The following is a 63,284-nucleotide window of genomic DNA, read 5'->3' on the forward strand; positions in this document are numbered from 1 at the left end:
CACAACAAAATCTTCAGAGCTTCGATGATTTTATACCCCAAATATTCAACATTTTGTTGGTGGCAAGAATTCTATATAATAATTTTTGCTGAAAAGCACAAAGTCATGAATCTTGCGTTGTTTTATATATCAACTCATACACCCTGTACCATGGAATCGGTACATCAAAAATCTCTTCCCAAATATTTTGCAATCTGTATGGCACATTTGTCTTCATCCTGATCCTCAAATGAAACTGGTATACTTTCCTATTTATGATATTTTTATTCCTCTGCCAGATTTGATCCTTTATATTGGGCAGACAGACAAGTTCCCTACCTCCTCCCGCTGCCACCCGAGTCGTCAATTTGTGGGGCAATGCTGTAATCAATTAGTTGTACTCTTGGATTGAGCAGACCTTCCCGTACAATTCTGATAACTCCATGAAGAACCTAACGAGGTCTCTACCATTCCAATTTACAATATAATTTAAGAACAAAATACAATTTTCAAACATCTTTCCCATAAATACAGGTATTTTATCGACCAGCACAATTGAGTTCAGCCATAATATTTGTTATATCCTTTCAGGGGGATGAAATTGAAATTGTAGCCAGCTCTGCAATGCTTGTTTCAAATATAGAGATCCTTTGAAAAAAGTATAATTTTTAATTAATCGAAAATGAGACATGGCAATCTGCACAAAGGCTATTTTTAAACAGTGGATGAGCTTTTTTTAGTAATCTACTTGAGAACCATTTAGGATTAAAATAAAACTTTTGAATGAGTGAAGCTTTTAGAGAGAGGTTTAGTGCTTTTATATTTAATAATCTCAACCCACCCAATTCATATTCATTATATAAATAGGCACGTTTTATTTTGTCTGGTTTAGCATCCCAGATAAAGTGAAATATGTTTTGCTCAAATGATTTGAAAAACGAATCATCAGGAATAGGCAGCGCCATATGTAATTGAGTAAACTGAGATATGACTAAGGAGTTAATCAGGGCAATTCTTCCATAAATAGACAGGTATTTACCTCTCCGTGGTTGCAGGATCTTGTCTATTTTAACAAGTTTTCTATTGAAATTCATTGTGGAGAGCTTATTTATATATTTTGTGATATGAATACCAAGTATGTCTACTTCACCATCAGCCTATTTTATAGGCAAACTGCAGGGTCATGTAAAAGTAGATTTTTTAATAAGATCCAATACGTAATTTGTGTACTTTGTGTATCATAATTAGGTTTTAGTCCAGAGAGTACAGAAAAGTTATATAGATCTTCAATGAGACATTGCAGGGATCTATCTTGCGGAATTAATATAAACTTGATTCATCGGCGTACATGGACACCTTTATTTTTAAGCCTTGGATTTCTAATCCTCTAATGTTATTGGATCTGATTTTAATAGCTAGCATTTCAATGGCCATTACAAATAGATATGGTGACATCAGACACCCTTGTTTAACTCCTCTTGACAATTCAAACTCTGAGAAGTAGCCGTTATTTACTATTTTACACCTGGGGTTACTATACATATTCTTTACCCATTTTTAAAGAGAAAATAACAAAATTGAAAAAATCCAGGCATTTTTGCCTAAGCTTTTTATGTTTTTTGTTGTTGTTGTTATCCCTAGTTTTGCTTAGCCCTGTTAATTTTTTCAATATCCAACATGTATATCAATTACACCTACTGTAGTTGAAAAAAAGCTTGTCCAGTTTTCTAATTGTTATTTACTGGTTTCACTTCTGTATTTCATCACTAGGTGAATACATTGAGCACACCACATCGAGTACCAACCTGTATTGTCGACCACATTCTCTCATTAGCACCACCAAATGAAGAGTGTTTTCTCCCTAATTGTCTTCCCCATGCCCTATATGAACTTGTCCATTCCCTCTGTGATTATTTTGAAGGCCAAAATGTCGATCTTTTAAACTTGTCAAATAAAACTATGCATTTTTAATGGCGAGTGAGCTTTGCGCCTTTTCCTGTCCAATGATATCTACACATTTTTAGGTTGCACCTCTACTCACGTTGTTTGAGCACATTCTACTTCTTTCTAAGAATTGAAGGTGCCAACAAATGTTAGTCACCATAATGTTTTACTGTCATTAACAAAAATCAGCTCCTCCCTCAACAGGGATCGATCAACTTAAAGTTTAAAGGCTTCGGCCCACCACCTACCAGTACAGCCAGAGGACTGGCCACTCCTCTGAGAGTGAGCCTAGTTCAGCTAGGTTCCTCCCTTGTAGGGAGTTTTTCCTTAGCCTCGTACTATGATTCCGGATCTCGCAAGCTTAAGTTTTGCTACACAGCAGAACGAGAGCGGTCTCTTGGATCAGGCTAATTTTTCCTGACCACGTGCTTCTGCTTTTACATTGCTTGTGTAGCACATGGGGATGTGTGAAACTTAATCCTCAGCCTGAAGTGTTGCTACTTGTTCTGCTGAATTGTTCACTTTTCAGTGGTGCCGACTGGTAAGATGCTTCAGGAAGGCGGTCACGTGGTGGCAAGGCAGAGGTCCTGGGTTTCGATCCTCAGTATGAGTGGATTTAGGAGGAAGCGGTACTCACTAAGCAAGCAGCGTGACATCCATTACAAATGGTACCGTGACCCGGATCTGCAGTTGAACTCAGCACAACGCTGGGTTCGGTGTAGAGGAAGTTTGGGGGGGGGGGGGGGGTGAATGTAGCACATGGGGATGTGTGAAACTTACTCCTGGGTGCGAGCCTCGTAAGAGCAGAATCAAGAGGAAATGGTACTCACTAAAGCAATCAGCCTTATGTCAGTTACACTTGTTCCTTGGGGTTTTAGGCTGGGTATCTTTCAAGCACTTTGTGACAACTGCTGATGTTAAAAAAGGCTTTATATTATTCAGTAGTAAACATTGCTACACATTTTTATTTAATGTGATCACCTCCCCAGATGTCAATTTTGTGCACCCAGTTCCTTCAGGGAAAGGGGATATGTAGTTAGTTGCACAACTGAATGCATTGAACTGTTTTAAATGTCTTCCACATTTAACCCAACCCTTCTGAAGAGAGGTGCCGCGGACTGCCTTAATTGACATCCACGGTGCCCAGGGTTGACTGCTTTGCTCAAGGGCAGAATTTTTACACCTTGCCGACTCAGAGATTCAAACCAGCAACCTTTCGGTTACTGGCCAAATGCTCTTAACCACTAGGCGACCTGCCGCCCCCCTGTTCTTTACCATTTACATAGCTAGGTAGTCTACTGGTGCCAAAATTTGACTGCAGGGTGTCAGCAAATATAATTAGATGTTTCCCCTATTCATCTATGGCAAAGACTCTTACGGGTTTCTCCTTTCCTCTGTGTCTGTAAATGTATGTGTGTCTGTAAATGCTGGGTGAATTCAAATTTTATTTTACAGCACCCCTTTTGAGTTGAACAAAAACTTCCATACATATTGTCCCATTATAGAAGTGCTCAGAAAGTGACTTTTTGGACCTGAATGCCAAAACATTCAAGAGATAAAGGTGTTCAAAGCTGACCTATTTTGCCTAAACCACCTTACCATGAAACATCCATGTCTTCGTCACTAAAGAAGATAAACAGTTAAGATTGATATGTGTGAAAGATTACAAACAGGGTTGTCAAACTATTTAATAAATTGATCAAGTATGAGCACCTTTATCTCCTGAATATTCTGCATTCAGATCCAAAAAGTCCCTTTCTGACCTCTTCTTCCATGGGCAAACAGGTATGAAAAGTTTTGTTTAAATCAAAAGAGATGCTGTAAAAAAGTGATTGAATTCGAATGGGTTTACTCCCATGTTAGCTAGTTACTGGCTAGCTAGGATGGAACAAAAGGGGGGATGGGTCCTTTAAAACTCAGACGCAGTTGAACTTGTCCTGTCAACACATCTGTCAGTGCTGCTGTAAATGCAACAGAAGAGACATGCCAAATGGGAGTTGTATACAGTATATAAAAAAAATATATATATTTGGTTTATGAACATAGTCTGGCAGTAAATATATATATATATTTTTATGAAATTGTCCAAAATTAACTAGCTAGCATTGATTAAACAGTAATGACAATTCCCTTTTAGCTCACTAGCTAAATTATAAAAGCATTTTTTATATATTGATGCTGTTACATTAACCAAACAAAAGGCTATTTTATATGGAAATCAGGATGTCTGCCCGGGACCTTTAACCTACCTGGTATTTTGTCAACCTGTGTAGATAAACTGGTTGGTGCAGTCAACTCTAGTGGCCCTATCCTTAAAGGTCTAATGCCGCTGTTTTTATCTCAATATCAAATCAGTTAAGCACCTCTAGTACTGTCTAGGAGTGTTCTGATCGGAAAGGGGAAAACTGAATATTAGCTATTAGCTAAGAGAGGTTTGGAACTCTTTTTCTTATTGGTCTTTTAACTAATTTACCACCAGGCAGGCCAAAAATCCATCTCACCAAAACAGGCTGACATTTCAGGGGGTCTTTTCAAACAGCTCTTACACTAAAATGGCAGTATCATAATTTTCACAATTACACAGTATTATTCCAACCTCATAGTGTGGAAATATATAAAACACAGGAAAATCCAATTTTCGACTGCACTGGGGCTTTAACTTGTATAAATCACAGTATTCATTATGAAGTGAACTGATCAGGTTTATTAAATATTTAGTGAACTTCAGAGTAAAAAAATAAATGGAGCAGATGTCTTAATATACAAATGTATTGATATTCTTTGATAGACTATACTATGTTTTCATAATTGTGAGTTTAGGACCCTAAATAACGCAACTTATCCATTCAAAAAAGTATGGTTTTAGCCCTTTTCGCTAAATTCTCCCATTCTAACATCTCTGACCCCGCAGACAGGCTGCCCCTCATTCAGAGAGCCCTCTCCCACTGATGCATGTAAGCATCAGATAATGATCTGGATCCACTCCACTGACCAGGGTCCTGCGCAATAAATCCTCCTGCAGGAAATTTACATTTTACACTAATTGAAGACACATTATGTATGTGTACCTGTATATGAAAGTGTGTTCTGCAACTATACTGAACAAAAATATAAACACAACATGTGTTGGTCCCATTTTTCATGAGCTGAAATAAAAGATCCCAGAAATGTTCCATACGCACAAAAAGCTTGTTCATTTCTCTATCATAAGCTTCCTCCAATGTTGTTTTAGAGAATTTGGCAGTACGCCCAACCAGCCTCACAACTGCAAACAACTTGTAACCATGCCAACCCAGGAACTCCACATCCGGCTTTGTTATTTGCGGGATCGTCTGAGATCTGACACCCGGACAGCTAATGAAACTGAGGAGTACTTCTGTCTGTAATATGCCCTTTTGTTGGGAAAGTCTAGTTCAGATTGGCTGGGCCTGGTTCACCAATGGGTGTGCCTGGCTCCCAAGTGGGTGAGCCTTTGCACTGCCAGGGCCACCCATGGCTGCGCCCCTGCTCAGTCATGTGAAATCCATTGATTAGTGCCTAATGAATTTATTTTAATTGACTGATTTCCTTATATGAACTGTAACTCAGTCAAATTGTTGAAATGATTGCATGTTGCGTCTATATACTTGTTCAGTATATACTGTATGTCATTGTGTGTGTATATCCTACTGTATCCACTCACTGTGGCGAACCTCATTGTGCCTGGTGTGAACTTGTGTGCCATGTCGTCAGTGATCTCACTTGTCGGGGCGAGGACATGGAGGTGGAGGTGAGGTACAGAGATATATGGAGGTCTGTGGAACCCCATCCTGTAGATGGACAGACAAGATCACTGAACCTACCAGACCAGCGGCATACAAATACAAGCATGAACATGCATGTTCACGTGATCGTTCTCTCTCTTTCACACACACGTGCAAACACAGGATACTTTATACCTGATGTCATTTGGATTGACAATGCCATTTTCCTGCAACACAGCCCTCCCCATCTCAGCCATCCTCTCAACTGCCACATAAACAAATACATAATCAATTAACATTCAACTGTGTATTTGCATATGAATAATGAACAGTATTTCATGTAACGTTAGTTATTGGATTAATCATTCCTCACCTAGCTTTACGTGCTCCTTAAAGAGAGAAAAGCAGCTCACTATATGTTTTTTTGGCACAACCAGGTAGTGATGTGGTGCAGCGGGGTTAATGTCCCGAAAGCAGACTAGTTCAGAATCCTGTAAAGAAGATTAACAAAAGAAATGGAGACCTTCAATGGAGTAGGAAGAAGTTACCACTAAACACTGTTCTAAATTTTGGGTCAGGTTTTCCATTAGCCAGGTAATAGCTTTTGCCCCTCCCCCCAAAAATGAAAAGCCAATAAATACAATTGGTACCGGTGAATTGTCAGCGAGAAGGAAAAAAATCCCAATGCAAAATAATGCCTTTTAGCCTCTTCATTGATGTAAATACCAGTCAATATAAATGCATTTGACCGGTCATGCTTATCGGTCTACAGGTTATTTTGCATAATTTAGGGGAATTAAATTGGGGCGTGTGTATTTTTGTTAGTCGTTATGCATCTTATATATCACACGCACACAGCATACAGATAGAGCCTACTTTGAGCAGAAAATCTACCAGACAGCACAAGAGCTGCTGCTACATCTCCTCAAAAAGCTTATTTGTTGCTTCTGGATTGAAACGTATTATTTTATAATCCTAATCATTGCACAACAATTCTAAACACAATCGTTTATTAAAAACAGTCTTGATGGCCACGATTAAAATAACTACTATTTTTATTTCTCAAATGGTAATTGAAGCGCCCTTCCCATTCGCCAAGTGCACAGGCAACGGTAGGCAGGCATCAGCACATCACACACCACTTTGCAATGAACAGGAGGCAGTATGCATCTATAAAACATATAGGCCTACGTAACTGTTGAAATCTGAACGTTTTACATCATATGATGAGGCAAGTCTTACCTGCATCAAAGTAGCCTAGCCAAAATCTGACCATAGAAACTTGGAGGCAATTATTTTATAAAGACTTCCATATGCCATTAAAACCAGAAGCTCATTTCTCTCATGTTCTATTGGTTTTCAACTGTCTTTCACTGTCCAGTAGCCAAAGGCACAAGCATAATCCTAGTCATATTAGCAACCCATGCTAGTTTTTGAATCTCCAAATCTCCACTCTTTCTAACAGATATTTTCATCTCTGTCACATGAAACCGCTCGCATGTGCAGTGCACTTTTCACAATGCTGTTTTCCTGCTAATTGCAGTATGGAACGAATATTCCTATATAGCCTACTGCCTTGTGTGCATTGCTGTGCTTATAATGTGAATAAATAATATCAACATTTTAAGCTAAACGTTCTGATCTGTTGCATGATCACCATTGCTTTTTAAGTTGTTGTTGGTTTTTTTTTTTGGGGGGGGGGGGGGGGGGCAGCCTAGTGGTTGTATGAATTTGGGGTCTATCATCCCACAACTGTCCCAGAGTCTGCTTGGATTTGGAAAAGGCCATTTATTTCTTGCACAAAACGACAAGTTGACCAATAGAATAGGTCAACGTTTCTACAATGGGGGATAGTAGATTGACATAGCCTAGGGATTTTGCTGTTCATTACTTGTCTTGTTGGCTGAGGAAAAGTCAATGTGGACAGTTATTCTAACATATGCGGTGCATGGGTTTCAAGTTTGGGGAAGCTCATTTTCACCATAAAAATGCACCTTTATAATAAAGCATTCCATGCATCCTCACATGTTCAGACTTACATAAGATAGCCTATTATTCCTAATGGGATGACTAGATTGGATAATCAGAATTTAGGTTATTAATATAACTCAAATCACTGTTTGCAAAACAATATTGTTCAATGCAGGGTGTAGTGGCGTAGAGAAGGCCTGGGCTATATCACAGGAAAACACATTTCATGCAATTCTATTACATTTATATGACTAGAAACATTAGCAGAATGTTTTTTTAATGAAACAAACATTACAGGGTAGTCTACTCTGGGCCTATTAAAAGGGAAGACGCAAATACATATATATCATATATCATATTTATATCATACAGTGCCTTGCGAAAGTATTCGGCCCCCTTGAACTTTGCGACCTTTTGCCACATTTCAGGCTTCAAACATAAAGATATAAAACTGTATTTTTTTGTGAAGAATCAACAACAAGTGGGACACAATCATGAAGTGGAACGACATTTATTGGATATTTCAAACTTTTTTAACAAATCAAAAACTGAAAAATTGGGCGTGCAAAATTATTCAGCCCCCTTAAGTTAATACTTTGTAGCGTCACCTTTTGCTGCGATTACAGCTGTAAGTCGCTTGGGGCATTTTTTCCCATTCCTCCTTGCAAAACAGCTCGAGCTCAGTGAGGTTGGATGGAGAGCATTTGTGAACAGCAGTTTTCAGTTCTTTCCACAGATTCTCGATTGGATTCAGGTCTGGACTTTGACTTGGCCATTCTAACACCTGGATATGTTTATTTTTGAACCATTCCATTGTAGATTTTGCTTTATGTTTTGGATCATTGTCTTGTTGGAAGACAAATCTCCGTCCCAGTCTCAGGTCTTTTGCAGACTGCATCAGGTTTTCTTCCAGAATGGTCCTGTATTTGGCTCCATCCATCTTCCCATCAATTTTAACCATCTTCCCTATCCCTGCTGAAGAAAAGCAGGCCCAAACCATGATGCTGCCAACACCATGTTTGACAGTGGGGATGGTGTGTTCAGCTGTGTTGCTTTTACGCCAAACATAACGTTTTGCATTGTTGCCAAAAAGTTCGATTTTGGTTTCATCTGACCAGAGCACCTTCTTCCACATGTTTGGTGTGTCTCCCAGGTGGCTTGTGGCAAACTTTAAACAACACTTTTTATGGATTTCTTTAAGAAATGGCTTTCTTCTTGCCACTCTTCCATAATGGCCAGATTTGTGCAATATACGACTGATTGTTGTCCTATGGACAGAGTCTCCCACCAGCTGTAGATCTCTGCAGTTCATCCAGAGTGATCATGGGCCTCTTGGCTGCATCTCTGATCAGTCTTCTCCTTGTATGAGCTGAAAGTTTAGAGGGACGGCCAGGTCTTGGTAGATTTGCAGTGGTCTGATACTCCTTCCATTTCAATATTATCGCTTGCACAGTGCTCCTTGGGATGTTTAAAGCTTGGGAAATCTTTTTGTATCCAAATCCGGCTTTAAACTTCTTCACAACAGTATCTCGGACCTGCCTGGTGTGTTCCTTGTTCTTCATGATGCTCTCTGCGCTTTTAACGGACCTCTGAGCTATCACAGTGCAGGTGCATTTATACGGAGACTTGTTTACACACAGGTGGATTGTATTTATCATCATTAGTCATTTAGGTCAACATTGGATCATTCAGAGATCCTCACTGAACTTCTGGAGAGAGTTTGCTGCACTGAAAGTAAAGGGGCTGAATAATTTTGCACGCCCAATTTTTCAGTTTTTGATTTGTTAAAAAAGTTTGAAATATCCAATAAATGTCGTTCCACTTCATGATTGTGTCCCACTTGTTGTTGATTCTTCACAAAAAAATACAGTTTTATATCTTTATGTTTGAAGCCTGAAATGTGGCAAAAGGTCGCAAAGTTCAAGGGGGTCGAATACTTTCGCAAGGCACTGTACATATAATCATATATATATGACGTCCATCTAATCTGGAGGAGGAAAATATTGTCCATAAACAAACAAAAGTGGCACAGACCCAATGATAAAGACAATCAATATGCACACTCAACGGGGATATGGCCAGATATTGTCCATGGGTGCCAATACGATAGGCTACTTTTAGCTCAATTCAGTTGAGAATTTTTAGAATTAAAAAGGCAGATTGGGGCCTTTACATTGTCTTCTAGCTACAGCAATAGCCTTTTCGCTTTCCAAATGTTTTTCACGTGATTGTATTTTTAAATATTGAGATGAGCCTGGCTGGGTCTCTCTGCTTTTCACTGACAGTCACAACTCAACAATAATCTATTTGGTATTTGCCATGCGCTTTGCACAAATTGCCCCTTCCGACTGTAGGAGCAATCCGAATTTAAAACAATCCACAGTAAAAAAAAAGAAAATAAGCTAATGATCATCATTACTACAAATCATGCTTTCTGGTGTATTAGCCTATTTTTAATGATTGTATTTATTTCTGTATAGACTAGAGGTCGATCGATTAATCGGCATAGACAAATAATTAGGGTGGATTTATAGTTTTCATAACAATCAGTAATCGGTATTTTTGGATGCCGATTATGGCCGAATACATTGCATTCCACGATGAAACTGCGTGGCAGGCTGACCACCTGTTACGCAAGTGCAGCAAGGAGCCAAGTTAAGTTGCTAGCTAGCATTAAACTTTTCTTATAAAAAACAATCAATCTTCACATAATCACTAGTTAACCTAGTAATATCATCAACCATGTGTAGTTAACTAGCTTGTCCTGCGTTGCATATAATCAATGCGGTGCCTGTAAATGTATCATCAAATCACAGCCTACTTCGCCAAATGGGGGATGATTTAACTAAAGCTCATTCGCAAAAAAAAGCACAATCGCTGCACGAATGTACCTGTACCTAAAATCACAGAAGTATATATTTTTAAACCTGCATATTTAGTTAAAAGAAATTCATGTTAGCAGGCAATATTAACTAGGGAAATCGTGCCACTTCTCTTGCGTTCATTGCACACAGAGTCAGGGTATATGCAACAGTTTGGGCCGCCTGGTTCATTGCGAACTAATTTGCCAGAATCTTATATAATTACGACATAACATGTAATGCAATATTTTGACTTAGGAACGGTTCCGTATTTCACTGAAAGAATAAACGTTTAAATGATCGTTTCCAGATTTTACCAAATTAAATGACCAAAGGCTTGTATTTCTTTGTTTATTATATTAGAATTAAGTATACGATTTCATATTTGATAGAGCAGTCTGACTGAGCGGTGGTAGGCGGCAACAGGCTTGTAAGCATTCATTCAACTTTACTGCGTTTGCCAGCAGCTCTTAGCAATGCTTGATTCACAGCACTGGTTATGACTTCAAGCCTATCAACTCCTGAGATTAAGCTGGCAATACTAAAGTGCCTACTAGAACATCCAATAGTCAAAGGTATATGAAATACAAATGGTATACAGAGAAATAGTTGACGCATCATAATTCCTATAATAACTACAACTGGGAATATTGAAGAACTGGGAATATTGAACCACCAGCTTTCAAATGTCCTCATGTTCAGAGCAAGGGACTAAAACGTTAGCTTTTTTAATGGCACATATTGCACTTTTACTTTCTTCTCCAAAACTGTGTTTTTGCATTATTTAAACCAAATTGAGCATGTTTCATTATTTATAAGAGACTAAATATATTTTATTTATGTATTATATTAAACTAAAAGTGTTCATTGTTCATTCAGTATTGTTGTAATTGTCATTATTACAAATAAATAAATATATAAATATATAAATATATCCTAGTACAAATTCTACAAATCTAGCAAATTCTAGCATCTGTACAAACAACACTACGCAAGTATGTAAACTTCCGACTTCAACTGTATATATATATATATATATATATATATATATATATATATATATACAGTTGAAGTCGGAAGTTTACATACACTTAGGTTGAAGTCATTAAAACTCGTTTTTCAACCACTCCACAAATTTCTTGTTAACAAACTATAGTTTTGGCAAGTCGGTTAAGACATCTACTTTGTGCATGACACAATTCATTTTTCTAACAATTGTTTACAGACAGATTATGTCACTGTATCACAATTCCAATGGGTCAGAAGTTTACATATACTAAATTGACTGTGCCTTTAAACAGCTTGGAAAATTCCAGAAAATTATGTCATGGCTTTAGAAGCTTCTGATAGGCTAATTTACATCATTTGAGTCAATTGGAGGTGTACATGTTGATGTATTTCAAGGCCTACCTTCAAACTCACTGCCTCTTTGCTTGACATCATGGGAAAATCAAAAGAAATCAGCCAAGACCTCAGAAAAAGAGTTGTAGACCTCCACAAGTCTGGTTCATCCTTGGGAGCAATTTCCAAATGACTGAATGTACCACGTTCATCTGTACAAACAACACTACGCAAGTATAAACACCATGGGACCACGCAGCCATCATACTGCTCAGGAAGGAGACGCGTTCTGTCTCCTACTGATGAACCTATTTTGGTACGAAAAGTGCAATTCAATCCCAGAACAACAGCAAAGGACCTTGTGAAGATGCTGGAGGAAACAGGTACAAAAGTATCTATATCCACAGTAAAACGAGTCCTATGTCGACATAACCTGAAAGGCCGCTCAGCAAGGAAGAAGCCACTGCTCCAAAACCGCCACAAAAAGCCAGACTACGGTTTGCAACTGCACATGGGGACAAAGATCGTACTTCTTGGAGAAATGTCCTCTGGTCTGATGAAACAAAAATAGAACTGTTTGGCCATAATGACCATCCTTATGTTCGGAGGAAAAAGGGGGAGGCTTGCAAGCCGAAGAACACCATCCCAACTGTTAAGCACGGGGGTGGCAGCATCATGTTGTGGGGGTGCTTTGCTGCAGGAGGGACTGGTGCACTACACAAAATAGATGGCATCATGAGGGTGGAAAATTATGTGGATATATTGAAGCAACATCTCAAGACATCAGTCAGGAAGTTAAAGCTGGGTCGCAAATGGGTCTTCCAAATGGACAATGACCCCAAGCATACTTCCAAAGTTGTGGCAAAATGGCTTAAGGACAAGTCAAGGTATTGGAATGACCATCACAAAGCCCTGACTTCAATCCCATAGAAAATTTGTGGGCAGAACTGAAAAAGTGTGTGTGAGCAAGGAGGCCTACAAACCTGATTCGGTTACACCAGCTCTGTCAGGAGGAATGGGACAAAATTCACCCAACTTATTGTGGGAAGCTTGTGGAAGGCTACCCGAAACATTTGACCCAAGTTAAACAATTTAAAGGCAATGCTACCAAATACTAATTGAGTGTATGTAAACTTCTGAACCACTGGGAATGTGATGAAAGAAATAAAAGCTGAATTAAATAATTCTCTACTATTATTCTGACATTTCACATTCTTAAAAAAAACATGGCTGATCCTAAATGACCTAAGACAGGGAATTTGTACTAGGATTAAATGTCAGGAATTGTGAAAAACTGAGTTTAAATGTATTTGGCTAAGGTGTATGTAAACTTTCAACTTCAACTGATAAATAAATATATATGCCGATTAATCGGTATTGGTTTTTTTTGGTCCTCCAATAATCGGTATCGGTGTTGAAAGATCATAATCGGTTGACCTCTAGTATAGACAGGAGTAAGCTATATTTAGGCTATATCATTTTGGCAATTTAATTCAATTCACTTCCGGGGAAAGCTTCCCCGAGCCTTATGGACGCGCCGCCTATGTATTCTAACATCTTCAAATTGCTCATCGGAATTCAGTAAGAATGACGAATGCTGTTACATCAGAGTTGCATGTTCTGTTAAGATAAATTACCATAAACTAAATGTGATTTTTGCCATTCTGAGCACAGTGGGCCACATTTTCCTAACGGTCACTCTGATACTGACCAACATCACACAGGGTTCAGTGACAATGTCATCACGTCATCCAAAAACATGGCACCTCCACTCATAATACCCACAAAACATAGCAGTCAGACAGATAAACGGTTCCAATTGTTCTTTCCATCATTTTAAAACGAGGTCTGTGGGAAAAATGAATGGGGGAGAAACAATGGGAACCATTTCCTTGTTTGACCTCTAAGTTGTATGGGTATTGTAATGAAACAGCAGGGAGCAGGGCTCGAACCCTCGATCTTCGAGCCCGAGATCCTGCGCGCTATCGACTGTGCCGCAAAAGCATGCTCGTGCGGCAGAGTCGTTTTCCGCGATTATAAACCCAGGGTCGTTACAGTATTATGACTCCTACTGTAGTACTCTGTTGGATGTATATAACATACAAATTGTTATTATCTTCGGCTATGTGTGCTGAAAAAGTTTTTATTTGAATAATTAAATTAATGTTTTGTGCACAAAGATGATATCTAGTATTTCTTATTAAGAACTTTCACATCTCTATGTGGACGTTTATGAAAATTGCGTCAGATAACTACAGTACCGAAGCATAACTGTAGCAGCAGCCGAAACAGTGCTTTTAGACCCGAACCCTGACTTGACCGCGAAATGCATGCGTACGAGCCCATCCCCACGATATATTATTACCTGTTTAACAATTTCTGTGTCCTTGTCTTGGTTTTCTGCAATCATACAGAACACGCAGGTGTCTTCCATGTCGCTGGATAAATTACTTTGTGTATCATCGTGGCGTTGTTGTACAGTGTCCCCTACGCTGTTCTCCATTTAGCCGGTCCGGTTCCCGAGATCTATTTCCTGATGGCAGCCGTTTTCGATTTACCGCTTCCGTAACAGGTATGTCACAGATAGAACAATGAGATATATATTTTACCTGATGTATAAATGTGAAGCATCCGCTTGGCGTTTCCGATCACTACCAAATTTAGTATTGAGAAGAAGCCCAGTGGCCAGCAGTGGGAGAAGATAGATTTTGGACGACATTCTGCTAATTTTCTCATCGATGAAACATTTGATCTCAATACAGTTTTCTGTTCCCAAAACTAAAATCTGTTAACAGAGTGGACAGAGTTTTGTAGACTGTGCCATTTGCCAAAATATTTAAAAAATCATGTTGTTCAGGAGTGAAAATGCGAATTCACGGAAATATGGAGATGAATGCTCGAACAGGCAAATATGATCTTGCTAGCTCGTGCTTGACTCTGCCCACCTCCTTACTTGTTCTGCACACTATGACACATTTGTTCGCATTGGAAACGAAAGGATGTGGTCTATCTTGGTTTAGTTATACAAATCTGTGGATATGTTGACGTAGTAGCTCTAACGGTCCGTCTGCTTTGTATAGCTCCCATATATCATGGTGATACTGTAGTGTATACAGTTGCGCTTTCAAGACAACTTGGAACTCGGGGGGGGGGGAAACAACATACTAACGTACATTGAGTATTTAGTATGCTTATTGGTCACAGTATGTATATAGTTAGTATGCCAAAAATTCCCGGATGTCGTATTACCTTAGCCAAAATACGGGCTGCATTCCAAACACGTAAAAGACACACCCTCTCCCCTCAGCCCTCAAATTAAGTTCTGATGACGTATAAAGACGTCTGACGAGTTGACAATTGCAGGCAAGGGGACGAAACCTAGCTTACTAGTTAACCAGATATTAATATCACTACACTGTATTTGTCTTCTTATTTTTAATCAGGTTATGCAACGTTTTGAATTCAATGCACAAAATACTGTATCTCTAAATACCAGGGGTTTACGAAACATAACTAAAAGAAAAAGCTATTTTTTGTAATTTTGTAAACAGTAAATGCAGATTTCATTTTACTCAAAGACTCACTCCTGCAATTAAAATTCTAGTTTTTGGAAATCAAAATTGGGAAATACTGTTTATTATAGTCACGGTGTAACCACTCAGCTGGTTATATAATATTGCTTTATAAGTTGAGGTGATATTTCAGTCTTGTTTTTCCAAAGATGGGAGAAGGGTTATATTGTTCTCAAAACTAGATAATGCTTGTTTTATTATATTCAATGTTTATGGGTACAACACTTACACCTCAAATAGGACTTTATTTTTGGATCTTGCTGATACGCTTACTGAGCTGCAAAACAAGTATGGCTCATAATAGCTGGAGACTTTAATGAAACACCTGATAACTTTTCAGATAGATGTACACCTAGAATAGCTCAAAGATCTCAGAATAGTGACATCACATCATTTTTGCAGTAAACTGACAGTGATCGATACATGGAGATCCAGAATTGATCTTTCTCATTTCTCCCCCACTTCTACAGTATGTAAACATGCTCCTTTGACTGATCATAAAATTATATTATTGAAGTTAGAATTTGCTGAAATTCCAGTGGCATTCGAGGATACTGGAAACGTAATAATTCACTCCTAAATGATCCTGTCTTTAACAAGAGCACAAATAACTTGAACAGACTCGTTTAACTCAAATGATTTAGAACCAAATCATGGAAGTAACTGAGAAATATTTAAATTCAAGGTAAGATCTTTCGCCATTACACGCAGTAAGGAACTAAAGAAGCAGAAATGTTTGAAAGAAGATGAGCTTATGAATAAATGGAATGTTCTTTTAGAAAAGGATACCCTTTCAGCCGAGGAAGAAACAGATTTGTATACATTTCGAATAGAACTAGATCAAATGTACATTGATTTAGTTAAAGGGGCCTTTATTAGATCTAGAGCAAAATGGGTTGAGGAGGGTGAGAAAACACAAGCAATTTCTTTGCTCTTGCAAAAAGGAACTAAGGGAGCTAACGTTAGTTAGCTAATTCATTTGATAGCCATCATACAGTAGGAGTATATTAATTATATATTTAATATAAGTAGACATACTCAGAATGTACGCATATAAAGCATATAAAGCACCCACAAGCTACAGGTGGCTGAAACACAATCATTGCGGGAGGAACGAGTGACGGAAGTTTGCAAAGTAAGCCCCTCAGCCCTCTTTTTTAAATGGTGTTTGTGAGTGTACAATTATGTTCACTTCAGGGCCTGAAACGCACCATAATTCAATTCACGATAATTACACATCCGCTAAGAAAAAGTCAGCCAAAACTTAACCTCAAAATCAATATGGAGTCAAGAGGAGTAAGTAAAAACAAATGTAAATAAGTTAGAAATGATGCTACTAATGCACAAACATTTAATAAAAGTACTGATGTTTTTGCTTGGTTAGCTTTTGGAAATTGTAGAAATAAAATTAGACATTTTCCTTCAGAAGTTCCAGCTAGGCAGGCTAACGTTAGTTAGCTAATTCATTTGATAGCTATCATACAGTAGGCATATATTAATAATTATATAGTTAATATAAGTAGACATGCAATCATAATTGACTGTAGAGCATATAAAGCACCCACAAGCTACCAGTTTATTTTTTGTATTTTTTTTATTTCACCTTTATTTAACCAGGTAGGCTAGTTGAGAACAAGTTCTCATTTGCAACTGCGACCTGGCCAAGATAAAGCATAGCAGTGTGAACAGACAACACAGAGTTACACATGGAGTAAACAATTAACAAGTCAATAACACAGTAGAAAAAAAGGAGAGTCTATATACAGTGCCTTGCGAAAGTATTCGGCCCCCTTGAACTTTGCGACCTTTTGCCACATTTCAGGCTTCAAACATAAAGATATAAAACTGTATTTTTTTGTGAAGAATCAACAACAAGTGGGACACAATCATGAAGTGGAACGACATTTATTGGATATTTCAAACTTTTTTAACAAATCAAAAACTGAAAAATTGGGCGTGCAAAATTATTCAGCCCCCTTAAGTTAATACTTTGTAGCGCCACCTTTTGCTGCGATTACAGCTGTAAGTCGCTTGGGGTATGTCTCTATCAGTTTTGCACATCGAGAGACTGACATTTTTCCCCATTCCTCCTTGCAAAACAGCTCGAGCTCAGTGAGGTTGGATGGAGAGCATTTGTGAACAGCAGTTTTCAGTTCTTTCCACAGATTCTCGATTGGATTCAGGTCTGGACTTTGACTTGGCCATTCTAACACATGGATATGTTTATTTTTGAACCATTCCATTGTAGATTTTGCTTTATGTTTTGGATCATTGTCTTGTTGGAAGACAAATCTCCGTCCCAGTCTCAGGTCTTTTGCAGACTCCAACAGGTTTTCTTCCAGAATGGTCCTGTATTTGGCTCCATCCATCTTCCCATCAATTTTAACCATATTCCCTGTCCCTGCTGAAGAAAAGCAGGCCCAAACCATGATGCTGCCACCACCATGTTTGACAGTGGGGATGGTGTGTTCAGCTGTGTTGCTTTTACGCCAAACATAACGTTTTGCATTGTTGCCAAAAAGTTACATTTTGGTATAATCTGACCAGAGCACCTTCTTCCACATGTTTGGTGTGTCTCCCAGGTGGCTTGTGGCAAACTTTAAACAACACTTTTTATGGATATCTTTAAGAAATGGCTTTCTTCTTGCCACTCTTCCATAAAGGCCAGATTTGTGCAATTTACGACTGATTGTTGTCCTATGGACAGAGTCTCCCACCAGCTGTAGATCTCTGCAGTTCATCCAGAGTGATCATGGGCCTCTTGGCTGCATCTCTGATCAGTCTTCTCCTTGTATGAGCTGAAAGTTTAGAGGGACGGCCAGGTCTTGGTAGATTTGCAGTGGTCTGATACTCCTTCCATTTCAATATTAATCGCTTGCACAGTGCTCCTTGGGATGTTTAAAGCTTGGGAAATATTTTTGTATCCAAATCCGGCTTTATACTTCTTCACAACAGTATCTCGGACCTGTCTGGTGTGTTCCTTGTTCTTCATGATGCTCTCTGCGCTTTTAAACGGACCTCTGAGACTATCACAGTGCAGGTGCATTTATACGGAGACTTGATTACACACAGGTGGATTGTATTTATCATCATTAGTCATTTAGGTCAACATTGGATCATTCAGAGATCCTCACTGAACTTCTGGAGAGAGTTTGCTGCACTTAAAGTAAAGGGGCTGAATAATTTTGCACACCCAATTTTTCAGTTTTTGATTTGTTAAAAAAGTTAGAAATATCATTCGGGACGCTAGCGTCCCACCTCGCCAAAAGCCAGTGAAATTGCAGGGCGCCAAATTCAAAACAACAGAAGTCTCATAATTAAAATTCCTCAACCATACAAGTATTTTACACCATTTTAAAGATACACTTCTCGTTAATCCAACCACAGTGTCCGATTTCAAAAAGGCTTTTTGACGAAAGCAGAACATATCATTATGTTAGGTCGGCAACTAGTCACAGAAAGCATTCAGCCATTTTCCAACCAAAGAGAGGTGTCACAAAAAGCAGAAATATAAATCAAATTAATCACTAACCTTTGACGATCTTCATCAGATGACACTCCCAGGACTCAATGTTACACAATACATGCATGTTTTATTCGATCAAGTTCATATTATATCCAAAAACCTCAGTTTACATTGGCGCCATGTTCAGAAATGCCTCCAAAACATCCAGAGAAATTGCAGAACGCCACATCAAATAACATAAATACTCATCATAAACTTTGATGAAAGATACATTTTACATAGAATTAAATATAAACTTGTTCTTAATGCAACCGCTGTGTCAGATTTCTAAAAAAGCTTTACGGCAAAAGCACAATATTCAATAAACTGAGAACAGCGTTCAGCCACAAAAGTAAGCCATACAGTTACCCGCCAAATTGTGGAGTCAACAAAAGTCATAAATAGCATTATAAATCTTCACTTACCTTTGCTGATCTTCGTCGGAATGCACTTCCAGGACTCCCACAAGAAATGTTAAATATGGACGTAATCGAACAAAACTATGTCCAAATACCTGTTTTGCTCACTATTTCAAAGGCACAATGTGCGAGCGCAAAATCCAGACGAAAAGTCAAGAGAGCTTCATTACAGTTTGTAGAAACATGTCAAACAATGTTTACAATCAATCCTTGGGGTATTTTTATAATAAATCTACAATAATATTCCAACCGGACAATAGCGTATTCATTACAGAGGAAAAAGAAGGAACGGCGTGACCGCGCAGTAAACAACTGATTGGCCTCAGCCTAGTCCATTTGTTGAAACAGCTCTTATTTGGACACCCTTTCACAATAGAAGCCTCAAGCAACTTTCTAAAGACTGTTGACATCTGCTGGAAGCCTTGGGAAGTGCAACCTGGCCCCATAGACACAGCATATTGGATAGGCAATCACTTAAATGAAACTACAAACCTCAGATTTCCCACTTCCTGGTTGGATTTGTCTCAGGTTTGCCATATGAGTTCTGTTATACTCACAGACATCATTCAAACAGTTTTAGAAACTTCCGTGTTTTCTATCCAATACTACTAATAATATGCATATATTAGCATCTGGGACAGAGTAGCAGGCAGTTTACTCTGGGCACCTTATTCATCCAAGCTACTCAATACTGCCCCCGTGTCACCAAGAAGTTAAGAGAGAAATACAAGTTTATGGCCCGTATCACTAGTGTCCTGCCTAGCAGTAAAGAACAATGTTTGTACAGATGGGTAGGAGGAGACTCAGCCTAGGAGGAACAGTTAAACATCAGTGCTTGTGTGAAAATGTTTTTGTCTAATACAGCTGTATTGATCCTCTGGGAAGAATAAACTTGGTTAAGCTTTCATCGTGTCTGTAGAGTTTTTACTCTGCGAAATTAGAACCTAACAGTATTATATATACACAGTACACATTTCCTTCTATGATTATTTTTTTCTTCCCACTGGACTAGGCCCAGTGGCTTCAGCCCCGGTAAACGCCTGCATTAATTCGTCCCTGGCCGCAAGTTGAGCGCAAATGCCCTGGTCATGGCTAGAAGGGATCCATCATTTGTCAAATTAATGTCAGATTTTACTTTTCGTAGCAGGTTAGGATAATTAGGTTAAGGTCAGGAAAAGGGTTAGCTAAAATGCTAAATGTTTCTACTTCTGACGTTAACTTGCCAAATGCTGGATCCCTTCTAGTCATGACCGTTCGCCCCCTAGATGTTGAGCAATTTACTCAGTTAAATCCTAAACTACTTGTCAAAATTGAGTCAGCTTTACTTACTAGCCTATGGGATAAATACACAAGTTGCATTTGCCTATGTAGCCCACATAAGACAGTAAGTAAGCAAGCCAACCTTGGACAAGTAAGCAAGTGGGGGGGAAAAACAATTCTCAGCATGGAACGCTATTATTTGTTTATTTCGTTTTAAACGTGGCAACAATAGAATAAATACATCCTTGGTGGTATTCACATATGATACTATGGTTTTTGGATTCACAGGAAATAAAACACTGGAAACATTCACAATGAGAAGAACACGCAACATCTATATGGCAAAATACATAAAACAAAGCCATACCTGTAAGGATTGTGGATAGTGGGAACACAGGAACAGATTCAACAGTTACAGTAGTCATATCATGCAGTAGGCCTAGTCATCTTACAGTAACTAGAGACAGAACACTCCCTTTATCGACATCGGTTTGGAAAATAAAAAAGGAACCCTCAGTTGCATGAGATCAACAGAACGTGTTGAGAAAAAAGGTATATCCCTTTCTTTCCCAAATAAAATACCAGTGGTGACCCATCCTTCCCTGTCGTAGTGGTAGAAAGTGACAATAGTGATTGATGTTAATTCCACAGACAAGACCAATCACCTCGAGTTATTGAACTGTCCCACAAGCCTGCAGTGCAAAACGACATCCCTCCCTACTTCCCTTGTCTCAATGGACTAAACCCTCACACTCTGTAGCAACTCACCCTACTTACAGAAACGCATACAAAACCAAGAGAAGGTACAGTTGGTCAGAGATGTGACAAACTAATACTGCCTTGAGAACCTTCAATCTATTTCCTGCTTGGGATTTATCAACCTTGTGGCCGATGACGGGACTTCCTTTAAAACAAAACAGAAAATTTAAACGCAAAACAAAAAAAACATACAATTCTATATGATGAAACAAACAAAACAGATAAAGTATTATAAAACATTTGTTCATTACAAAAACTCCCTCTTTACAGTACATTCTGAAAGTATTCAGACCCCTTCCCTTTTTCCACATTTAGTTACATTACAGCCTTACTCTAAAATTGATTGAATTAATGTTTCCTCATCTACACACACACACACACACACACACACACACACCCCATAATAACAAAGCGAAAACAGATTCAGAAATGTTTGCAAATGTATTACAAATTTTAAAAAACTGAAATACCTTAAGCATTCAGACCCTTTGGAAAGCACACACCTGTCTGTATAAGGTCCCACAGATAACCGTGCATGTCAGAGCAAAAACAAAGCCATGAGGTTGAAGGAATTGTCCGTAGAGTTCTGAGACAGGATTGTGTCGAGGCACAGATCTGGGGAAGGGTAACAAAACATTTCCGTAGCATTGAAGGTCCCCAAGAACACAATAGCCTCCATCATTCTTAAATAGAAGAAGATTGGAACCACCAATACTCTTCCTAGAGCTGGCTGCCCAGCGAAACTGAAGGGCCTTGGTCAGGGAGGTGACCAAGAATGTGATGGTCACTAACAGAGCTCTGGAGTTCCCCTGTGGAGATGGGAGAACCTTCCAGAAACAACCATCTCTGCAGCACAATCAGGCCTTTATGGTAGAGTGGCCAGACGGAAGCACATGACAGCCCGCTTGAAAATTTGCCAAAAAGGCACCCAAAGGATTCTCAGACCATGAGAAACAAGATTCTCTGGTCTGGTGAAACCAAGATTGAACTCTTTGGCCTGAATGCAAAGTACTGAGAGAACCTAGTTGAAAACCTGCTCCATAGTGCTCAGAACCTCAGACCGGGGTTCACCTTCCAACAGAACGAGCCTGGACTTGAACATCTCTGGAGAGACCTGAAAATAGCTATGCAGCGACGCTGTGCTTCAACACAGTACTGAGTAAAGGGTCTGAATACTTACATAAATGCCATAGTTCTGTTTTTTTTAAATATATACACATTTGCAAAAATGTCTAAATCCATTTTTGCCTTGACATTATGGGGTATTGAGTGTAGATTGATGGGGAATCAAAAAACATGTTTAATCCATTTTAGAACAAGGCTCTAACATAACAAAATGTGGAAAAAGAGAAGGGGACTGAATACTTTCCGAATGCACTGTATGTTCCCTTAGTGGGCAGTTGTTTTGGAAAGCGAGGGTCATGAAATGCAACATTCTCATTCAGTCTATATAGGACTGGAGACATGAGAACAATACAACCTTCAGTGAATGCAAACCTCTTCTCTTTGTAAACAATTACTCCTATATTTAAAGTGGGTTTGGGGCGAATGTGTGTGTTCGAGAAATGAGTCTCAAAAGCACTACCTAAAACTTCTTCCCTTTCACCTGCTTTTTCTTTTCACATCAGTTCCTAATATCTCAGGGAAATCAGATTATTCTGGTTGATAACAAAAAGGAGCAATCTGATTGGCGAGAATTGATGGTTGTTTATTCACTTCACCAGATGCCTTATTCCCTTTTGATGGGCATTGTACCCACTATTAGACACTTCCCTAATACAAAAATCTCACAATGAATTGTTTTAGTATTGTGGTTTACAGTCACCTATGACGGATTTCATTAGCAAGGACAATTGCATCAGAATCGCCTCTGATCCTCCAGGAACTTGAGTCACTCTACTTCTTCCCCTCCGAGTGGGTAGAAGTTGAGTTCTGCAGGCAGGCTGCATGCTGGGATAGCTGTGGCGTGGTAGGTATAAAAAGGTGCCTGCATACTAGATTCGGTTTGCTCCTAGCAGAACTCAGCTAGACGCACATCTGTGCCTCACATACTCCCTTAAATGATTGCTTGAAAATGAAGAAAAAAAAGCGGCAATATTATGTTTTGTCCCTCTTGAGATGCCGTAGCAACATAGTCAATATACACTTCCTCAAAATAGTTTGAATAAATCAGAGAAATTAACAAATGTGTAGTTATTTTTAGCCGAGGTCTTCGTCACGCAATTTTACATCTAGCTAAGATGTTTGGTGCAGTATTTTAAGTGAATAAATGTGCATGAAAAGTTGTCGTCTCTCGTTGAATGACAAACACTTCATTGAAGAATCCCTACTTTTGACCAATCACTGACAAAGGCGAGTAGACTTCGGCTAGTGAACTTAAACTTGTCTCAGAAAACAAATGTGTGTGAACAGCTGGAAAAACTCCTGCCAAACACCAAAACTAACGTCACAAAATCTTGTCATAATAAATGAGTAAACCAGCGCGCCACATTTCGACTAGGAAGCATGCAAGAACCTTAAGGCAGCAAATAGAGAGAAAGGGAAATACACCAGCCACAGCTTTTCACACCTCTGCCACACTCAGGACAAACCAGGTTCCAACCACATCAAACCGGCTGGCATAAACCATGACATACACCATCTGAAATCGTCAGCTCCGCATTCTGATAAAGGGGTGGGCGTTGAAGCTAGGTGTAGGTTCCCACAAGTGTGGGTGGGGTTTAGCGGAGACTGGAGGTGGAGGGAGGCTACTCGAAGGCCCAGACCTCCACACTGTGGATGGTGAAGTCCTTCTGGGTGGCGAGGGGCTGGTTGTGGAAGGTGGCACAGCTGGAGGTGGTGCCGTGGTACAGGTCAGCGTCCACCCACAGCCCTATCTGACCTCTAGGGAGAGAGACAGGAAAAAAGTTCAGACAAACTCATAACGACATGGCAACTACAAGTTGACTTCAACAGAGAGCAGGTCACACAAAGATGCTTACATGGCTTTTTGTCAAGCAAAGCATGACAGCGAGGGTACAAAGCTGCGTACAGAAATATGAGGCAGAGATGGGCTACATCATGGTTCAGAAGAGGGTGAGTAAAGAGGGAAACGTAAAGGGAAGTGGAGTGTGAGCAGTAGCTACATAGTGTGCATAAAATAACACATGCGCAGAACATGATCTGGATCCTTAGCTTTCAGAAAGAGGTTTCCGTAGGGGGCGGGGGCTAAAACTTCGTAGCCATAGCCTATAATTTAATAGACTAGCTATTTCAGGTGACACACAGACATCAAAATATCTGTCATGCCATTTCCTAACCTGATCACCAGAGCTTTTGTGTATATAAGCTGCCATTTGTTGTCATTCTTATAAGGCCCAGTGCAGTCAAAAACAAGTTTTGTATGAACAAAAATAAACGCAACAATTCCAAAGATTTTACTGAATTACAATTCATATTAGGAAATCAGTCAATTGAAATAAATTGATTAGGCCCTAATCGATGGATTGCACATGACTGGGAAAACATATGTATCTGTTAGTCACAGATGCATTTTTTTGTTTCTAAAAAGGTAGGGGCGTGGATCAGAACACCAGTCAGTATCTGGTATGACCCCCATTTGCCTCATGCAGCATCTCCTTCACATAGAGTTGATCAGGCTGTTGATTGTGGCCTGTGGAATGTTGTCCCACTCCTCTTCGATGGCTGTGCCAAGTTTCTGGATATTGACAGGTACTGGAACACGCTGTTGTTTACGTCAAAATATGTGATGGCAGCGGATGAACGGCATGACAATGGGCCTCAGGATCTCGTCATGGTATCTCTGTGCCTTCAAATTGCAATTGTGTTCGTTTACCGTAGCTTACTCCTGCCCATACCGTAACCCCACCGCTACTATGGGTCACTGCAGACCGCTATGGGTCACTGCAGACCGCTATGGGTCACTGCAGACCGCTATGGGTCACTGCAGACCGCTATGGGTCACTGCAGACCGCTATGGGTCACTGCAGACCGCTATGGGTCACTGCAGACCGCTCGCCCACACGAAGCCAAACATGTGGTCTGCAGTTGTGAGGCCGGTTGGACGTACTGCCAAATTCTCAAAAACAAAGGAGGCGGCTTATGGTAATGAAATGAACATTGAATTATCTGCCAACAGTCTGGTGGACATTTCTGCAGTTAGCATGCCAGTTGCACGCTTCCTCACATTGCTCAATCACATATATTTAAATACACTCACCCTCCTCCTCCCATCTGAAGAGAATCTATGTTGCCTTTAACAAAGTAGGAGTTCTGCCCAGTCCAGTGGTACATCTGAGCAAAGGAATGGCAACACATTGGAAGTCAGGGAGCAAAGCAATGGCATTCAGCTCATATAAAGCATTACACTTGAACATGGCTATAAGGATAACACACAGAGTATAATATGACTATGTCTGACCTTGATCTCAGGGCAGAAGCTGAAGAGGAAGGTCTCTCCCGTGCCATAGCAATGCTCACTTACTCTGAAAGGATGGGTAGAGTATCCCCCAAACAACTAATGGGGGGGAGAGAATTTAAAAAAACTTAAGATTCCAATACAAATTGGGCACCATTGTCAGTGTTTGTGTACCTGGTTGTCCATGTCTTTGATGACCAGTAGCACAGGGCTGTCCACATCCAATAGGCTCCTGTACAGGGTCTTTAAGCTGGTCCCGTGTTCTGCCGTACTGTAAGCCAGTCTCCATGGATACCCCTGCGCCCGCGCCGGCAGCCGACACGCAAGCTGTGGGGAAAGAGAAAAACAAATTCTGGGAAGTGTGCATTTCTGCATAGGTTGTGTAGGTGAAGTCACATGTTTTTTAATTTTTTTTTATTTATTTTACCCCTTTTTCTCCCCGTACGGGCTCGGGAGAGACGAAGGTTGAATGTCATGCGTCCTCCGATACACAACACAACCAGCCGTACTGCTTCTTAACACAGCGTGCATCCAACCCGGAAGCCAGCCGCACCAATGTGTCGGAGGCTACACTGTGCACCTGGCAACCTTGGCTAGCGCGCACTACGCCCAGCCCACCACAGGAGTCGCTGGTGAGCGATGAGACAAGGAGATCCCTACCGACCAATCCCTCCCTAACCCGGACGACGCTAGGCCAATTGTGCGTCGCCCCACAGACCTCCCGGTCGCGACCGGGAGGGACTCTGATGGCACAGCTGGCGCTGCAGTACAGCGCCCTTAACCACTGCGCCACCCGGGAGGCACATGTTTGTTTTCTTGATTGAAAGTGTTGTGAGTCATGGCGTGTGTGTACCTTCTCTATGTGTGTGTCCTGTAACAGAGTGCTAGGGTCACTGAGCATGGGCAGTAGATCCCCCGAAGGCTCCTCCCCTTCGTAACTGCCAAAAGTCTGCCTGCGAGTCGCCTCGTTGATGGTGATGATCTACGAACACAACCATGTACTGAGTTTGAGTTGAGTTTATTTTTTATTTTTACAGGGACAGTGCACATTAATCAACGTTTCAGTAAAAGTGCCGGTTTTAGCCAGCCGGCTAATTTTCAACCGCAGTCCCTGGGCAGGTTATTAAAAACAATTACAATATAGACAATAGCAGCATAGAACAAGCAAGACATAGCAACATAGGACAAGCAAGACCCAGCATACAGACAGAGCAACATAAAATAAAAAACAGCAACACAAAATTCATAAAAGCAACAAAGTGTTTCCACACCTCACAAGCTACAGACAACAGACAACATGGAAAGCGGCAACACACAGCTAGGGACCATGTTCACAAATCTGATTGACCTTTAGCCATGTCTTCAAGCATTTTGTGAAAGTGTGATATGTGGTGCAGTTATGTGTGTCTGATGGCAGTGTATTCCAGACATGGGAAGCTCTCACAGAGAATGCAGATTTACTAAAGGTGCTTTTCCTTAGGGGAACTAACTATACAGTCACCTCTCATGGCAGACCTTGTGGATCTGCTGCCATATGTCTGGGTTTTCTGTTTAACAAAGATATTGAGTGGAGGGGGAGCCAGGCCATTAAGGATCTTGAATACAAGACATGCGTCGGTGTATTGCACAAGATTTTCCCAACTCAAGAGCTCATGCTTTCTAAGGATGTGACAATGATGATGGCTATTGGGCTTCCTGTTGTACTGTTAGATACCTTAACCGTACAGTCAAATCATACTTAACCGATAAAACTCATAGTCCAAACATTGAAGACAGCTTGGTCCACACACACCCACAAAATACTTGACCACAATGTTAACATAACATCACAGTCAAAATGCACTCATCCGAGGGATCATGCCGTGTGAACTCACCTCCCAGCTGTGAGGGGTCACGGGGTCACTGAAGAAGTTATCAATCATGTTGAGCTCGTCCTTCTCCACGACCACGAAGCCCTGCTCCCTGGCCACCTTACCGTACACATCAGGAGACCATTGGACAAAAAACGCATATAGGTGGTCCACCCTGAAACACACCACACTTTTATGTTTCAGAATATTTATTGAAAGTTTATAAAATTGTGTGTTCACCAGTTGTCATCGAGGTTCTGGCTGTGGTCTCATTGGTTGACCTCTCACCTCTCCTGGGGCACAGCAAACCAGTATTCCGGCTGCTTTCCTCTCGTGTGAGCGGGGCTGGATGACCGGCTAAAGACGAAGGACTTCCTCATGGGCTTGCCCACCTTGAGGCAAAGGAACATGGGAGGGGTCTTACTCTTCTTCTCCGTGGACAGAAGCGTGTCTGCAGAGATTTTTGAAAAATTTGAAACAATGCAATACAAGAAACGACACAAAATGCTTGAAGTGTTTGTGAACACTCACTTTGGATGGGCGCCTGCATCCGCTCCAGCAGCCAGGACTTCACCTCCGCTTTGTTGCTCCTCTTCCGCTTCTCTTCTTCACTCAGCCCCTCTATCATTGATCCGTTCTGCAGCTCGCCTGCAGGGCTGGGTTCCCAAGAAATACATTTTCCCGGAGCCTCGGCGGTCTCACTGAAGCTCAGCTTCCTGTTTTGGTCCATTGCGGATTCTGATTGTTCTCTAATGCTAACACTGTTCACTAGTTGCCCTGTAGAGTTGTCGTCTTGGCCTGTGGCTAGGCTAGCAGGCTTCTCCTTCAAGAGTTCACCGTCTTTCTCAGTCTCTGATGAGACGGGCAGTGATTCTGTCATGTCCTCAATGGATCTGTTCTGTACCAGTCCTTCATCCTCCTCCTCCCCTCTCTGCGAGGTCAGTGGGACTGAGTCAGAGGGGGGCTGGTCCTGGGACTTTTCCCGTTTAGGGGTATTAGATCCTGGAGGCTCTCCTTGCTGGTCCGAGCTTGTAGCACTGGCAGGTGGTCTAGATCCGCTCTTTGGTTCCTCTGCGCTCCATTTCAATGGAAACTCCAGCTCTGTGAAACACTCATCTGATGGAGACTTGTCCGCTGGATCACACTCTGCTCTCGCTATGACTGGGATATAAGAAACCATGCTGTTTTATTAAAATGACCACATGGATCAAAATATTGCTAAATTATTATTATGCACAAGCTAATTTGTTTTTAACTTGACGTGTATAATGATTCATTTTGATTTGCCATGATTCACCCTGATCCAATACAAGTCATTATGTGTTATCTCCCAGTCATACCAGTCTCTGACAGGGCAGAGTTGATGTCGTCCAGGACGATGGGTCGTTTGGGGTCCAGCGCCTCGTAGCGGCTAAAGGGGTTAAGGTCACGCTCTGAGGGCAGCTCCTCCCACTCCCCGGGCCTGTACAGAGGACACAGATCCTGGGGTGGGTCTCTGTATAGTGTCAGGGGGCACACCACAAAGCAGGATGGGAAAATAAAAATAATTAAATAAACAAAAAGAAAATGCAACTGAAAAACAGAACAGAAATAAAAAGGGATTTCAAAAGGCAAAATAATACTACAAATAATAGTAACCGAGACAATGAACCAGTTCAAAATAAAATAATAGATTATTCAAAAACTAAAGACAAAAACGAATCCGAGTCATCTGCCCTTAGAATCTGGTACTGGAAATCAGTTTCCACCTCAGAGAGGGAGGAGAAAGAACAAGTGAGAGAGAGGAGTGCAGAAAGAGGTAGAAATAACAAGAAGAAAAAGTGTGACGCTTGAAGAGTCAGTAAGAAAAGCAAGGTTAAGATAAGACCAAGAAAGAGCTAAAAGGGCTAGTTTAAATAGGGAAAGATGGACAGTGTGAAAGAGCTTCTCAAGATGGCAGGGTTGGTTCTTACAACGGCAACGCGTCCTTGAGCGTCATGCGGGAGATGTCGTCGTAGAGGGCCACAGACACCACCTCCTCCATGGGGCAGAGCAGGCCGTACTCCTCACAGCCGTGCTCAATCACCAGGGGGTCAGACTTGTGAGGGTCAAACATGATGTTGTTGGGCGTCACGATCATCACCCCTCCCACCACACCCTGGGAGACAATAAAATACAGCAGTTTGAGTCTGCTGTGGTGGTCTTTAATGCAAAATGGCCTACGGTTTGGCCACTTACCATTCCGTCAGTAAAGTACTTGCAGCTCATCTTAATGAACTTGACCGTGGCGGGGCTCTCGTCCTCGGACGGGGGCGACAGCCCCCGTCGTAATGGTCTTACTGACCTGCCGCTGGAGTCTCCATCCTGAAACATATCGCCAGGCAGCAGGGACAAGCACAGAACCAGGATCAAAGATTACTTTAGTATGGGTCATCTTAAAAAGTAGAACTGACTTACATGTAACACCTTCTCTGATAGGCCGCTGGGGAAGGCGGGGTCAGAAGAACCCACAGACTGAGAGTCGGCACCCGATTGGCCCACGTCAGGAACAAACAACTTCTGCAAGGGTTAAATACAGGCATGTTAGCCAGGATTTACAGCATGAAGTGGTGTGTAATGTGCTAAAACCTCACCTGTCCAGGATAGATACTACGGCAGAAGAGACGGTTGAGCTGCACCAGTTTGTTCGGGGTGATGTTAAACTTCAGAGCAATGCTGCTTAGAGATTCCTGGAGTCCCACCTGTAACATGAAGTTAAATCCTTGGTAATTTTTGATTACCAAAAGTATCAACCTACCCAAAGCAAAATGGAGCATGAGACTAAATCTACAGAAATCTTGCAAAGCATACAACTGGGGTGTCTTCATTAAGGCGATTTTGTCGCAAAACGTTTTGCAACAGAAACTTTACTCCAAAACGGAAAACATTTTGCCATGAAAATTAGTTTCTATTGGACAAATTCAGGTAGGTCCCTCTGTTCGTTCACTCAGTTTGCTTCCATTTGGCTCTTAAAAAAATGGAAACCGGTTTCCATTGCTAGACGTAATGAATACACCCCTGTATTTTCTGAAGAAAATGTTTGAGGTTTATTGTCCACATTGCTTTCCTAAGCTAGAGTCTTTGAAGTCAGAACCCCATGGGTTTATGGGAGTTGTAGTGTGAGGGAGTGGAGTTAGTGAGGCATCAAGGAGGCAGCCTGTACTGACGGTATACTCCACTGTCCCGGGGGGCCTCTTCTCTCTCTTGGCCTGGCTGCTCCTGTTGCCATCTGAAAGACAGCCACAGGTCACTGACACGGTATGGAGAGATGACCGCCTTAGAGCAGCTCAATCAGAAACAAAAGCATGTATGCACAAACACAATAGTGCTTTAAAATGGAGCTATATTGGAATCTCTCACTAATTGCCAGAGCCAGTTTCTTAAAAACACCCTCCCACTATGTCCTCTACTCCAGCTCCTACAGAAACAGTAGAGGGATGACTCAGCATTGTACAGCTGTGAGGAGTCCAGCGTGGGTCACTGTACATTCAGAGATCACCTTTGGTACAGAGCTGTCACTTATTCACTACTGCATAGTGACTGGTAGCTTTATCAGATCAAGAAATAGTCATAAGATATGTTTGTTTTCTTTCTGTGTCCTGTTGTAGCTCTGAGTGAATGCCGTATAGGACTGAATAGACTCATTGGTCAGTAACTGCATACCTAGGATTATGGGGATATCTGTTCTGATTGAATTTCATTGTTTGTAAAGCCAATATGCAACAACCTTCTAAATTAAAAGGCTGCACACGGTAACAGGCCTTAGCTTGAATCCTTTATAACCAGGCCTGGAGAAGACAGACAGACATAACACAGATATCCGTCTGTCCTTCAGTGAGTTGTCTGTCAGGGTTATGTGGGTTCTTTTGTTTAGATGCCCACACTGGGCTGGAGAGAAAAATGACCGGGTTTAATTAGATTACTGACAGCAGGTTACACAGCTGGCCTGGTACTGACAGTACTGTGGCTAGTAGATTAACACGGGGTTAATGAAAGGTCTCTAAGCTTTACAGACTACAGGCCTCGACAACAACGCTCGTCTGGGACAAGAAAATAAATTGTTCTGACAAAAATAGATTTACAGTAAATTGTCCGAAAAACTATATCAAACCATTACTCCAATCAGAATTGGATCAACATTGCCGTAATATTAAAATCTATTTTTCATGTACACAAATAAAAAGTCCTACGTGTCAAAGTGTAGGTGATATGCATATTGGCTACAGCCTCATGTCCAAACCCATGACACGACATGAGGAAGGTGAAGTATGTAGCCAAACTTTAAATGAGACTTTAATTACATAAATACAGTGCATTTGGAAAGTATTCAGACCTTAACTTTTTCCACTTTGTTACATTACAGCCTTATTTAAAATTGACTACACCCCCCCACACACTAAAACAGCACATTTATTCAACAAAAAAAGAACTAAAATATCACATTTACATATGCATTCAGACCATTTACTTAGTACTTTGTTGAACCACCATTGGCAGCGATTAACCTCGAGTCTTCATGGGTATGATGCTTGGCACACCTGTATTTGGGGAGTTTCTCCCATTCTTCTCTGTAGATCGACTCAAGCTCTGTCAGGTTGGATGGGAAGCATCGCTGCAAAGCCATTTTCAGGTCTCTCCAGAGATGTTCGATTGGGTTCAAGTTCTGGCTCTGGCTGGGCCACTCAAGGTGCCTTTTGGCAAACTCCAAGCGGGCTGCCATGTGCCTTTTACTTTAGAGTGGCTTCAGTCTGGCCACTACCATAAAGGCCTGATTGGTGGAGTGCTGCAGAGATGGGAGAACCTTCCAGAAGGACAACCATCTCCACAGAGGAACCCTGGAGCTCTGTCCGAGTGATCTTAGGATTCTTGGTCACCTCCCTGACCCTGGCCCTTCTCCCCAGAGTGCTCAGTTTGGCCGGGCGGCCAGCTCTAGGAAGAGTCGTCCAAACTTCTTCCATTTAAGAATGATGGAGGCCACTGATCTTTGGGACCTTCCATGCTGCAGAAATGTTTTGGTACCCTTCCCCAGATCTGTGCCACGACAGAATCCTGTCTCGGAGCTCTACAGACAATTCTGTCGACCTCATGGCTTAGTTTTTGCTCTGACAATCTCTGTCAACTGTGGGACCTTATAGAGACAGGTGTGTGCCTTTCCAAATCATGTTCAATCAATTGAATTTACAACAGGGACTCCAATCAAGTTGTAGAATTAACAAGGATGATCAATGGAAACAGGATGCACTTGAGCTCAATTTCGAGTCCCATAGCAAAGAGATTGAATACTTATGTAAATATGTTTTAGTTTTAATAAAATGTGCAAACATTTTCAAAACCTGTTTGCAATTGGTCATTATGGGGTAGTGTGTGTAGATTGATGAAGACATGGTTTTATTTAATCCATTTTAGAATAAGGCTGTTACGTAACAAACTGTGGGAAAAGTGAAGGGGTCTGAATACTTTCCCAATGCATTAAATAGGCTAAACTCCAGTAATGTTTGACAAATAAAAGGAAGTATAATTAACATTAATGTCTAAAGGTTTGATTCTGTCAACATACGAGACACTGGTTTGTTCAGATCAAATTGTCACAAGACCGGAGAGGACAGTGCCTGTTGCGCACTGCACATCACTAGAGGTCGACCGAATATGATTTTTCAACGCCGATACAGATTATTGGAGGACCAAAAAGAGCCGATACCGATTAATCGGCTGATTAAAAATAAAAATAAATATTTGTAATAATGACAATTACAACAATACTGAATGAACACTTATTTTAACTTAATATAATACATAAATAAAAATCCATTTAGCCTCAAATAAATAATGAAACATGTTTAATTTTTCTGGGTTTCCACCCCCATGCTTCACAGTAGGTATGGTGTTCTTTGGATGCAACTCTGCATTCTTTGTCCTTCAAACACTATGAGTTGAGTTTTTACCAAAAAGTTATATTTTGGTTTCATCTGACCATAAGACATTCTCCCAATCTTCTTCTGGATCATCCAAATGCTCTCTAGCAAACTTCAGACGGGCCTGGACATGTACTGGCTTAAGCAGGGGGACACGTCTGGCACTGCAGGATTTGAGTCCCTGGCGGCGTAGTGTGTTACTGATGGTAGGCTTTGTTACTTTGGTCCCAGCTCTCTGCAGGTCATTCACTAGGTCCCCCCGTGTGGTTCTGGGATTTTTGCTCACCGTTCTTGTGATCATTTTGACCCCACGGGGTGAGATCTTGCGTGGAGCCCCAGATCGAGGGAGATTATCAGTGGTCTTGTATGTCTTCCATTTTCTAATAATTGCTCCCACAGTTGATTTCTTCAAACCAAGCTGCTTACCTATTGCAGATTCAGTCTTCCCAGCCTGGTACAGGTCTACAATTTAGTTTCTGGTGTACTTTGACAGCTCTTTGGTCTTGGCCATAGTGGAGTTTGGAGTGTGACTGTTTGAGGTTGTGGACAGGTGTATTTTATACTGATAACAAGTTCAAACAGGTGCCATTAATACAGGTAACGAGTGGAGGACAGAGGAGCCTCTTAAGGAAGAAGTTACAGGTCTGTGAGAGCCAGAAATCTTGCTTGTTTGTAGGTGACCAAATACTTATTTTCCACCATAATTTGCCAATAAATTCATTAAAAATCCTACAATGTGATTTTCTGGAATTTTCTTTCTCAGTTTGTCTGGCATAGTTGAAGTGGGAGAACTTGCACAATTGGTGGCTGACTAAATACTTTTTTGCCCCACTGTATATGCGGTCTATGAATTTTGACTGTCGTCACAGTCCCAGAGTGTTTTGAACCGTCCTAGATATTTTTTACGCCCTTCATTATTTTATAAAAACACTTTTTTTTGTATTTGGTTGTAATTGTAATATTTTACAGGCTACCAAGAGTGGCCAGCCCTCCTTCAGGATAGCTTTAAAGGGGCAGTGTTATATTTTGAGATAGGCTTGAATATGCAAAGAGTGGAGCCTACATGTTGGTCTGATTCTCTATGGTAAAAATGATCGTAATGCATTGTAAAGTGTTTCCTTGCATCATACAATTCTTTATTTATTTTTTGACTAGTGACTTGAGCTTTCAGAGTTTGTTTTTTTACGCTTTTTAAAAAATGTGGCTAACAAGTGGCAAAAAAGTTACAGGTCAAGGCCTAGACTAGCTATAGAAGACCTGTTGGCCATTGAAGGAGACTGCCATTTTAGTTAAAAAACAACACTGACAGAAATACTGTTAGATTAAAACATTCGATTAGATATATTAGTGTTGAATAAAGACACTTATTAGGCTACTTGTGACAGTAATATAGGTTCACAAATGATTGATGTATATTAGTTACTCCTTCTTATGCAGCACACTTCTAATATTATCATGATAATGTGGTATGCCATATTGCAAAACATGGAAAATTCCACCTGCCAACTGGCTATTCCTCCATCCAACCACAGGAATCTGAAGGGAGAGCTGAGGATATTCATCACATTGTCCTAAAAGCTGCCAAAAACAACTGCCAAAACTAAAAACAGAAGAGAATCTAGTCAGTTATGAAACTTCCTTGATAAGATGATCATTCTGACCCTCTGTTCATAACAGGGGGTCATGTGCCTCAGTGCCTAGGGAAAGTTCCTGTGTGTGACTGAGTTTTACCTGAGACTCCAGGCAGGTTAGGTTTAACCCTCTCCAGGGGTTCAGAAAAAGCAGGGTCTGGGCAGGAGATGACGGGCATCTTTGCGGACAAATCCAACCGGTTCTGCTCAGCCACTGCCTTCCCTGATTGGCTCTGCTTGAGCTGTCTCCGCCTCTTCAGCCTAAGGTTATGGACAAAGAGGGCAATTTGTTTCCTCAGGCTTATAAACATTTGATTTCCTTTGCTTGCTCACTCTCTCTACCTCCTCTCTCTGCTCCCCTTTTCCCTGATTAACCATTGATAGATCAGGCGATGACGTCATGGCATCTCCCACCCCCGCCTAGGTTCATTAACAGGGGAAGCTAGAACAAAGCTAGTCACCCAGTGTACACAGGGATAGTGCTAGGCCTATGGGACTGACTGAAACAGGTTGTAAACAAGGCCCAGGCAGTGTAGGCACAGTATAGAAAGTTGGAAAGAGAGAGATGAGATAGGGAAGTCAACATTCAAGGAAAACCAATGCTGTACAGACAAAAGGATGTGTGAAAATGAAGAAGCTGAGAGATAGAGAGCATCTCTAATGGAGGAGCACTGGGCAGTGGATCAATACGTTTGGAGACACGAGACAAAAGGATACAGCGCTGGTCTTTTAATAGTTTCTCTGCAATTACGGATACTGCAGAGCAACCGACATCCAGTAAACGTTTCAGGATTTCACCAGCAAAATGCCAGACCACCATCCTGTTTCACACAGAGACATTTCCACAAGCGGAATGTATAGATTTCCTTCGGCGCTCTACCATTTTGTCCCACTCTTGCTTTTTCTCTATCCTGGTTACCGAGAAATGTTTGGCCTGCCTGTGTACCCACTCAAGCACAACCACAGATAATGCAAAACAAACAACTCTTCCAAAAACAACAGCAACAGGACAGACAGAGCCAGGCTCTCATGCTTCCATCATTACTACTGGATTCCTCATGCTTCCATTATTACTACTGGATTCCTCATGCTTCCATTATTACTACTGGATTCCTCATGCTTCCATTATTACTACTGTTTTCCTCATGCTTCCATTATTACTACTGTATTCCTCATGCTTCCATTATTACTACTGTATTCCTCATGCTTCCATTATTACTACTGTATTCCTCATGCTTCCATTATTACTACTGTATTCCTCATGCTTCCATTATTACTACTGTATTCCTCATGCTTCCATTATTACTACTGTATTCCTCATGCTTCCATTATTACTACTGTATTCCTCATGCTTCCATTATTACTACTGGATTCCTCATGCTTCCATTATTACTACTGGATTCCTCATGCTTCCATTATTACTACTGGATTCCTCATGCTTCCATTATTACTACTGGATTCCTCATGCTTCCATTATTACTACTGGATTCCTCATGCTTCCATTATTACTACTAGATTCCTCATGCTTCCATTATTACTACTGTATTCCTCATGCTTCCATTATTACTACTGTATTCCTCATGCTTCCATTATTACTACTGGATTCCTCATGCTTCCATTATTACTACTGGATTCCTCATGCTTCCATTATTACTACTGGATTCCTCATGCTTCCATTATTACTACTGGATTCCTCATGCTTCAGCTACTTACAGGGATAAAAAATTTAAAAAACACGTTATAAACAATAATAATAATGTCAAATCAACCGGGACTGGGTCTTGGGCCATCATGTGACTGTCCAAGTCCTGGAGGACATATGACAAAATTTGGTGACATAACAGGCAGCCATTTCACAGTGTCTCTTACGATCGCAAGCACTCCGCAATCCTGAATGGCCTTTGCACCCTGCTCAGTGGACAGGAAGAGAGGGAGCGCAGGAGATGCTAGCTGAGGCGGTGTGGTCAAAAGAAACAAGAGGTCCTTCCTCCCTCCATGTTCCCGCTCCTCAGGCTATACAGTCTCCTCTCCATGCAATACTGATGTTATTAGCCTAGCTCTAGTCTAAAAAGGTATGGGATGCATCTCGGAGACACAGCAGAGGGATGTAACGAGTGCACCTATCAACGTGTTGTCAGCCTGCACTTGAGACTTTGTACAGTTGAAGTCAGAAGTGTGTGTGTTATATATATATATATATATATACACATATACATACACACACACACACACACACCTTAGCCAAATACATTTAAACCTAGTTTCACAATTCCTGACGTTTAATCTGAGTGAAAATTCCCTGTCTTAGGTCAGTTAGGATCACCACTTTATTTTAAGAATGTGAAATGTCAGAATAGTAGAGAGAATAATTTATTTCAGCTTTTATTTATTTCATCACATTCCCAGTGGGTCAGACGTTTACATTAGAGGTCGACCGATTCTGATTTTTCAACGCCGATATGGATTATTGAAGGGCCAAAAAAAGCCGATACCGATTAAATCAGCCAATTATTTACATGCATTTATTTATTTGTAATAATGACAATTACAACAATACTGAATGAACACTTAGTTTAACATAATACATCAATAAAATAAATGTAAACTCAAATAAATAATCAAACATGTTCAATTTGGTTTAAATAATGCAAAAACTAAGTGTTGAGAAGTAAAAGTGCAATATGTTCCATGTAAAACAGCTAACGTTTGAGTTCCTTGCTCAGAACATCAGAACATATGAAAGCTGGTGGTTCCTTTTAACATGAGTCTTCAATATTCCAAGGTAAGAAGTTTTAGGTTGTAGTTATTATAGGAATTATAGTACTATTTCTCTCTATACTATTTGTATTTCATTAACCTTTGACTATTCTAATAGGCACTTTAGTATTGCCAGTGTAACAGTATCGCTTCTGTCCCTCTCCTCGCCCCTACCTGGGCTCAAACCAGGAACACGTCGACAACAGCTACCCTCGAAGCATCGTCATCCATCGCTCCACAAAAGCCGCAGCCCTTGCAGAGCAAGGGGAACAACTACTTCAAGGTCTCAGAACGAGTGACGTCACCGATTGAAACGCTATTAGCGCGCACCCCGCTAACTAGCTCAGGAGTTGATAGGCTTGAAGTCATAAACAGCTCAATGCACAGCGAAGAGATGCTGGCAAATGCACGAAAGTGCTGTTTGAATGAATGCTTATGAGCCTGCTGCTGCCTACCACTGCTCAGTCAGACTGCTCTATCAAATCATATAGTTAATTATAATATAACATAGAAATACGAGCCTTAGGTCATTAATATGGTCAAATCCGAAAACTATCATTTCAAAAACAAAATGTTTATTCTTTCAGTGAAATACGGAACCATTCCGTATTTTATCTAACAGGTGGCATCCATAAGTCTAAATATTCCTGTTACATTGCACAACCTTCAATGTTATAATTACGTAAAAGTCAAATTAGTTCACAATGAGCCAGGCGGCCCAAACTGTTGCATATACTCTGACTCGGCGTGCAATGAACACAAGAGAAGTGACAATTTCACCTGGTTAATATTGCCTGCTAACCTGGATTTCTTTTAACTAAATTTGCAGGTTTAATAATATATACAGTATATCACAAAAGTGAGTACATCCCTCACATTTTTGTAAATCTTTGAGTATATCCTTTCATGTGACAACACTGAAGAAATGACACTTTGCTACATTGTAAAGTAGTGAGTGTACAGCTTGTATAACAGTGTACATTTGCTGTCCCCTCAAAATAACTCAACACAGCCATTCATGTCTAAACCGCTGGCAACAAAAGTGAGTACACCCCTAAGTGAAAATAGAGCAGTGGGAAAATTACTTGTATCATGCACAAAGTAGATGTCCTAACCGACTTGCCAAAACTATAGTTTGTTAACAAGAAATTTGTGGAGGGGTTGAAAAACCGAGTTAATGACTCCAACCTAAGTGTATGTAAACCTCCGACTTCAACTGTGTGTATGGGTGTCATATTTCACCATGATGCAGAAATCCATTTTGAATGTGCACAGCATCCCAGTCCGCTTGTCTGTGTGTGAGCGTTGACGGATGACTCCACTGCATCAGTGCAAGTATCAGGTGTACCCAGTGTAATGAGGGCCAGATGGCTACAGAGCACTACTCCGTGTTCACAACGTCAGTCAGAGTACGCGGACAGAGAACAAGTAGACAGTGCGCAAGATAAGGAGAGGTCTGATTTCCGATTGTTATGAAAACTTGAAATCGGCCCTAATTATTCGGCCATTCCGAGTAATCGGTTGACCTCTAGTGTGTGTACAGTACCAGTCAAAGGTTTGGACACACACTCATTCACTCATTCTTTATTTTTACTATTTTCTACATTGTAGAACAATAGTGAAGACATCAAAACTATGAAATAACACATATGGAATCATGTAGTAACCAAAAATAGTGTTAAACACATCAAAACATATTTTAGGTTTTTCAAAGTAGCCACCCTTCGCCTTGACAGCTTTGCACACTCTTGGCATTCGCTCAACTAGATTCATGAGGTAGTCACCTGGAATGCATTTCAATGAACAGGTGTGCCTTGTTAAAAGTTCATTTGTGGAATTTCTTTCCTTCAAAATGCATTTGAGCCAATCAGTTGTGTTGTGACAAGGTAGAGGTGGAATACAGAAAATAGCCCCATTTGGTAAAATACCAAGTCCATATAATGGCAAGAACAGTTCAAATAAGCAAAGAGAAACGACAGTCCATCATTACTTTAAGACAATCCGGAAGATTTCAAGAACTTTGAAAGTTTCAAGTGCAGCCGCAAAAACAATCATGCACTATGATGAAACTGGCTCTCATGAGGACCGCCACAGAATAGGAAGACCCAGAGTTACCTCTGCTGCAGAGGATAAATTCATTAGAGAGTTACCAGCTTCAGAAATTGCAGCCCAAATAAATTCTTCAGAGTTCAAATAACAGACATCTCAACATCAACTGTTCAGAGGAGACTGCATCAATCAGGCTTTCATGGTCGAATTGCTACAAAGAAACCACTACTAAAGGACACCGATAAAAAGAAACTTGCTTGGGCCAAGAAACACAAGCAATGGACATTAGACCGGTGTTAATCTGTCTTTTTGGTACAAATGAGATGTTTGGTTCCAACCGCTCTGTCTTTGTGAGATGGAGAGCAGGAGAACTGATTATCTCCGCATGTGTGGTTCCCACCGTGAATCTTGGAGGAGGTGTGATGGTGCTTTGCCCGTGACACTGCTGGTGATTGATTTAGAATTCAAGGCACACTTAACCAGCATTGTAACCACAGCATTCTGCAGTGAAATGCCATTCCACCTGGTTTGCGCTTAGTGGGACTATCATTTGTTTTACAACAGGAACATGACACAACACACCTCCAGGCTATGTAAGGGCTATTTGACCAAGAATGAAAGTGATGAAGTGCTGCATTAGATGACCTGGCCTCCATAATCACCAGACCTCAACCCAATTGAGATGGTTTGGGATGCGTTGGACCGCAGAGTGAAGGAAAAGCAGCTAACAAGTGCTCAGCATATGTTGAAACTCCTTTAAGACTGTTGGAAAAGCATTCCAGGTGAAGCTGGTTGAGAGAATGCCAAGAGTGTGCAAAGCTGTCATCAAGGCAAAGGGTGGCTACTTCAAATAATCAAAAATATATTCCGATTTGTTTAACACTGTCTATTTCATAGTGTTGCTGTCATCACTATTATTCTACAATGTAGAAAATAGTACAAATAAAGAAAAACGCTTGAATGGGTAGGTGTCCAAACATTTGACTGGTACTATGTGTAATAATATATATAATACACACACAATTCTATCCTATGTATTCTACAGATATACTGCCCTATGTACATAGATATGGAACTCATGTCACTTTAATAATGCTTACACTGTTTTACCCATTTCATATTTATATACTGTATTATAGGCCTATGCTAATCAACTATTTCTGTACATATACTATTCTATCCTACATATTTTTAAGATATACATATTCTATCCACATACTGTCTATACCTACCATTAAATACATACAGTTATACTCCGGACTCTGACATTGCTCATCCTAATATTTATATATTCCTTAATTCAATTATTTAACTTTTAGGTGTGTGTACTGTTATGAATTGCTAGATATAACTGCACTGTTGGAGCTAGGAACACAAACATTTCTCTACACCCGCAAAAACATCTGCTAAATGTGTTTGCGACTAATACAAATGTAATTGAACACAACGTGACAAACAATGGCATAATGGGAGGTCAGTCAGTGCTGTCACGCTGTGCACACAGTGAAGGAAAACATAGTTGCCGCATCCTGGTAACACAGGCCGTCTCGGAAAACACAACGCTAAAAGAATTTGGCCTAAACACAGAAACAACTTTCACTTACCTGGAAAAGTAGCCAGGCTTCCTCTCCCTCTTCTCCATCAGTGCAGTGGTCTACAGCTTCATGCACCCCAACACATACACTGAGCAGAACGTGAAGACTATCCCTTCTCCACTCCTTTCCTCTTCGCACGGCACTCTTCCTTATCCTAAGGGAGGAGAGAAATTAATGAAGAGAATTATCTGAGTAGCTGCGTTGGCTGCAGCAGTGTACCAAATAGCAAGCAAACGACTCCACCAGACTGTTAGAACAAGCTGAGTGATAGCTAATGCCACAAGTCCATCAGCTTAAGTGTAGAGCTGAAAGCATATCGAATGAGCATTTGGCAAATGAGCGCATGTGCCAATTGAATCTCTGATTACGTAGGCCTACATATCCAAATACTTATAAAGTATGGATTTCAGCAGACAAAAAGCGTACAAACAAGTACACAATAAGGGTTTAAGAATTTTTTGAAGCATCGCCTGCGTAGTGACTTGGAGTCAGAGGTTTATTTCAAAAACGGGTCTGCGCTCTATTCCATGGAGGAGTTTAGGTACGGGTGGCAGGTAGCCTAGTGGTTAGAGCGTTGGACTAGTAACCGAAAGGTTGCAAGATCGAATCCTCGAGCTGACAAGGTAAAACATCTGTTGTTCTGCTCCTGAAAACGGCAGTTAACCCTAGGCCATCATTGAAAATAAGAATTTGTTATTGGCTGACTTGCCTAGTAAAATAAAATAACTTGACTAGGGGTGAATCACTGCAACAGCTCACAATTACAACCTTGGCAAATGGCTTGTAGTAACTCTGAGCAACTGCATTTCTAAAACGGGCATCTCTGAATTAGTCTGTAACCAACAATCCACTCCTTATGTCAAAGGTAAGGAGTGGCATGTAACGTTAACAGAATAGCAACTGAGAAAATCAGAGGGGTTGATGGAAAATCGGTATTGAAATCGGTAAAAAATGGCAGAAAAAAGGGAGATTGTGTAATAAAGAAGAAATGTCTGAAAGTATAAGCAGAGTGAGCTGTACACGGGATCAAAGACAGGAGGAAACATTTGAGTGAGCGAGGGCGAAGTATCAGAGGTTGTAGGTGTAGTGAAGTTCTCGGAGCCCAAGGCTTGCACCGAGCATTGAGCTACACTCGCATGAACATTGCTATGTGACCAATAAAATTTGATTTGAGATAAAGATGAGCCTGTGACAATAGGAGTGAAGTGGACCCTTGCCTTTTGGCTGATCCATTTGAGGTTTCAGTGTGGGTGAAACCAGAGTTGGGTGCTGTGGAATCGGTGAAAATAACCAGAAGTGGTCTTGCGATAATTGTTTGTGTTTCTGCTGGTCAGATGGAGCAGGTTCTCCATGTTAAAACAAAATGGGGACAAGAGATGTGAATCGTTTTGCTCTCAATAAAAAAAAAAAGGAGTGATTACTGGGGTAAAGGTAAATGTGAAAGTTGACCAACTGAAGCGGAAGATTCTCTGTTTGTGATGCTCGTCGTTTGGTGCGACGCAGACAGGGTGGCGTGAGCGGTGAAACAGAAGAGTCATTGTCTGTTCTTTTGAGTTTTGATGTCGAGTCTTTGCCTGACAAAAGTAATGTTTTGACTGCAAAGCTGTCATCAAGGCAAAGGGTGGCTACTTTGAAGAATCTCAAATATAAGATATATTTAGATTTGTTTAACACTTTTTTTGGTTACTACATGATGATTCCATATGTGTTATTTCATAGTTTGATGGCTTCACTATTATTCCACAATTTAGAAAATAGTACAAATAGAGAAAAACCCTGGAATGAGTAGGAGTGTCCAAACTTTGACTGGTACTGTATAAGTTATCCCATACAAGCTTTTGTGCAGAATACATTTCGTTGTTACAGGTGTCAAGCACATGGGCATGTGGCAGCAGTGTGTATGAGGGAGGTTCCTAGGTGTGAGAAGTGTGCAGAAGGGCATGAGACAAAGGAATGTGTAGCATTGGGGAAAGTAGTGGTATGTGTTAATTGTAGGCGTGCCAATGGCGTGCCCATGGCGTCCGTACGAGAGAGGCAGGTTGGGGTTTCCAGGGTTAGAGTAGTGCAGAAGTTGTCGTATGCTACAGTAAGATGGGATTTTTATCGTTTATAGCAATGGTTATCAACTGTACTGCAGGGATGGAACTTAGGTCGCAGAAAATTGAGGTTGTGGTGGCAACTGCAGAGAGGTATTTGGATGTAGGAGACTTGAGGTCAAAAGAGTTATAGGGTGTGTTGAGTGGGTGTGTCTGTCCTTTCAGGCTTTTGAACTGAGGTAGGACTAGACCGATTGAAATAGTGGAGTAGGGTGGTGGAGTTTTTAAGTAAGTGTAGGGTTAGGTGATGGGGTGTTTGTTACTTTACTCTTTTTTTTGAGGGGGGAAAAAGTATAAGGGAGGTATACTCCAGTCTAGTAGGTGGCGGTAATGCAACATTTATTGGATGCCAACTGCCGTTAAACCTCATCAACTGGGTACTGGACTTCCTGACGGGCCGCCCCCAGGTGGTGAGGGTAGATAACAACATCTCCAACCCGCTGATCCTCAACACTGGGGGCCCCCACAAGGGTGGCATTTCTAGTTGTGGAATTACTCGTTAGATTACTCGTCGGTTATTACTGCATTGTCGGAACTAGAAGCACAAGCATTTCGCTACACTCGCATTAACATCTGCTAACCATGTGTATGTGACAAATCAAATTTGATTTGATTTGAAGAAGAACAGATTAGATTAACAGAGAAGGCAACCAGGGAATCTCTGAAAACCTTGAACTTTTATGTTATTTAACAAGGCAAGTCAGTTAAGAACAAATTATAATTTACAATGACGGTCAACACCGGCCAAAACTAGTTAACGTTAGGGACTTTACAATAACTGCATATCGATGTCTGTAACAGGTGCAGCAGAAATTAAACAGCCAACATTGAGCCTTTCGATATCGGTAGACAAAAGGGATCTAACGTTAGACAAAGTTAAACAGCAACACGACAACAAAAATATGAGCTAGCTAATTTAGCTCTAATCTACCTTTCAATTAACCGTTAGTTAGCTTGTTAGGTTTATAATGAGAGCTAGTTATGTAGCTAGTCAATATATTTCGTAGTTAGTTCAGTCATGCTAAAGCTAGCTACTTAACGTTACCCACCTTTCTGAATCCTGCTTTTCTTGCTTAACGTGTTCCTGGCAGTGATGCAGCAAAACTGAGATTTCCCGATGACTATGGATGCAACCGGAGTCTGTTGTCTGTCTGCATGAACGTATGCTGTCTGCAAAACTGGAGAGTTATCTACGCAGACGGGACAAGGTCCACCCAAGACAACACTGACAGCTGATGTCATTACAGACAGTTTGTTTATAGTGACAAAGGCGGAGAAAAAAAAGATGGATTCAGTAGCGTGGTTGACAATGTTTACTTTTTTAACGTTAGTTACGACTTGCAAATAGTGGACATGCATAACACCATTAAAATATATTATCTAAGCTAGCTAGGTGCAACCATGCATTTTCATAATTCTAAATAACGCAAATACGACCAGTCCTGACAAATATGTTCTATAACAAAGGAAACGCACGTCCTCAGATGGGAGGCAGGTGAGCCCATGCTAGCCAATAAGACGGCAGATGTGTGTTACAACTTCGACTTAGTCGTTTATTTTCCTTCTCCATATTTGCCGAAATGCCACGTGCATCCACTTATGTCAGCGCATTAGTAACAACCTAACCAAATGAGGCTCACGTAGAAAATTAGCAATTACAGTTTTGGTTATATAACTCCCTTATACTTTGCTTTTTTTTATCAACAAAAAAACACAGCCATTACCCAATCATCTAACACTACACTCAAATTATAATACATATCATACTCCACTATTTGTATCTATTTAGGCCTACTTCAGGCCAACAGCCTGAAAGGATGGGACACCACTACTTTTTTACATGTATTTATTTATTATTTATTGAATATTCGAAAAACATACAATATACTTGCAGTGAAGCCGCTCAATAACTACATCATACCAGTCATCCAACAGATTCCCATTCAGAGCGACACACAGAAGAATCCAGGGTCAATGCCCTGCTCAAGGGCATGTTGACCAATATACCACCAGGCCAAAAAACGTGAACCAATAGCTGTCCCTCAATCATTCGAGATCTTTCAACTATGCTGTGAAGTTTAACATACATTTCGATCTATCTATTCGAATAGAATCCACAGATTGCGAGTTGAAGATAAATACTTTTACTAAAAGTATTAGTATATTAGTAATTGACTGACCCGGTCTCTTCAGATCTCCTAACAGTACTATTCCTAGGGTCAATTTTAGATCAATGCTATGCATTTTCAGCCATTCCTGAACCTGAGACCAGAAACAGGCTACCTGAGGGCAATACCAAAATAAATGGTCTATTGATTCTCTACCCTCACAACAAAATCTGCAGAGCTTTGATGATTTTATGCCCCAAATATTCAACATTTTGTTGGTGGCAAGAATTCTATATAATCATTTTAGCTGAAAATCACAAAGTCTTGAATCTTGTGTTTTATTTATCAACTCATACACCCTCTACCATGGAATCGGTACATCAAAAATCTCTTCCCTCTAATTCCTGGTCCTCAAATGAAACTGGTATACTTTCCTATTTATGCTATCTTCATTCCTCCGCCAGTTTTGATCCTTTATATTGGGCAGACAGACCAGTTCCCTACCTCCTCCCGCTGCCACCTGCCTCCTCCAGTCATGATCCTTTATATTGGGCAGACAGACCAGTTCCCTACCTCCTCCCGCTGCCACCTGCCTCCTCCAGTCATGATCCTTTATATTGGGCAGACAGACCAGTTCCCTACCTCCTCCCGCTGCCACCTGCCTCCGCCAGTTTTGATCCTTTATATTGGGCAGACAGACCAGTTCCCTACCTCCTCTCACTACCACCCACCTCCTCTATTTTGGGGGCAATGCTGTAATCAATTGGTTGTACTCATGGATTCAGCAGACTTCTGATAACTCCATGAAGGACATAACTCTACCATGCCAATTTACAATATCATTTAAGAACAAAATACCCTTTTCAAACATCTTACCCATAAATACAGGTATTTTATCAACCTGCACATTTGAGTTCAGCCATAATATTTGTTATATCTTTTCAAGGGGATGAAATTGAAATTGTAGCCAGCTCTGCAATGCTTGCTTGAAAAAGAGAGTATCAAAGTATCATTTTCAAATAATCGAAAATGAGACGTGGCAATCTGCACAAAGGCAAAAAGGCCATTTTTAAACAATGGATGAGCTTTTCTTAGTAATCTACTTGAGAACCATTTAGGGTTCAAATTAAACTTTTGAATGAGTGAAGCTTTTAGAGAGAGGTTTAGTGCTTTTATATTTAATAATCTCAACCCACCCAATTCATATTCATTATATAGATAGGCACGTTTTATTTTGTCTGGTTTAAGCGTTTACATAATACACTTATAATAATCATTAACACCACTATTTAAGTAATCTAAAGTTGCAGTGGTAGGTATCCTTCCCTGGTGGTCTAGTGGTTAGGATTCGGCGCTCTCACCGCCGCGGCCCGGGTTCGATTCCCGGTCAGGGAATATACGTTTTGGTAGTGCTGCTTATTGTAGAATTTCTCATCTTATCTTTTGACAGTGCTAGTACCATAACTAACACATCATTGAACATTGAAAAACGCGTACGATCCCCTTTACCCAGCGATGGATTTGGGTAAATTTTTTTGTCTCCTTTTCAGATTTCACCGTTAGATGGCGGTCTAATCACAGCAATTGCTACTCGGCTGAAATCAAAAGGCGTGGCGCTTGATGAGCTCATGAATTCAGTCATTATAAATGTCCCCTTGCTGTTATTCACAAACAGAAAGTTGCACAGTTGATATAATATGAAGTATGACCCAGCTTTTGATGACAATGAGCACCATGATTTTACATTGGATTGTTGATTTTAAAGACCTTGAATATCTAGGCCAGGTATGCAGTAGGCTGCAAGTCCCCATTTAAGGCCGAATGATCAATCGTCCCCGACCCCAATTTTCTTTTTTATAATAATACATATAAAGTACCAACCAGAAGTTTGGAAACACCTACTCATTCCAGGGTTTTCCTTTATTTAGACTATTTTCTACAGTGTAGAATAATAGTGAAGACATCACAACTATGAAATAACCCATATGGATTCATGTTGTAACCAAAAAAGTGTTAAACACATCAAAATATATTTTATATTTGAGATTCTTCAAAGTAGCCGTCCTTTGCCTTGATGACAGCCTTTGCACGCTCTTGGAATTCTCTCAACAAGCTGCACCTGGAATGCTTTTCCAACAGTCTTGAAGGAGTTGCCACATATTCTAAGCACTTGATGGCTGCTTTTCCTTCACTCTGCGGTTCATCTCATCCCAATCCATCTCAATTCGGTTGAGGTCAGGTGCTTATGGAGGCCAGCAAACCAGATGGGATGGCGTATTGCTGCAGAATGCTGTGGTATCCATGCTGGTTAAGTGTTCCTTGAATTCTAAGTAAATCACTGACAGTGTCACAAACAAAGCACCCCCACACCATTACACCTCCTCCTCCATGCTTCACAGTGGGAACCACACATGCGTAGATCATCCGTTCACCTACAGTTCTCTGCGTCTCACAAAGACATGGCAGTTGGAACCAAAAATCTCAAATTTGGACTCATCAGACCAAAGGACAGATTTACACCGGTCTAATGTCCATTGCTTGTGTTTCTTGGCCCATGCAAGTCTCTTATTCTTATTGGTGTCCTTTAGTAGTGGTTTCTTGACAGCAATTCGACCATGAAGGCCTGATTCACACAGTCTCCTCTGAACAGTTGATGTTGAGATTTGTCTGTTACCTGTGAAGCATTTATTTGGGCTGCAATTTCTGAGGCTGGTAACTCTAATGAACTTATCCTCTGCAGCAGAGGTAACTCTGGGTCTTCCTAGAGTTTCATCGTAGCGCTTGATGGTTTTTGCGACAACACTTGATGAAACTTTCAAAGTTCTTGACATTTGACTGACCTTCATGTCCTATCGTAATGATGGACTGTTGTATCTCTTTGCTTATTTTAGTTGCTCTTACCATAATATGGGCTTGGTCTATCTTCTGTATACCACCCCTACCTTTTCACAACACCACTGACTGGCTCAAATGCATTAACTTTTAACAAGGCACACCTGTTAATTGAAATGTATTCCAGGTGACTTCCTCGTGAAGCTGGTTGAGAGAATGTCAACAGTGTACAAAGCTGTCATCAAGGCAAAGGGTGGATTTGATTTGTTTAACACTTTTTTGGTTACTACATGATTCCATATGTGTTATTTCTTAGTTGTGATGTCTTAACTATTACAGTTTTTCTCAATTGCTAAAACACTAAAACCCATTGGCTGAACAAAGTTCTCAGTTGCCTGGACTCATTTAGCTAATTATGCAGTCTGTTGTCAATACCTTAAACCATTTCACATGATAAAACACAATTTGCAGATGTCACTTAGACGTTTTAGCAAAACTCTAAACACATTCTCATTCTCAAAACACATTCTGCACTCTAATGCACATGTCATCCATACTGGTAAACACAAGTGGCAACAATCAAATACAAATAGAGAACATATGTCATTGATTGAACACAACCACTCAAAATTGATTTAACCTGTTTCAAATGATGCGACACAACCAATATAAGCCAGTTCAGAGAGCAAACAGGTTGTTGAAGGTGGGAAGGAGAAAGTCTGAGAATGGATACTGTAGTACAGTGCATTGTAGGCTGTATACTGTACAATGGACAAATTGTATGGCCTGAACATTGTGCTTTCCATTTATTACCAGTACTGACTGCTCAATAGATTTTGACTGGTTGCAGGTTCATATCAACAAAGAACAAGAATTACAGTATCACAGAGACAATGGACAAGTTGGTGAGATGCAGGGTACAGTACTGTAAAAATAGGAGTACAAGGAGGAGGAAGAACAAAAAACAAAATTGCAAAGAGCAAAGCAGAGTAGTAATTTCTGATCCATTTTGAGCTACTATGATAGAACATGTTTTCGTTCATCAAAGGACAATGAGGGAAAAATGTGAATATTTTTTTTGATTAAAAATGTACTTCTCCCTGAGAATTGTATGTTTTGAACAATGTGTTTTCTATTTTTCGGTGTATTGTTTACTGACTGAGTGTATATCATTTTGATCACTTTGTTTATGATTTGAGAGCAGTGTTTGATTTTGAACACAGGTAAAACTGTCAGTCAGAGGTTATGTAAATAGTGCTTGAAGATGAGGTTTTGTGTTTAATGTTTTCAGGAAATGGAGCAAGGTTTCAGAAGTTGTGTTTTAGCAATTGAGAAAAACTGTAATCTACTATGTAGAAAATAGTACAAATAAATAAAAACCTTTGAATGAGTAGGTGTGTCCAAACTTTTGATTGGTAATATATATTACCAATCAAAAGTTTGGACACACCTACTCATTCAAAGGTTTTTCTTTATATATATGTATATTGTCATTTTTTGGGGAACTTAGTTGGTGTCTCAACTTACTGTTGAGAGTTACAATAGTACAATACAAAAGGTGTGATTTCAAAATGTGTATGTGCATCAGCAGTTGTTATCTTGTTACGTCAGTCACTGCCAGTCACACAATTAGCCCATGTCAGCCTCATTTTTTTTAGATTGGTAAGTTAGTCTAGCCAGCTATCTAAACTTGTATCATGATCGAATTACCGAACTTTGTGAGGTCCACTGAATTTGTTAGCCACTCTCAGCAAGATAAAATGGGGCCGACAAAGAGGGCTGCCTTGCTTCTAGTCCTTAGGAAACTTTGCAGTATTTTGTTTTTAGTGTATTATTTATTACATTGTTGTCCAAGAAAATCTTAAGTGTTATTACATACACATACACAGTAAAGACTATTGGATATCAGAGCGGTGTCAATTTACCAGCGCTACGACCAGTATAGAGCAGCTGGTAGCCTAGCAGTTAACAGCATTGGGTCAGTAATTTAAAAATCTTCAAATATTTCTCTCCACCCTTTGGCAAGACTTGTAGAAGTGCAGGAAAAAAGCTGTACAACTTGACATTTTTCTCTCCGCCCCATGGCAAAATGATTAGAATTGCATGAAATTAGTTAAAAATTCAAACAATGACAAACTCCTAAATCACTTCAATCTCTGAGTTTGAAATCATTGCCACAGCAGCAGTGTCTTCATTAGAGAGAGAGAGAGAGAGACAGAGAGACAGAGAGACCTAGGCCACAGTCAGTGAGAGAGTAACCTTGAGACAGAGATTCCCTGTGTTTGTGGAACTTGGGTCTCAGAGCCCTCAGATTCTGGAGAGAGACAGAGATAGACAGTCGGCTGGCCATGCAGGTTTTAACCAGTTCCTGACTGCTATGTATCTTGGCAGTTATTTTGACAGCACTATCACAGAGGGGGGTGGGGGGGAGATAAGCTGTCTAAGGAATCGCCATGGCGCCGGTGTGTCCCTTCCCCTTGCCGCTCAGACGGCCAGCCCCCTGACTGCAGCGGAGGATTGTGGGGGATCGTGGTAGGGAGCAGGATTTGTGTTGGCAAGACCCTAGGGCTCTGGGACTTTCTCTTAAAAAATCATACCACACACCCCTACCTCCCTTGCCTGTCCACACCCTACAATAACCCCACCCCCGCCACCCGCCACCCACACACACCACACCCCCAAAACCTCTCTCTCCCTGCCACCTTGTCAAGATTTAATTAATAAATTAACTCTTGAAATGCTCTCTCTCTTGCTGTTTGTCTCATGGCTCCAAACATTTGAGCATCTTAGGGGCAATTGAACCATGGTTTGTCTGCATGGAGATAAAGATGAGAAGTAGGGAGAAAGAGAGAGCAAAAGCCAGACCAGAACATGGCCCAACTGCATTGTAAGCAAACAGTACTAAAAAGACAAGGATGAGCTCCTGTAAACTTTTGACTCTTTGCTGAGTAATGCCTTCAAGATGTGGCCCCTACAGTACAGATGTAGGATCTTAATTTGACCCAATTTGCTAAAGCATGAAAGAATCCTGCAACAACAGGAAATGTTAATCATTATGTGGACTATAATTAATGGATATGATGCATTTTAGCTTAGGACTAATCAAGTCTGACATTTTTAAGTGGAAATTACAAACTTACAAGACTTTTTAAACCTTGAATACACTACAATTTTTAATTTCCTGCTGAGCAGAAAAATTCTCATCAACGAAAGAGTGATCAAATTAAGATCCTACATCTGTATTCTGTTCAATAGTCCAAGCCCATCTCCCCTATAATCTCTCTCTGCCTCCCTAGTCTACACATACATGGGTCATAAGAACAGTATACATACAGCTGGTCCTGTTGTGGGCTCTGATATTTGAATTTTACGGTACCATCCCACCAGGGCTCACAAACAGCTTGGTACCATTACAGAGCTAGCGTTTTAGGATTATTGCTTCGAGGGAATACAGTATGAGATCAAAGCCATACATACACACACAGGAATTTATGTTGCAGGAGAGGAGTGGAGTTGAGTAAGGGGAGACAGGGGGACAAAAGGGCAAACGTAGCATCTTTTTAGAACTGAAAACAACGTTCTTTTATCATCTGGAATGATAGTTGATTGATAGAGGCATGTGATAATATAAAGGCACATTATGTTCTTTGGGGATTTTATTATGAAACCATCACATTTCTTCAATAAAGGATAGACAGAGAGAGATAAATGATGGAGAGGATGAGAAGAGAGGAAGACTTCAAAGCTTCTGTGCTGCTGTACATGGTTTTGAGACAGTGGAAAACTACTCCCGACATCTACGTCTCAATTCTGAAAATGACCTTTATGTGAAGCATTATGTTATATAGACACCAAGGTCTGGCCCAGGGAAGACAGACAGAAATGTTAACCTTGAAAATCTTTAAAATAATTTTCCTCAGACGTCACACTCACAGAGCTTAGACTACAGCCACTGATAACTTCAAGTACATTGTGGCAACAAGAGGCCAAAAAAACCTAAACAGACCAAAAAGACATGTCACAAGGAGGACTGAGGTCACAATGTTACCATAATCATTAATACTCATAACCTCATTGCCAGTAGAGATTGTAGTAAAATTGTTTAGTCTATGCATATTTCATAATATGCTTACAATCAGTATGTTGTGAATTGCTGTGAAATTATGTTTGTGTGAAATAAATCTATGAAAAAATTGCGTACTGATACGTATAATTAGTGTACTTTGTTTCTTGTACTTCTCCTAGGTAACACGCTACCCTAGTCAAGAGGGGATCAGGGAGAACCAATGACAAGGGTTTCTATTAACACTGTTTGTGTGGCCCCACTTATCAACATAAACATACAACTGTGACAGATTTACTAGCGGTGTGTTCAGAGGTAATGAGATGTGATAGAGAGAGATGGAGTGAGATAAGAAGTCAAATACACAGTATTGTAGACCCTCAGTGAGAAAGAGAGAACACACTGCTAGTAAATATGGCATTAGAGCTAGAAAGAGAGGGAGGGATAAATGGCTTGAATAGATCAGATAAAACATAGTGGAAGCACAGGCCTGAGTGACACATGTGGAAGCCCTCATGGTGGGTGGTGGGCCTTAGTGGTCTGTAGGGAGCCACAGTGGTTTGTGGTGGGTCAGAGTAGTGTGAGAGGTAGTCTGTGATTGACCATAGTGGTCTTTTTCCCCCGGTGGTCTGGGAGTGTCCTGTCTGATGTGCCTCTGACTGATAAAGAGGGGCATCTCCTGGGTCAGCAGGGGGTCAATGACCCCCCCCCCCCCCCCTCCCACCAGACAGTCAGACTACCCACATAGATGTATAGAGAGAGAAAAACAAGGTGGGAAATATAGGCGAGTAAAGAGAGGGATGGCATAGATGGATGGAGTGCATGGTAAAAGATAGAGATAGATAGAGAGATGCCTAATCATAACAGATACAGATACAAGCCTACTGTATCCTGACATGTGACACGACCCCAAACGTCAATCTGCCAATCAGCTGAAGCATTGCAGCATGTGACCTTTGACCCAGGAAGTAAACAATATTAATATATTAAATGTATATTGAATTCTACGCTGTACAGATTCCTTCCAGAGTGTAGTTCTTTGAAGTCTACCACAGGTGAGTGAGACATATTGTAGGAACTGTTGTGATGGTTCCCCCCTCTCAAATACAAAACATCAATATGAGGCGGAATTGTGGACTGTTGTGTTTAACTCCGGGTTCCGCTTCTAGTATTATTTGCTGAGTCATGTCTTGTATTTGTCTTGTATGATAACTGGCAATTCCCCGCCTGCACTTGAAAATATCCAGCCAAATACAGAGACAAAATAGGCACCCATAGGTAGACACACACACTCTCACACACCCAATGTCTCTGTATGTGTGTCAAGGCGTCTCGACGTGTCCCTCTGTGTTCTTGGTCACATGACGGTGGTGAAGCAATCAGAGCCATGCTGTTTACCCGGCTTATCAATGGTGTTGTAACAAGCATATGACACACAGACTCTGACCCCAGGATACACACACACACACACATACTTACCACAGTGCACGCAAGCGCATAGGCATGTACACACACCTGTGGTGTGCCTATGGTGTTGTTCGGTTTGTTTCATATTTGACTGGACTAAGTTGCCTACAGGTCAATTATTTTTTTTCAGTAGCTGGTTATGAAAATACCATATTTTCCAGTGTGACAAATACAGCCTCTAAACTCTGATGGCCCTAACCGTACAGACATCCTCAGGATCACGCTAACTATCTGGCTAATGTGAATGATCTAAAGCTACCAGACCTCCGTATGTCACTAATGATGCGTAACCTCATCCCCCATTTTTTTTAAAAAGGGCCCGTCTCCACGTTCACTTTCCAGGAGAAAAAGTCCTGTACATCTGAATTCAGGTGTAAAACTACAGACTTGTCAACCGCTGGCTAGTAAATCCCAGTCATAAATCCCTGCAGAGAAAATTAATTATCACTGGGTTTTGAATTTACTGCAGTACAATAATTAATCTTTCCATGTAATATAAAAGTAGTAGGTCAGGATTTGCAGGTAACATAAGTGTGTACTTACTGTTTGTCTGAGTGTCTACATGTGTGTATACGTGCGTATGTCTGTCAACTCCTTGTGTTTGTGTGTCTGTGTTTGTGTGTGTGTTTGTGTGTACCCCCCACTCACACACTCAGACTCTGGCTAGTCAATCCTAGCGCCACATCACTCCATCATCACAGATATGCTTTGTGGGTAGATAGCAGGTCTGCCGGCTTACAAGATGTTTTGTCCAGCCTGTCATGTTTACTTACAATGATAAGCTATGATGGATCCCCCGCAAGCTATAGACGCCACAGCCCCACAGGCACACACGGAACGCTAAAACACACACACACATTACATATTGCAAGTCACCTCGTAGCCCAGAAGACACATTCAGAGAGGAATGTCTTTGACAATGTTACATAATCCACTATACATTTCAGAGAGACACCATGCACCACACACACACTCGCACACACACTTTTGTTATAGTGGTTATGATGTTTGGATGTTGTACTCTGTGATCTGTTAGTTGGCCTGCGTAATGTCAGTTTACTTTAGATTGGCGTGAGTCCAGGCGGGTCCGGGATCTGACCACAGACAGCCCATTCTAAATAAACCAACCAATTAAAAAGCCTAATGAGGCCCCTGCTTATCCTATCACACAGAGTGCATTGAGGGGGCACTTCAACAGGCAGAAAGAGGGTCTTAGAGGGTGGTGGATTCAGAGGTGACTAATCTTTATTCTTGTAATGCACACGTATGCCACGGATACCAAGTAGAGTTTATAAACATCTACTTGAGGATTTTGGGCAAAAGGAGACAAAAGCAATGCAAGTGTAAATACAATACCATGTGAGCCCTGTCAAATCTAAACGGATCCTTTAGATGTCTGTTGCTAGTCATCACAACAGATACAGTAGAATTTGAGGCCCAACGCCTAGAAAAATGTCAGAAACAGAACAAGAGAAGAAAAGGAGGCTATTCTGCTCCTCCAGTTCACCTCTTCTCTCCTCCCTTGCTTCCTCTCCTATGGTTCCCTCCTCTCTTTCTCTCACTTCTTCTACAATTATTTACACCCAAGGCCGCGGTGGCCGCTGACAAAGAGAGTGAGAGAGAACAAGGTGGAGGTGGAGAAGAGGAAATGAGCAGCTCTGAGACACAACTCCTTCCCTCTCTCCCCCTCTCTTTCTCTACCTCCCTGTTACCTCTTTCCACCTCCACCCCCTTTCTGTTTCTTTATCAATTGCTGCCTTTCCTCTCTTTTACTCTGTATTTTGACCTTCCCTCCCTCCTTCTGCCTCCCCCTCTCTATATTCTCTCCCTCTCTCCGGCTAGCTGTTCAAGGCCACACTTCTCTTCCTCCTCCCTGTTTGTCTGAAAAGGTCAGAGGGACTGATACAGTACCAGGGCAACCGTTACAAATCTTCCCCCTTATCGAGGACAACACACAGATAACATTGTCTCCGTTCGCTCATCCGACAGATCCATCTCCGAAAACATCTCCCGGACCCGAAGACCCGGACGGAGCTGGGCCTGAACATATGGAGAGACTGAGAGATTGATGTTCTCACTCCTTTCACTGAGGAGAAAGGAGTGTAATGATGGGAGACAGAAAATACTGTGCGGCTTTGTGGAAGACTGTTTCAGTGTTCAGGTGATTAGGACTTGTGAGATAGTCACTGAAAAGATTAAGGACAGTGCATAAGTTGTTAATTGCAAGCACCTCCTTGTGTGAAAGTGTGTATTTGGGGAGGATTGCACCTGCAAGTAATGACGTGAGATTTTGCCACTTTCACCTTAACCTCCCACTACCCGTCTCTCTTTGCAACTTGCACCTGTTAACCCCCCTCCCAACAAACACACCCACAGTCTCTCTCCGTTCTTCAACATTTCTAACGTGACAATAGCCATACCCCAGCTCAGGGCTAAGTACCTCCTTAACCCAGCAGTCTCCAGCGATTTATATCCCAGTATAATTTATGTGTGTATAACGACACAAGGCGAGACCCAGATGCAGACACGGGAGGCAGTTGGCTTGAGCTCTGATATTTATTGTAGTCCAAGGGGTAGGCAAAAGACAGGTCGGGGACAGGCAAGAGTTCATAACGAAGTCAGAGTCCAAAACGGTACAGGGCGGTAGGCAGGCTCGAGGTCAGGGGCAGGCAGAGTGGTCAGGCAGGCAGGCTCGAGGGCAGGGGCAGGCAGAATGGTCAGGCAGGCGGGCTCAGAGTCAGGACAGGCAGAGTGGTCAGGCAGGCGGGCTCAGAGTCAGGACAGGCAGAGTGGTCAGGCAGGCGGGCTCAGAGTCAGGACAGGCAGAGTGGTCAGGCAGGCGGGCTCAGAGTCAGGACAGGCAGAGTGGTCAGGCAGGCGGGCTCAGAGTCAGGACAGGCAGAGTGGTCAGGCAGACGGGCTCAGAGTCAGGACAGGCAGAGTGGTCAGGCAGGCGGGCTCAGAGTCAGGACAGGCAGAGTGGTCAGGCAGGCAGGCTCAGAGTCAGGACAGGCAGAGTGGTCAGGCGGGCTCAGAGTCAGGACAGGCAGAGGTGGTCAGGCAGGCTCAGAGTCAGGACAGGCAGAGTGGTCAGGCAGGCGGGCTCAGAGTCAGGACAGGCAGAGTGGTCAGGCGGGCGGGCTCAGAGTCAGGACAGGCAGAGTGGTCAGGCGGGCTCAGAGTCAGGACAGGCAGAGTGGTCAGGCGGGCTCAGAGTCAGGACAGGCAGAGTGGTCAGGCAGGCGGGCTCAGAGTCAGGACAGGCAGAGTGGTCAGGCAGGCGGGCTCAGAGTCAGGACAGGCAGAGTGGTCAGGCAGACGGGCTCAGAGTCAGGACAGGCAGAGTGGTCAGGCAGGCGGGCTCAGAGTCAGGACAGGCAGAGTGGTCAGGCAGGCAGGCTCAGAGTCAGGACAGGCAGAGTGGTCAGGCGGGCTCAGAGTCAGGACAGGCAGAGGTGGTCAGGCAGGCTCAGAGTCAGGACAGGCAGAGTGGTCAGGCAGGCGGGCTCAGAGTCAGGACAGGCAGAGTGGTCAGGCGGGCTCAGAGTCAGGACAGGCAGAGTGGTCAGGCGGGCTCAGAGTCAGGACAGGCAGAGTGGTCAGGCAGGCGGGCTCAGAGTCAGGACAGGCAGAGTGGTCAGGCGGGCTCAGAGTCAGGACAGGCAGAGTGGTCAGGCAGGCTCAGAGTCAGGACAGGCAGAGTGGTCAGGCAGGCTCAGAGTCAGGACAGGCAGAGTGGTCAGGCAGGCGGGCTCAGAGTCAGGACAGGCAGAGTGGTCAGGCAGGCTCAGAGTCAGGACAGGCAGAGCGGTCAGGCAGGCAGGCTCAGAGTCAGGACAGGCAGAGTGGTCAGGCAGGCGGGCTCAGAGTCAGGACAGGCAGAGTGGTCAGGCAGGCTCAGAGTCAGGACAGGCAGAGTGGTCAGGCAGGCGGGCTCAGAGTCAGGACAGGCAGAGTGGTCAGGCAGGCGGGCTCAGAGTCAGGACAGGCAGAGTGGTCAGGCAGACGGGCTCAGAGTCAGGACAGGCAGAGTGGTCAGGCAGGCGGGCTCAGAGTCAGGACAGGCAGAGTGGTCAGGCAGGCAGGCTCAGAGTCAGGACAGGCAGAGTGGTCAGGCAGGCTCAGAGTCAGGACAGGCAGAGGTGGTCAGGCAGGCTCAGAGTCAGGACAGGCAGAGTGGTCAGGCAGGCGGGCTCAGAGTCAGGACAGGCAGAGTGGTCAGGCGGGCTCAGAGTCAGGACAGGCAGAGTGGTCAGGCGGGCTCAGAGTCAGGACAGGCAGAGTGGTCAGGCAGGCGGGCTCAGAGTCAGGACAGGCAGAGTGGTCAGGCGGGCTCAGAGTCAGGACAGGCAGAGTGGTCAGGCAGGCTCAGAGTCAGGACAGGCAGAGTGGTCAGGCAGGCTCAGAGTCAGGACAGGCAGAGTGGTCAGGCAGGCGGGCTCAGAGTCAGGACAGGCAGAGTGGTCAGGCAGGCTCAGAGTCAGGACAGGCAGAGTGGTCAGGCAGGCAGGCTCAGAGTCAGGACAGGCAGAGTGGTCAGGCAGGCGGGCTCAGAGTCAGGACAGGCAGAGTGGTCAGGCAGGCTCAGAGTCAGGACAGGCAGAGTGGTCAGGCAGGCGGGCTCAGAGTCAGGACAGGCAGAGTGGTCAGGCAGGCGGGCTCAGAGTCAGGACAGGCAGAGTGGTCAGGCAGGCGGGCTCAGAGTCAGGACAGGCAGAGTGGTCAGGCAGGCTCAGAGTCAGGACAGGCAGAGTGGTCAGGACAGGCGGGCTCAGAGTCAGGACAGGCAGAATGGTCAGGCGGGCTCAGAGTCAGGACAGGCAGAGTGGTCAGGACAGGCAGAGTGTCAGAACCAGGAGGATGAGAAAAAGAGAGACGGGAAAAAAAACAGGGCCAGGAGAAAACCTCTGGTTGACTTGGCAACAAGACGAACTGGCACAGACAGACAGAAAACACAGGTATAAATACCCAGGGGATAATGGGGAAGATGAGCGACACCTGGAGGGGGGTGGAGACAAGCACAGGTGTGTGACAGTATGTCTGTGCTGTCAGGGTGTGACAGTCTGTGCACGGTGAAGATAGCTAGCCCTAGAACTGCACAGGCAGAACTGCACCTCCACGGCCCATGGCCCAGGCCACACAGACTTTTACGGAGATGCATGGGCTGAGTCCTGACAGAATAAGTACCCTTTCTTTTTTATCACTCTAAATGATGACGTGTTTAATAGTTAAGACATTGCTAGTTATGTAATAAAAGTATTCATCATTGCTTTTTGTTTTCGTGTGTGTGTGATTTTTGATAACACTGCAGAGAGGTTCAGACGGAGAGCATAGAACTCGAAGTGACATGTTCAAAGGATTTTGCTATGCAGTGAGCTTGTATATTTTTGTACGTGGTTAGTTCAGTAATGTTCCAAGGTCCTAACTTGGAAAATGACAGTCATAAGAATTTCTATCATTATCTGGAATCTGTCGCTGGTTTTAGGATGCACAGGCACACACACACACACACACACACACACACACACACACACACACACAAGCAAATGGGATATGTCTAGGTCTGGAGCTGGCATTACTCCTGAACACAGACAAAAACACACGAACACAACCAACATGCTCTGGTACTGGCTCTATTGACAGACACACTGGACCAGCCCATACCCTGGTACTGGCTCTATTGACAGACACACTGGACCAGCCCATACCCTGGTACTGGCTCTATTGACAGACACACTGGACAAGCCCATTCCCTGGTACTGGCTCTATTGACAGACACACTGGCATGCCCATTCCCTGGTACTGGCTCTATTGACAGACACACACTGGACCAGCCCATACCCTGGTACTGGCTCTATTGACAGACACACTGGACCAGCCCATACCCTGGTACTGGATCTATTAACAGACACACTGGACCAGCCCATACCCTGGTACTGGCTCTATTGACAGACACACTGGACCCGCCCATACCCTGGTACTGGCTCTATTGACAGACACACACTGGACCAGCCCATACCCTGGTACTGGCTCTATTGACAGACACACTGGACCCGCCCATACCCTGGTACTGGATCTATTAACAGACACACTGGACCAGCCCATACCCTGGTACTGGCTCTATTGACAGACACACTGGACCCGCCCATACCCTGGTACTGGCTCTATTAACAGACACACTGCACCAGCCCATACCCTGGTACTGGCTCTATTGACAGACACACTGGACCAGCCCATACCCTGGTACTGGCTCTATTGACAGACACACTGGACCAGCCCATACCCTGGTACTGGCTCTATTGACAGACACACTGGACCAGCCCATACCCTGGTACTGGCTCTATTGACAGACACACACTGGACCAGCCCATACCCTGGTACTGGATCTATTGACAGACGCACTGCACCAGCCCTTACCCTGTTACTGGCTCTATTGACAGACACACACTGGACCAGCCCATACCCTGTTACTGGCTCTATTGACAGACGCACTGCACCAGCCCTTACCCTGGTACTGGCTCTATTGACAGACACACTGGACCAGCCCATACCCTGGTACTGGCTCTATTGACAGACACACTGGACCAGCCCATACCCTGGTACTGGCTCTATTGACAGACACACTGGACCAGCCCATACCCTGGTACTGGCTCTATTGACAGACACACTGGACCAGCCCTTACCCTGTTACTGGCTCTATTGACAGACACACACTGCACCAGCCCATACCCTGGTACTGGATCTATTGACAGACACACACTGGACCAGCCCTTACCCTGTTACTGGCTCTATTGACAGACACACTGGACCAGCCCATACCCTGGTACTGGCTCTATTGACAGACACACTGGACCAGCCCATACCCTGGTACTGGCTCTATTGACAGACACACTGGACCAGCCCGTACCCTGTTACTGGCTCTATTGACAGACACACTGGACCAGCCCATACCCTGGTACTGGCTCTATTGACAGACACACTGGACCAGCCCATACCCTGGTACTGGCTCTATTGACAGACACACTGGACCAGCCCGTACCCTGGTACTGGCTCTATTGACAGACACACTGGACCAGCCCATACCCTGGTACTGGATCTATTGACAGACACACTGGACCAGCCCATACCCTGGTACTGGCTCTATTGACAGACACACTGGACCAGCCCATACCCTGGTACTGGCTCTATTGACAGACACACTGGACCAGCCCGTACCCTGGTACTGGATCTATTGACAGACACACTGGACCAGCCCATACCCTGGTACTGGCTCTATTGACAGACACACACTGGACCAGCCCATACCCTGGTACTGGATCTATTGACAGACACACTGGACCAGCCCATACCCTGGTACTGGCTCTATTGACAGACACACTGGACCAGCCCATACCCTGGTACTGGCTCTATTGACAGACACACTGGACCAGCCCATACCCTGGTACTGGATCTATTGACAGACACACTGGACCCGCCCATACCCTGGTACTGGATCTATTGACAGACGCACTGGACCAGCCCATACCCTGGTACTGGCTCTATTGACAGACACACACTGGACCAGCCCATACCCTGGTACTGGATCTATTGACAGACACACTGGACCAGCCCATACCCTGGTACTGGCTCTATTGACAGACACACTGGACCAGCCCATACCCTGGTACTGGCTCTATTGACAGACACACTGGACCAGCCCATACCCTGGTACTGGATCTATTGACAGACACACTGGACCCGCCCATACCCTGGTACTGGATCTATTGACAGACGCACTGGACCAGCCCATACCCTGGTACTGGCTCTATTGACAGACACACTGGACCAGCCCATACCCTGGTACTGGATCTATTGACAGACACACTGGACCAGCCCATACCATGGTACTGGCTCTATTGACAGACACACTGGACCAGCCCATACCCTGGTACTGGCTCTATTGACAGACACACTGGACCAGCCCGTACCCTGGTACTGGATCTATTGACAGACACACTGGACCAGCCCATACCCTGGTACTGGCTCTATTGACAGACACACACTGGACCAGCCCATACCCTGGTACTGGATCTATTGACAGACACACTGGACCAGCCCATACCCTGGTACTGGCTCTATTGACAGACACACTGGACCAGCCCATACCCTGGTACTGGCTCTATTGACAGACACACTGGACCAGCCCATACCCTGGTACTGGATCTATTGACAGACACACTGGACCCGCCCATACCCTGGTACTGGATCTATTGACAGACGCACTGGACCAGCCCATACCCTGGTACTGGCTCTATTGACAGACACACACTGGACCAGCCCATACCCTGTTACTGGCTCTATTGACAGACACACACTGGACCAGCCCTTACCCTGGTACTGGCTCTATTGACAGACACACTGGACCAGCCCATACCCTGGTACTGGCTCTATTGACAGACACACTGGACCCGCCCATACCCTGGTACTGGCTCTATTGACAGACACACACTGGACCAGCCCTTACCCTGGTACTGGTGTAATGTATGTGGTGGACGTGCAGGGTCAGTGGGTCGGGGAGGGCCCAGCCTCCTGGTTCCCACAGCCCAGAGGAGGCTGTCTCTCTCCCACTATCAGGGTCCGTCTCCGGCCCCCCCTGTCTCCCCTGCTCCCCCTGTCCCCCCCCATCCCCCTTGCTCCCTAGCCCCTGCCTGACGTCAGCCCTGGCCTGATAAGGGTGTCCAGTCGCCCGCAAGGAGAGGGGGATGGAGGGAGGTTACACTAACAGAGCCAGCCCTCTGGATAAGGCCCCAGACAGATAAGAAAGAGCAGTATGGAGCCCTATTGTTTCCACTGCTCCTCCTGTGGCTTCCATCTCTTCTCTCCTACTCCATCTCTGTGCCTCACCTTCTCTATCGCTCTCTATTGCTTTCTATCACTCAATGTCTCTCTCTCTGTCCTGTATACGCTCATCCTTTCACAACAGGAATATTCCCTCTCTTATCGTGACGTACTTCCTATCTATCTCTGGATTGAAACACTTCTCTCCTCTCACTTCCTTGTTCTGTTTTTGTTGTCTTTTTCACTGTTTCGACATTAGGAGGAACAGCACTATAAGTGACGGGGTGAACAGTTTTTCATTCAATAAACTTTAATAAA

The 63,284-nt window shown here is 42.5% G+C and overlaps 2 protein-coding genes and 1 non-coding gene across 5 annotated transcripts; 1 reads left to right on the forward strand and 2 right to left on the reverse strand.

Moving 5' to 3' along the window:
• Positions 1–4,607: 4,607 nt before the first annotated feature.
• On the reverse strand, positions 4,608–14,939 carry LOC110522336 (adenosine 5'-monophosphoramidase HINT3). Of its 2 annotated transcripts, none has more exons than XM_021600658.3 (5): positions 14,205–14,939; positions 6,040–6,157; positions 5,862–5,931; positions 5,606–5,732; positions 4,608–4,939 (listed from the first exon to the last, which is right to left on the reverse strand). In XM_021600658.3, exons 1-5 carry the CDS (start codon positions 14,340–14,342, stop codon positions 4,847–4,849), a joined length of 546 nt encoding a protein of 181 aa, XP_021456333.3. In that variant the 5' UTR covers positions 14,343–14,939; the 3' UTR covers positions 4,608–4,846. The 2 variants fall into 2 exon arrangements, with proteins under 2 accessions (XP_021456333.3, XP_090089080.1); XM_090232954.1 differs by having other exon boundaries at positions 5,616–5,732; positions 14,205–14,811.
• A 5,843-nt stretch (positions 14,940–20,782) lies between these two features.
• LOC110522337 (nuclear receptor coactivator 7) lies at positions 20,783–45,212 on the reverse strand. Of its 2 annotated transcripts, none has more exons than XM_021600661.3 (17): positions 44,729–45,212; positions 41,593–41,737; positions 35,283–35,443; positions 30,807–30,868; positions 30,234–30,341; positions 30,058–30,159; positions 29,839–29,964; positions 29,574–29,758; positions 28,962–29,083; positions 28,153–28,782; positions 27,910–28,072; positions 27,646–27,796; positions 26,625–26,753; positions 25,946–26,098; positions 25,775–25,870; positions 25,574–25,647; positions 20,783–24,237 (listed from the first exon to the last, which is right to left on the reverse strand). In XM_021600661.3, the coding sequence occupies exons 2-17, from the start codon at positions 41,628–41,630 to the stop codon at positions 24,102–24,104; spliced, it is 2,436 nt and encodes an 811-aa protein (XP_021456336.3). In that variant the 5' UTR covers positions 41,631–41,737; positions 44,729–45,212; the 3' UTR covers positions 20,783–24,101. The 2 variants fall into 2 exon arrangements, with proteins under 2 accessions (XP_021456336.3, XP_021456335.3); XM_021600660.3 differs by having other exon boundaries at positions 28,962–29,116.
• A 1,898-nt stretch (positions 45,213–47,110) lies between these two features.
• On the forward strand, positions 47,111–47,182 carry trnae-cuc (transfer RNA glutamic acid (anticodon CUC)). The gene has a single exon. It is a non-coding gene; the product is annotated as a tRNA-Glu (tRNA).
• The last annotated feature ends 16,102 nt before the right edge of the window (positions 47,183–63,284 follow it).

This window comes from Oncorhynchus mykiss, chromosome 4, assembly GCF_057628025.1.
Source record: "Oncorhynchus mykiss isolate SJ-2025 chromosome 4, ASM5762802v1, whole genome shotgun sequence".
Lineage (NCBI taxonomy): Eukaryota > Metazoa > Chordata > Actinopteri > Salmoniformes > Salmonidae > Oncorhynchus > Oncorhynchus mykiss.

Coding starts and splice junctions, on each gene's coding strand:
- LOC110522336 (XM_021600658.3), bottom strand. CDS start 14,342: ATGGAGAACAGCGTAGGGGACACTGTACAACAACGCCACGATGATACA. Junction 5,932..6,039: donor TAAGGAGCACGTAAAGCTAG/GTGAGGAATGAT, acceptor TTTATGTGGCAG/TTGAGAGGATGGCTGAGATG. Junction 5,733..5,861: donor GTCAATCCAAATGACATCAG/GTATAAAGTATC, acceptor GTCCATCTACAG/GATGGGGTTCCACAGACCTC.
- LOC110522337 (XM_021600660.3), bottom strand. CDS start 41,630: ATGGAGAAGAGGGAGAGGAAGCCTGGCTACTTTTCCAG. Junction 29,117..29,573: donor CTCAAGGACGCGTTGCCGTT/GTAAGAACCAAC, acceptor GACACTATACAG/AGACCCACCCCAGGATCTGT. Junction 25,871..25,945: donor TCAAAGACATGGACAACCAG/GTACACAAACAC, acceptor CCCCCCCATTAG/TTGTTTGGGGGATACTCTAC.